The 72,089-nt window shown below is 37.9% G+C and overlaps 2 protein-coding genes across 3 annotated transcripts; both read left to right on the top strand.

Moving 5' to 3' along the window:
* Positions 1 to 25,194: 25,194 nt before the first annotated feature.
* Positions 25,195 to 30,980, top strand: LOC104240486 (putative transcription factor bHLH041). Of its 2 annotated transcripts, XM_009795330.1 has the most exons (8): positions 25,195 to 25,648; positions 25,773 to 25,871; positions 26,087 to 26,192; positions 26,283 to 26,297; positions 26,409 to 26,471; positions 26,590 to 27,348; positions 28,383 to 28,781; positions 30,420 to 30,980. In XM_009795330.1, exons 1-8 carry the CDS (start codon positions 25,536 to 25,538, stop codon positions 30,483 to 30,485), a joined length of 1,620 nt encoding a protein of 539 aa, XP_009793632.1. In that variant the 5' UTR covers positions 25,195 to 25,535; the 3' UTR covers positions 30,486 to 30,980. The 2 variants fall into 2 exon arrangements, with proteins under 2 accessions (XP_009793632.1, XP_009793633.1); XM_009795331.1 differs by lacking the exon at positions 26,283 to 26,297.
* An 18,510-nt stretch (positions 30,981 to 49,490) lies between these two features.
* LOC138872687 (uncharacterized) lies at positions 49,491 to 49,943 on the top strand. The gene has a single exon (XM_070151097.1). The coding sequence runs from the start codon at positions 49,491 to 49,493 to the stop codon at positions 49,941 to 49,943; it is 453 nt and encodes a 150-aa protein (XP_070007198.1).
* The last annotated feature ends 22,146 nt before the right edge of the window (positions 49,944 to 72,089 follow it).

Below are 72,089 nucleotides of genomic sequence, written 5' to 3' on the forward strand. Positions count from 1 at the left end.
AAGAAGCTCGAGTCGTGCGAGTTTTCCTTGGACGACAGTCCCCGAGTAAGGGTGATCTCTTAGATCCTGCCCGATATCCTTAAGGAAGAAAATGTAGTAATTTTTAAGAGACAAAATATGTATCTGGAAGGTAGAAACTCTCTTTCATTTCTATGTGCAACATACAAGATTGAAAATGTGTACAAGTTTCGTATTATGGCTTAAGTGATCTATGCGGGCACGGTTCACTTGACCGTTCACTATCCACCAAACCCAGACTTGTTCGAGCACAAAGTTTCCTTCCTTGCTACGATCAATATCTGAGGATGATGGCCCCTAGTACTCGAGGCTAATCGTAGAGTGGGCTCGGATACTACTAATGTAATCCTCAATTCTGGTTTATGACCGGTCATCAATTCTAAGTTAGCACAATCCACTGTTGCCTCGTTAAAAACCTTGCCAAAAATTTCATTTGGGACAAAACCGGTTCAAGGAAAAAGGAGTGCAATGTGTGCTTTCAAGCCTAAAAGTTGCATCATTCCTTGACCGTTTGCAAGTTTAGTCCAATCCGTAATACATGTAAAGGAACGAAATAGATGGGGTCGTACCTTAGCAGTAGTATCATTTCAGGTGGGCTACGTTCCAGTTGCTCGATAATTGCTCACCATTTAGTGCTTCGAGTGTGTACGATCCTCTGTCAGTGATCTCGATAATTCTATATGGACCTTCCTAATACTGTCCCAGCTTCCCTTTGTTCAGGTTCCGGGTATTTAGTGTCACCTTCATAAACACCAAGTCCCCGACACTAAAATGTCAAAGGTTGGCTCTTCGATTGTAATACCTCTCGATCCATTGCTTTTGGGCAGCCTCGCGCCTTTCATCTAAAAGCTCCAGACTTGTATTCATGGCTTTGTCGTTTGACTCTTCGATCGCATATCGGAACTTGAGACTTGATTCTCCTACTTCGATAGATATTAAAGCTTCGGCATCGTAGAACAATGAGAACGCGATGGCCCGGGTACTGGATTTTGCGGTTGTGCGATACACTCATAAGACTTCAGGAAAAATTTCCTTCCATTTTCCTTTGGTGATGGTCAACCTCTTTTTGAGGTTTTGGAGTATGGTTTTGTTCGTGCACTCCGCTTGCCCGTTCCCACTAGGGTAATCGGTGTTGATAGGATCTTATGATCCTCGAGAACTGCCAATGAACTACTTCTCATTATCTAACACGATCTCGGCCGACATTCCGAACTAGCATATTATGTGGTCCCAAATGAAATCAATAACTTCCTTTTCCCTAACTTTCTCAAATGTTGGGGCTTCAACCCATTTAGAAAAATAGTCAGTCATAAATATTATAAATTGAGCCTTACCGGGCACCTATGGCAGGAGGCCAACTATGTCCATTCCCCATTTTATGAATGGCCAAGGTGACAAGACCTAATGTAGCAGCTCCCTGGGCTGATGAATCATCGAAGCATGCCTCTGACATTTGTCGCATTTTCACGCAAATTCCTTTGCGTCCTTTTCCATGTCGATCTAGTACTAGCCGACTCTGATTACTTTTCGGACCAGTCATACCGCGCCAAAATGATTTCCGCAAGTGCCTTCGTGGACTTCCCTCAAAACATACTCGGTATCTCCTGGTCCTAGACAAACTGAAGGTGGGCCATCGAATGTTCTCCTGAATAAGGTACTATCTTCGGACAGGCTGAATCGGTCCGCCTTCATACGCAGAGCTCTCAATTTTTTAGGATCCGAGGGTAGTTTTCCGGTCTTTAGGTAGTCTATATATTTGTTCGTCCATTCCTAGGTTAATCTTGTAGAGTTTATCTCGGTATGACCTTCTTCCACTACCAATTTCATGAGTCGTATGACCATTCCCGAGTTGAATTCATTGTCATCAACCGACCATCCCAAATTAGTAAGAGCATCGACTTCGTTGTTCTGATCTCGAGGTACATGATATAGAGTCCACTCCTTGAACCGATGTAGAGTTACCTGCAACTTATCCAGGTATCTTTGCATCCGTTCTTCCCTCACTTCAAACGTTCCATTGGCTTGGTTTACCATAAGGAGGGAATCACACTTAGCTTCGATCACCTCTACCCCCAGGCGTTTAGCCAATTCGAGACCTACAATCAGGCCTTGTTGTTAGTCAATTTTATAGTCCTAATAGATTGTCTAACGACATTAACTGTTGGTGGCTTCAATATGATGCCAAGTCCGGACCCCTTTGCATTCGAGGCACCATTCGTAAAGAGGGTCCAAATCCCGAAGAAGTCCCCGAGTTCAACAACTCCATTTCGACCTCGGGCATTAGGGTCAGTGTAAAGTCGACCACAAAGTCTGCTAAAATTTGAGATTTGATGGCAGTTCAGGGTCGATATTCGATGCCATACCTGCTAATTTCTACGTCACATTTGGCCAATCATTCCGAGAGCTCGGAATTATGAATTGTGTTTCTTAATGGGTAAGTAGTCACAACACATATGGGTTAGCATTGAAAATATGGTTTCAGCTTCCTAGAGGTGCTTAGCAAAGTGAGCACCAATTTTTCTAAGTGAGGATACCTAGTTTGCCTCGCCTAGAGTTTTGCTAACATAACAGATAGGAAATTGCGTACCTTCTTCTTCCCGGAACAGGACTCCACTTACCTCCACCTCGGATACCGCTAAGTACAGGTATAGTTATTCATCTACCTTCGGGGTGTGAAGTAAAGGTGAGATTGAGAGGTACTATTTGAGTTCCTCCAAGGATTATTGGCACTCCGGGGTCTATGAGAAGTTATTCTTCTTCTTCAATAGTGAGAAGAACCGGTGGCTCTTGTCTAAGGACCTTGAGATGAATTGACCCAATACAGCTATGCGTCCGGTTAACCTTTGTACAGCCTTGACGTTGTCCACTATGATAATGTCCTATATGGACTTGATTTCATCGGGATTGATCTCGATCCCCTGTTGGATACCATGAACCCGAGAAATTTTTCGGATTCGACTCCGGATAAACATTTTTCCGGGTTCAACTTCATATTATAGTTCTTCAATATGTTGAAGGTTTACTGCAAATGCTTCAAATTGTCCTCTACTCGCAAGGACTTAACCAACATATCGATAATATAAACCTTCATTGATTTTCCGATCTGTTATTCGAACATCCAATTTACTAGGCGCTGGTAAGTGGCACCGGCATTTTATAGTCCGAATGGAATTATGTTATAGCAGTAGGTGTCGTACTTAGTGATGAAGGATGTTTTTTCCTGATCGTCCGGGTCCATCCGAATTTGGTTGTATTCGGAATAGGCATCGAGAAAACTAAGGATCTCATGACCGTCCATCGCATCGATCATGCGATCGATGTTGTGCAAAGGGAAAGAGTCATTGGGACATGCTTTATTCAAATCTTTATAGTCTATATATGTTCTTAATTTATTCTCTTTTTTAGGGACTATCACTATGTTTGCTATCCAATCCGGGTACTTAACCTCCCGAATGGACCCTATTTTAAGGAGTTTAGATGCCTCATCTTTGATGAATGTATGCTTGACTTCGGCTTCGGGTCTAGGCTTAGCTTGCGAGTGGTTATTTCCCGGGGGATCCCTGTCATATTAAGGTGGGACCAAGCGAAACAATCTATATTAGCTATAAAGAATTTAATGATTTTTTTCTAAGCTCGGGACTTAACCCCGTGCCCATGTATACCTTTACGATTGGGCAAATGCTCGATCAATATGACTTGCTCGAGTTCTTCGACCATTGATTTGGTGGCGTCGGAATCATCGTGATATATGAAAGAAATGGGAACCCCATAGTCGTTGTCTTCACCCATCCCCTGCTTCTCCTGTGAGGTGGGGCCGATGTTAGTAATTGCTATTTGGTTTCTTCCTTGGCAACCGAACCCGACTTTTTGGTATTGAAAGTGCGGATATCGGGATCACCTTTTCGACTACGAACATCTCCTTTGTGGCCGGTTGTTCTCCTTAAATTTTTATAATCCCTCCTGGCATTGGGAATTTCAACATCTGGTGTAGAGTCGAGGGCACTACTCTCATATTGTGAATCCATGGCCTCCTGAATAGAGCATTGTACCTCATATCTCCTTCGATCACATAGAAATTTGTTTCCTGAATGTTTCCGGCAGCGTTCACCGGTAATTTTGTCTCCCCTTTAGTGGTCTCACATGCCATGTTGAATTCGTTTAGAACTCGGACTACAGGCACGATATGGTTTTGAAGACCAAGTTGTTCCATGACCCTCGATCTGATGATATTGGCCGAGCTACCTGAACAATTAACACATACTTAACTCGAGATTAATTTATGAGTATAGATTTTACCAGTGTATCATTGTGGGGACGCACGATGCTTTCAGTGTCTTCACCGTTGAAAGACAAGGTTCCCTCTAGCACATAATCTCGAGTCCATTTTCCCTTGTGATGGATACTTTGGAGCACTTTAACATCATCCCCTGGGAACGTCGACCCTATCGATGATTATATTAATGACGTGTTGAGGTTCCTCCTGCTCAATATGTTTACTAGAACTCTATTCCTGAAATGATTCTTGGCTCGATCTCTCAGGAACTCTCGGAGATGTCCGTTGTCGAATATCCGATCTATTTTTTCTCTCAATCATCGGCAATCTTCTGTTCTGTGTCCGTGAGTTCCATGATATTAGCAAATTAGGTTGGGATCCTTTTGGGATGGACCATACTATAGGGGTCAATGCCACTTGGTGTCTTTGATGTGTCCAATGGCTGATACGATGGCAACAGCATCAACATTGAAGTTGTACTCCGATAACCTTGAGTCCCCAGTTATTTTGACCTCGGTCGCTTCTCCTTTCACTTATCATAGGGTTTCGCCCAGACCCATTACCTCCTCGGTCTACATTGTATGGCTGATATCAATCCTTGTTTGATTTTGGTTCATGATCAATATATCTTTTTGCTCTATCGACAGGTTTGACAGGATACATGGACCCAGAAGGGGCCCCAAGCTGATTATCTTCGGCCCTAATTTTCAATTGATACCGTTTATTCATGTCGATCCAAGTAACAGCCGGATTCTCTATCAGATTTTGCTTCCACTACTGTGAAGCCAACGAGCTTCGAACATTGAATCCTTGGGTGAAGGCCTGAACGGCCCAATCGTCCGCGACCAGAGGCAGGTCCATCCGTTCAATTTGAAACTGGGTCACAAATTCTCTGAGCATCTCATAATCTCTCTGTTTCACTTTGAAAAGGTTTGACTTCCTGGTATCGACCTTGATGACCCCGGTGTGTGCTTTCACGAAGGAATATGCAAGCATAGCAAATGAGTTAATAGAATTATGGGGTAGGTTGTGATACCTAATCGAGGCCAACCCTGCATTACTACAAAGTAGCAAGAGTGGTCGAAGCAGCTTTTACCCAAGAAGGTCGGGATCGATTTTCATAGGGAGCCAGAAATGGGAATTGAGTTTCTATCTAAATTGGAGTTGTGTAGTTGTTCCTAATTGCACTTATAAAATAGTTGGTTTTGATATTACTTCTAAATTTATACTACTAAGATGCTAAATTAAACTAAGTTAAGCTAAGAGTAAGATATTGAAGGTTGTCTAAATAGTTAAAAGGCACTAGAGAAGTGACTTTCTCCTAGGTGGATACTTGACAGGTTCTAGAGTCTAAGGCTAGGTTGTCATATTTGGGGATTACGATATAACCATTGCACGATACTTCTCCCTCTGTACCTCTCGGTAGTTTGAGTGATTTTGCCCTAATTTACTTTCTCAAGACCAATTGGGTATGATAATTTGTGCAAGCAATTGAGGTTCAAGTCGGGTATTACTATCTCTAGGTTTAACCCTTTAATGGGGCTATCAATCTCTTGAATATGCCCCAATTCTTTGTTGGACCAATTATCCTACACTTAGGCTCTCTTTCTCAAGAAGAGCCCAAGTCAAATAGGCATAAACTAGTGTTTGCAACCTCTAATTCAACATTAAAACCATAAATTAGTCCAAATATCAATCACCTATAGACATTCAAGCCTTAAAACGCAAGACCCATCAATTACCCACACTAGGGTTGAACCACAACCCTAGCTAATGGGTCTAGCTACTCATGATAATAAAAGAAAATAAAAAAATAGATGAATAAAAACTCATAATATTTAATTACTAACTAAAACTTGAAGATTCACTGATAAAACTATTGTAAAATTACTTAAAATAGTAAAGGGACGCTGTTTACGAGCGTAGCTCTGCTTAAAATTACAACTGATGACCTAAAAATGGGAAAAGAAACTATTTATACTAGGCCGAATTTCCTGAACAAAAATACCCATGCGGGGGCAGTGCAGACCGCACAAAATCGAGTGTGGTCGCACTAAGGCTCTTGGCTTAAAACTTCTGCTCTCTGAACTTGTCCACCGCAGGCCGCACAAAATACATCGCAGCAACGGTGGCTTCTATTGTGGTCCGCACAAAAAGGACAGCGGACCGCATTGGAAATATTCCCAAAATTAGTAACTCTCTGAACTCCAGCTTTGCAGACCGCACAAAATCGAGTGCGACCGCAATGAAGCCAATGCAGTCCACATGAAATGCTTTGCGGCCGCATTGCTTGAATGTCTGAATTGAGCACCTCTATGAACCTCCTCTTTGTGGACCACATAGAATGGAGTGCGGCCGCATTGGTTCTATTACACTGTGCTTGGACTTGTTCTTGGTACTTGTGCATGTTTCACTCCTTTTTGAGCTGGTTTTAAAGAAGTGTCACCTTGTTGACCAAACCCTACAATCAAGAACAACATGTAAGGCTTAGGACTATTTTGTACACATTTCTAATCAAAACTTAAGTAAGAAGGAATGTAAAATGCATCATAATTCCTAGTTATCAACTCCCCAAACTTAAGTTTTTGCTTGTCCTCAAGCAAACAAAATAAGACCACCCACCCCTTAAGAGTAAATCCAAGAAAATTCAGCTGACCTAAAGGGACCTCATCTAGCCTCAATTGGGACTAACAATTTCCCTCAATTCAAATGAATCATTAACAACATTCGACCTTTTAAGCACCATGGATTTAGTGCGACACAAGAGCATCAAGAGTTGACTCAACACATCAAAGAAACCATTTTTATTACTTTGGTCATTGTGGAACCCAAACTCACACATCCTCAACTCTCCCTAAGCAAACCTCACCTTTAGGATTGTAGCACTCAGAACGAGGTTAATGGAAATGCACTCATCTCTCTTAAAGATAAGTCACAAGTCCGGCTCTAAGTACCACATGCTTTCCCCTTATGTGAGTCACCACTAATGTAAGCTTCATTCAACACAAGATCATATAGGGCTTTTGTGGAGACATAGTAAAGGCTTTTGGTTCAGGGTAGGAAATGTTTGGTGTAAGTAGGTTCCATCTTCCCTTTAGCACTTCTTTTCCTTCATTTTGGTACACATTCACTTGACCTTTTAAGTCATTTCACTTTTTTCTAAGGGGTTAGAGAGAGACATTGTCACTTTTTTTTGTTCATTTCAAATCTTTTTCTCCTTTCTCAACTTTTCACACCTTTCATTCTTTACTTTTATTGAATCCCTTCATTCTTTTCTACATTGATCATTCTTTTGGTCTTTTTGATTTTCTTCCTTTTTCATTGCCTTTCTTTTTCTTCATTTTGTACCTTTTACCACTTTGTTTCAATCCTCGTCTCTCCCCCAAACTTATGCTTTTTCCATGTGCTAAGGAAATATCGGGTGCCAAGAGAGGGTATTTTTAGAACGGGTAAAGGCTTGTATCGTGGTTCTTGAAAGAAAAAGGTCTATGGCTCAAAAGGGTTGACTAGGGATTTTATCATTGGTAGGCTATGGAAATGTACAAGATATCATTCGGATCAAGGAGAGCCTATAATCATATCTCAAGACAAATTACACTTAGGATTTTGCGCAGACAAACATTCCAGGCAAGTTCTAGATCAATGGCTCGAGACTTGGACTTGTAATTCAAATTCTCACCACACAAGCTATGGGATTGCAAAAGACACAGAGTCAGGGGTCCACAACAACCTTATCTAAGATTTGAGAAATAAAATGGTCCTGAAAAAGCACTTGATGATTATTGGCCAACACAAGAGTCATAAGGTCATAACTTTCACCATCATATACACAACGATTTGTTTTTAACCATAGGATCAAAGGCAAATGTGTTAGGCCCAAGTGAAAATTTGCTTGAGGCACCCTTACCAACTAACTACTAAAAAGAAAAAAGAAAACAGACTCAAACCCTTAAGAAGGTTGTCATGCCATCCATCATCGGGAAGAGCCACCCGGTTCACACAAATTCTACCTTTGGAAAGAACCGTGGAATTAAGAAACTAAAGGCTTATTGCAAAAACTCAAAACAAGAAGCTACGAACATAAAATAAGAAGCTAAGAAAGGAAAATGCGGAAAGTAAAATGAATATGTACAAGAGGGGATTTATAAACAATAGGGAGAATGAATACATACATAAGAACGTAACTTTATATACAGACCCAAAGTAAAAAGTACGAAAAGTGCGATGAAATGATAAAATTATATACATACCAAAAATAAAAAGAAAGAAAGAATAAAATATTGTCATATATACAGTTATCCAAATATCCAAATAGGGTTACCCCCTCAAATAAAAGCTGGCATTGTCCTTAATGCCACCTGACCAAAATAAGCACAAAATAGAGAAGAGAGGAAAAAGAAACTCCATATGGGCCCTCCGTCTGCATAGGATCCTGAGTCTGGGTCCCTGGGTCCTCTGTCTATTCGGGAACCTGTGACGGGCTCCTTGTGATCTGTGGCTCTGCTGGGACCTGGGCCTGGAATGAGTCCTGGGGCTGGGTGGATGAACCTTCCTGCAGGTCCTCCAACTGTATGACTGCATTGTCAGAACGGGGAATCACCCTCTTCCTCTTTGGTGGCCTCTGGATTCCTGCTCTGGTTGGGGCTGGGCTGCTGGCACCAGGTTATGCAATAACATATCTAAAGCAGGTGATCTGCCTTCAACCTCTCTACCTCGACCCTTAGCTCATTCATCGACTCTTTTGAAGCCCGAGTTTTCCTCATTTTCTTTGCCTCCCTAGCAAGCTCCTTCAATGCCTTTCCATGAGAGTCAACGACATCTATGAGCTTTTTCTGGTTGTCCAGAATTTCCTTCAGAGTGTCCTCAACGGACTGTGGGGCTGTGGTGGAGGGGGTGTTGACTGGGTTGCCACCGTAGTCGATAGTACATACAGCTTAGACGTAGCTATCTGCATCTAGTTGTTGATGCTGGCGATGATATGGCTCAGGTGGTGGGCATTTAGGAGGTATGCAGTGGAGAAGGGGATCTCTAGAGCTGTAGAAGTGGATGGTCTTGGGGCCATGTCTGCTGAGGTAGAAGGAGGCTGAGTAGGAGCCACTACCACTACTGGCTCTTCAGACTGGCTAGTTGAAGCAGTGGCTTTGCCCTTGTAGTGCTTACCTCTAGGGTTGTCATCACCCTATAGGCTGTACCAGGAGAACGGTGCCTTTGTTTTCACTTTCATATCAAATTTCTGCTTCTCCACATCTAAATCCTCAAGGTACATAGTCAAAAACTTGGGGAAGGGATAAGATTTGTCACCTTCATTCACCACCCGTGTAATAACCCGGGACATCACATTCCCGATATTAATCGGATACCCTGCCATGATCGATGCTACCAATATAGCCCGGTAAATAGGGAGTGAGTTGTCATGGGTGGTGGGGTCTAGCCTGCTACACATAAATGTTTCCCACCCTTTTTCTTCAAAGTTCAATGTTCTTCTCAGGATCCTCAATCCCGCAGTCAACCAATCGGGGGTGGTACCTGGATTGCCATGTACTCTGCCAACCAAGTACGAGTAGCCTCACCCAATGCCATCTTCTCCAAATACAATGACTCATCCTCCTCCGGGAAGCCCAGGTAATCATTTATGGTCTTGCCATCAAATTTCACTTTCAAGTTCCGCACTTTGGTCATTGTGGTGCCCTTTTTGATGTGGGCCACATTTGTGTAGAACTCCTTTACCAAGTGCTCATTGGCCTCCTCCACGTGTTCTATGAAATAATCCCATCCAGCTCTCTCTCTTAACTGCCTCAACACATTGGGGTTGTGGAGCAAAAGGTCCCGGGTGATGAATTTATGCTCGGGTATTAGCTTCCTCTCGGGCCACCACTCTCCGAACTTGTGATAGGCAACCTCACTCACAAACCGGTCCTGCCATGCCTCCGAATTTCTGGTCCTCTCTACCCCTCCTACTTGGGGCTCAACCCCTTCTACTTCTTCCCGTTCTTCTGCTACGGGACCCTCTCCGGATAGTGAAGTTGTAGGAGAGGTGGAATACTCATTGCCACTACCTGTAGCTAAGCCTTTCGTCGACTCAAAAGATATACGCATTGATTTTTGGGCAGTGGGAGAGATTGGAGGTGTATCCCTCAATCTGTTCCTCTCCGGTAAGTCAGGAACATACTCTGGCACGGAGTCTGATGATTCGTTCCGAGAAGGTGCATACTCACTTCCTGATTGGTTAATGGCTCTGTCAGCAACCTTTATGAGCCTCCTGGTGTTCTTTATGTTTTGTCGGACTTACGGGGTCAATTTGATCATACCCTTTCCTCTACCCTGGGAGGATTCACCTTTGCCTTGTTGTTTTCTACCACCGCCTCGTGATTGAACCATTATTTGTAAGCAACATTCAGTTTTGCCTTGTTAGTATCAAAGGAATCAATGAAATTCAGAATTGCAGGAAAACTGTTGTAGACAGTCAAAAGTTGCAGAATGCGGACCGCACAAAAAAAGGTGCGGCCGCAAAGAGGCTACCGCGGACCGCACAAAATCCATTGCGGTCCGCATAGAGGTAGGGTTCAGAATACCCACTCCCTGAATCTATGCATCGTGGACAACACAAAATGCATTAAAGCCCGCATTGAGGCACCAAGGACCGCACAAAATCCATTGCGGTCGCGGTCCTCACTTGTCAGCTTTCAGAACATTTACCACTGCGGTCCACACAAAATAGTATTGCGTACCGCAAAGAATCACCGCGGACTGCACAAAATGCATTGCGGTCCGCATTGAGTGCCCAGCAACAATACCAAACTAGGGTTCATATTTTTCACATTTTTATTCCAAATTTTCACCTATTAATGATTCCCTAGATGTTGCATCTATGTTGTAATTATTCCTAATTAAAATAGGATTAACTAACCTATGCTACTAAGTTAAAATAAAAACGGGAAGAAAAGAAGAAAAACTAAGAGAAAATGAAAGTCAAAAGAAAATAGCAAAATTAAACAACTAAGAAGGAATTAAAGTTGCCAAAAATGAGATGTACTGATTATTAATCGAGACTAAGCAGTTGAATTCGTGCAATTTAGAGAGTGAATAGTGATTTTTAGGCTTCTGAGAGTAAAAAGATCGAAAAGTTCAAATGGAGGGCCTCAGGTCCTATTTATAGAAAAAGTTCCTGGGCCCCAGCTCACCTACCCACCGCGGTCCGCGGTACTCAAAACCATGAAGCACTGGGAAATTGGCCACTGCGGATTGCAAAAAATCCAGTACGGTCGCAGTGGTCCACCGCGAACCACACAAAATGCAATGTGGCCACGGTGGAAAATTTCAGAGACTCCCCACTTTTGTCAAATCACTCTACAGTCTGCATTGATTTCTTGCCCCAGCACAAAGGCCTTTGTGGCCACACAAAATGAAGTGTGGTTCGCATTGCAAACTTCAGAGAATGATCATTTTTCAACTTGGTCCTGCACTGCATCAACACAATCCTGCATTATCTCACAACCAGTCGATCCAAAAATAAATCCTACACTACAAAGAAAATCAAAGAAAAACAAGAAGAAAGACACATGAGTTGCCTCCCAAGAAGCGCCTGATTTTACGTTGTGGCACGACGCAGGTTACCATCAAATCACTTTAGATGAAGAAGTGCCACCATGTGGTTGTCATCAATATTGCCCAGGTAGTGCTTGAGCCTATGCCTATTCACTCTGAAAATCTCATCGTTTTTGTTTTTCAAGTCAAGTTCACCAAACGGAGTCACAAACACCACTTCAAAAAGTTCACTCCATTTTGACTTAAGCTTTCCCGGAAACAGACGTAACCGAGAGTTGAACAAGAGAACCAAATCACCCACTTTGAACTCCTTGCCATGAGCATATTTATCATAAAGGTACTTCATCTTGTCCTTGTACATGGACAAACTGGAGTAGGCATATAATCGGAATTCATCAAGTTCATTAAGCTGCTCCACACAAAGATTCGCTGTCACATCCCATTCAAGATTCAGTTTCCTTAATGCCCACATGGACTTGTGCTCTAACTCAACCGGTATATGGCAAGCTTTCCCAAACACCAACTGATATGGAGACATACCAATCGGAGTCTTGTAAGCAATCATATAAGCCCATAGAGCATCATCCAACTTCTTTGACTAATCGGTCCTATTTGCATTGACCGTCTTTGACAATATACTCTTGATTTTCCTGTTTGAGACTTCAACTTGGCCACTCGCTTGAGGACTATAAGGAGTAGAAACTTTATGGTTGACACCATACTTTGCAAGCAACGTGTCAAAATCTCTATTACAAAAATGTGACCCCTCATCACTTATGATTGCACGAGGAGTTCCAAACCTTGTAAAAATTGAGAAACACAACAACACTTCGGGCCTCATTGTTGGGTAAAGCCACGACTTCAACCCACTTTGAAACATAGTCAACCGCATTAAGAATGTATGTGTTCCCACACGAGCTAACAAATGGGCCCATAAAATCAATGCCACATACATCAAAAATATAAACTTCAAGAATGTTATTGAGAGGCATCTCACCTTTCTTCGAAATTCCACCCGCTCTTTGACATTCATCACACCTTTTCACAAGTTCACTTGCATCTTTGTACAAAGTTGGCCAATAAAACCCACAACTAAGAACTTTGGAAGCCGTCCTCGCCCCACCATGATGGCCACCATAGGGAGAGGAATGACAAGCCTCTAAGATACTTAGTTGTTCCTCCTCCGGGACACACCTTCGGATCACACCATCCGTGCAAATCTTGAACAAGTACGGCTCATCCCAATAGAAATCCAAACTATCCCATTTGAGCTTCTTCCTTTAGTTAGAAGAGAGCTCACATGAGATTATACCAATGACAAGGAAATTATAAACATCCGCAAACCATGGCATGCCATTCATCGACACCGAAAGGAGTTGTTCGTTCGGAATGAATCATTGATCTCTAGGCCATCACGAAGGCCTCCCCTCCTCCTCCAAGCGATAAAAGTGGTCCGCCACTTGGTTTTTACTACCCTTCCGGTCCACAATCTCCAAATCAAACTCTTGAAGTAACAAGACCCATCGCATCAGTCTAGCTTTGGAATCCTTCTTCGTCATCAAGTACCAGAGTGCGGCATGATCGGTATAGACTATGACCTTGGCACCCATAAGAAACGGCCAAAATTTCTCCATTGCAAACACAATAGCCAAAAGTTCTTTCTCGGTCACCGTGTAGTTCACTTGATCATCATTCATTGAATTGCTCTCATAGTACACCGGATGAAACATTTTGTTCACTCTTTGACCCAAAACCGCCCCAACCACAACATCGCTCGCATCACGCATGAGCTCAAAGGGCAAGCTCCAATTAGGTGCGGTAATGATAGGAGTGGTGGTCAACTTGTGCTTGAGAAGTTCAAAGGCTTGCATACATCTCTCATCGAACACAAACTTAGCATCTTTTTCCAATAACTTGCATAAGGGGTTCGTTACCTTCAAAAAGTCTTTGATAAATCTCTGGTATAACCTCGCATATCCAAGAGAACTTCTAACTCCCTTGATAGAGGTAGGGGAGGGAGTCTTGAAATCACATCAATTTTTTGCTTTGTCCACCTCTATACCATATTTTGAAATTTTATGCCCAAGAACTATTCCCTCTTCCACCATGAAGTGACATTTCTCCCAATTAAGAAAAAGATTGGTTTCTTCACAACGGGACAACATTCTATCAAGATTTTTCAAACACTCACGAATGAATCGCCCAAAACACTAAAGTCGTCCATGAACACCTCTAAAATATCTTCCACCACATCGGTGAAAATGGCCATCATACACCGTAGAAATGTAGCCAGTGCAGTACACAACCCAAAAGGCATCCGAGAAAAGGCAAAGGTGTCATATGGACAAGTGAATGTGGTCTTCTCCTAATCTTCAGGAGTAATCAAAATTTGATTGTATCCAGAATACCCATCCAAGAAACAGTAGAAGGCACACCCAGCAAGTCGGTCTAACATCTAATTAAGAAAAGGCAATGGAAAGTGATCCTTGCGGGTCACTTTATTCAACTTGTGGTAGTCCATGCATACCCTCCAACCGGTGACAGTTCTAGTAGGAATCAACTCATTTTGCGAACTTGCAACCACGGTCATGCCACCCTTCTTCGGTACACATTGCACCGGCGAAGTCCAAGAGCTATCAGAGATGGGGTACACAACCCCGGCATCCAACCACTTGATCACCTCCTTTTTCACAACTTCTTGCATTGCCTCGTTCAACATCCTTTGATGTTCCAAGGAGGACTTTTCATCATCTTCCAAAATAATCTTGAGCATACAAAATGCGGGACTTATCCCCCGAATATCAACTAAAGTCTATCCAATTGCCTTTTTCCGCTTTTGGAGCACCAAGTGGCATCAACCTGCATGTTAGTAATATAGGAGGAAAGAATAACTGGAAAAGTTGAACTAGGGCCTAAGAACTAATACTTGAGGTGTGGATGCAACAACTTCAACTCCGGAGGTTCCTCAATTGAAGGTTTTGTTGGTGGAGTCTTCCTATTCTCAAGGTCCAAAGATAGTTTCCTAGGCTCATAAGAGTAAGAGCCTATCCCATGTAAGGCATTCACACACTCCACTCGGTCTTCATCATTATTTACATCAAGATTCAACAATACGGCCTCTAGAGGGTCCTCCACATTGATCATTGCACTTGTATCATCAACTATCACTGTCGTGACAAGGTCCACAAAAGAGCACACCTCAGAACTGTTGGGTTGCTTCATTGATTTGCACACATGAAAGACCACTTTCTCATCACCCGCCCAGAAGGTGAGTTCCCCTACTTCCACATCAACTGAGGCCTTCCAAGTAGCAAGGAAAGGTCTCCCCAATATGATTGAAACTTCATAATCTACCTCACAATCCAACATCACAAAATCAGCTGGCAAGATAAATTTGTCCACCCGGATAAGCACATCATCAATAATACTCAATGGTCTCTCCATTGTTCTATCCGCCATTTTTAATCTCGTGGAAGTAGGCCTCAGTTGACCAATACCCAAAGTCTTAAAAACTGAGTAGGGGATCTAGTTGATACTTGTCCCCAAATCACATAGAGCCTTAGCAAAGTCTGCACTCCCAATGGTGCAAGGAATGATGAAAGCACCGGGATCTTCTAGCTTCGGGGCCATTGAATGCAATATTGCACTAACTTGGTGGGTCATCTTTATAGTTTCACAATCCATGGATCTTTTCTTTGTCACCAAGTCCTTCATGAATTTAGCATAGCCCAACATTTGTTCAAGCGCCTCCACCAAAGGCACATTAATGGATAAGCTCTTCATCATATCAATAAACTTTTTAAACTGATTCTCATTTTTCTGCTTCGCGAGCCTTTGAGGATAAGGTGGAGGTGGCCTTGGCAAATGAGCCTCGGATTTAGGCACAACCGGCTCCGGCATGTCTATTACGTGTTCCATAGATAGGTTCACATTATTCTGAGTCTCCATCTCGGCATCTTGAATATCAATCCTCACTTCTTCATTCATATTCTCATCAATCACATTTTCAACCACCAAAGGAATCTCATCTTCTTGCAACTCAACTTCATCACTCAAAATTTGCTTTTGTTTAGAGGCATTCACATCACCGCCTTGTCCACTCCTTGTAGTTACCACCATAACATGATTGTTCCCACCCTTCGGGTTTACTATCATATCACTTGGTAGAGCCCCCTTAGGGTGAGTATTCAAGGACTGTGAGTTGGTCTAATTGCACCTCCAAATTTCTACTTGAAGTATTGTGGGAAGACAACTTAGCATCAGAGTCTGCATTCTTTTTCATCATCTGTTCAAATATTATTTCAATTCTCCCCATATCATTGTTGGATGAACTAGGACCTTTGGAAGGAAATGGGGGTGGATTGTTCGGTTGTTGATACATTGGAGGCCTTTGAAATCCTTGCCCTCGATTTCCTTGATTGTCATTATTCCAACCTCCATGATTGTTGTTACCACCCCAGTTGTTGTTGTTGCCATTCCAATTACCCTGATTGTTCTGATTATTATTCTGATTGCCCCAATTGGAATTTTGGTTGTTGTTCCCCCAATTACCATTACCTTGTTGTTGTTGATTGGCCCAATTGCCTTGGGGTCTCCATTGTTGTTGGTTAGAAGAATTTCCCCTTTGGCCTTGATAATTATTCACGTATTGCACCTCTTCATTCTGATCATCATAACCATCATCTTGGAATCCACCACAATCATTGTCATATTGCTCCGAACTCCCTTGGTTCTGTTGACCACTTTGTCTTCTTTTGTTCACTAGCATGTTGACACCCTCCATGGAATTCACTTGGCAAGGATTTTGAACTTGTTATAATTGTGCCTTTGCTAGCTGGTTCATTGATGTTGTCAGTTCTGCTATAGCCTGCCCATGGTCATGTAGCTCTTTGTGCAAATGAGTGACCGTGGGGTCACCCTGGGGCACATTGGCTCTACTTTGCCAAGCGAAGGAAGTGTCAGCCATCTCGTCAAGAATGTCACAAGCCTCATCATAAGACAGTTTCATGAAGTTTCCCCCAACAAGTTGGTTCACTATGCACTGGTTTGTTGTGTAAATACCCCGGTAGAAAGTCTATTGGATCATCATCTCAGTCATATCATTGTTGGGGCATTCATTTACCATTGTTCTATAGCGCTCCCAAATCTCATGTAATGGTCCAGTGGGCTCCTTCTTGAAGGCCAAGAACTCATCTCTCAATACTGCCATATGCCCCGGTGAGAAGAACTTTGCAATGAACTTATCCGCCAACTCATCCCAAGTAGTGATGGAATGGTTGGGAAGTCGCTCAAGCCAATCCAATGCTTTCCCTCTAAGTGAGAAAGGGAAGAGACTCAACCGAAGTGCATCCTCGAACACGTTAGTTTGCTTGCTCCCCCGACAGGTATCCACGAAACCCTTAAAATATTTGTAAGCATTTTGATTGGCAGCGCCCGTGAAATACCTACGCTACTCCAGTAATGTTAACATCATAGTGGTAATTTGAAAATTGCTCACTCGGATCTGGGGTGGGACAATTGCACTTGCATAGCCTTGGTTTGGAAGCACTCGAGGAGCCACTCTTGGAGGTGGGGGAGGGTCTGAAATATTATCATTGGCCTGTCGGCCTCTCCTTTGAGCTTGAGGTACTATAGGGACCTCATCATCAATATTGTCATCTACCTCCTCCCCCAGCAGAATATCTCCAAGAGGTGCGTTGTTTGCTGCCATTTAGTACTTGAAGTTGTGACACACACAAATTAGTAACACAGAAAGAAAGAAGAACAATACCCAAAACTATTTAGATAGATAGCCAAAATCGTTAAAATCTCCGGCAACGGCGCCAAAATGTGATCGAGGCCAACCTTGCACTACTACAAAGTAGCAAGAGTGGTCAAAGCAGCTTTTACCCAAGAAGGTCGGGATCGATTTCCACAGGGAGCTAGAAATGGGAATAAAATTTCTATCTAAATTGGAGTTGTATAGTTGTTCCTAATTATACTTTTAAACATAGTTGGTTTTGATATTACTTCTAAATTTATACTACTAAGATGCTAAATTAAACTAAGTTAAGCTAAGAGTAAGATATTGAAGGTTGTCTAAATAGTTAAAAGGCACTAGGGAAGTGACTTTCTCCTAGGTGGATACCTGACGGGTTCTAGAGTCTAAGGTTAGGTTGTCATATTTGGGGATTACGATATAACTATTGCATGATACTTCTCACTCTATACCTCTCGGTAGTTTGAGTGATTTTGCCCTAATTGACTTTCTCAAGACCAATTGGGTATGATAATTTGTGCAAGCAATTGAGGTTCAAGTTAGGTATTACTATCTCTAGGTTTAACCTTTTAATTGGGGCTATCAATCTCTTGAATACGCACCAATTCCTTATTGGACCAATTTTCCTAGACTTAGAGTCTCTTTCTCAAGAAGAGTTGATTGTTGCCTACTCCGCACTACTAAAAAGTAGGAAGAGAGGGTCGTAATAGCTTTTACCCGATTTGTGGGTCGGGATTGATTTTCACAGGGAGCTAGGAATGGAGTCTAGTATCTATTTAAATTGGGATTGTGTAATTGTTCTAAATGTCACTTCCAAACATCTTTTGATTTTTCTTTAACAAACTAATATTATCAATTACTAATTAGAACTAAATTATTCTAATGAGAAAATTGCTAGAGTTGTATCTAATGGGTAGAAAGGCACTAGGGTAGTGACTTTCACCTAGGTGGCTAATTGACAGGTAAATGCTTCTAAGGTTCGATTGACATGATTGGGAAAATATGCTATAATCATTGCACAATTTTACCCACTCTCACACATCTCGGTAGAGAGAGTGATTTTTCCCAATTGACTCTCTCGAGACCAAATGGGTAGGCAAATTAGCTCAAGCAACTAGGGTTCAAGTCGGGTAATTTCTCTCTCGAGGTTTAACCCTTTAATTGGGACTATCAATTCTCTTGAGTCCATCCCAATTCCTTGTTGGGTCAATTTTGGAGACTTAGGCTCTCTTTCTCAAGAAGAGCCAAGTCAACTTAGCACAAACCAGTGTTTGCAACCACCAATTCATAGATTAAACCATAAAATTGACCCAAATAACAAACACCCATAGTCAATCTAACCCTAGATGGCAACAACCATCAATTACCCACACTAGGGTTGAGCCACAACTCTAGCTAATGAGTTTAGCTACTCATGCTTGAAGAAGAAAATAGAGAAATAGATGAAGAACAAGACATATTAATTAAAAGCTAATGTAAATACAGAGAATCTATCGTTAAATCTAAGTTAAGATGCCAAAAATGGCTACACAATAGCTTCTCACGAGCGCAGCCTTGTTCAGAAAATAGTTGATACCTTAAAATGAAAAAAAATGTTATATTTATACTAAGATGGAAAAACTGAACAAAATTGCCCCTACGGGGTCAGTGCGGGCTGCACAAAATGGACTGCGACCGCACTAGGCTCTTGGACTTGAAGTCTTGGCTCTCTGAACTCAAGCTCCGCGGACCGCGCAGAATGGACCGCGGTCGCGGAGGTCACTAATGCGGTCCGCACAAAAATTACCGTGGACCGCACTGGCTTGATCCATGTCAAACTACATCTCTCTAATCTTCTCTTTCGCGGACCACATATAATGGCAATCCAGACGCGGAACCTTTAGTGCGTACGCGTAAGATCGAATTTGGCCGCACTACCTTGAAGCTCGATTTGCCAGCTCTATGAATCCCCTAGTGCGGACCGCACAAAGTCTAGTGCGGACCGCACAAAGTCTAGTGCGGCCGCACTAGGCCTTTTTGTCCTGAGTTTGCTTTGTCTTTGGTACTTGAGCAGGTTTCACTCTTTTTGAGCCGATCTTTGACATTTCTTCACTTTGTCGATCAAACTTGCAATCAAGCACAACTTATGAGCCTTTTGGGACTATTTTATAAGAATTTATAATCAAAGCGTAAGCAGGAAGGAGCATAAAACACATCAAAATTCCTAGTTATCAAGAGTCCAAGTCAAATAGGCATAAACTAGTGTTTGCAATCACTAATTCAACATTAAAACCATAAATTAGTCCAAATATCAAACACCCATAGACATTCAACCCTTAAAACACAAGACCCATCAATTACTCATACTTGGGTTGAGCCACAACCCTAGCTAATGGGTCTAGCTACTCATGATAATAAAAGAATACAAAGAAATAGATGAAGAAAAACCCATAATATTTAATTACTAACTAAAACTTGAAGATTCAATGATAAAAATATTGTAAAATTACTCAAAATAGTAAAGGGACATTGTTCACGAGCGCAGCTCTGCTTAAAATTACAACAGATGACCTAAAAATGGGAAAAGAAACTATTTATACTAGGCCGAATTTACTGAACAAAAATACCCCTACGGGGGTAGTGCGGACCGCACAAAATCGAGTGCGGCCGCATTGAGGCTCTTGACTTAAAACTTCTGCACTCTAAACTTGGCCACTGCAGGCCGCACAAAATACACCGCGGTTGCGGTGGCTTCTATTGTGGTCCACACAAAAAGGACCGCGGACCGCATTGGCAATTCCCTAAATTAGTAGCTCTCTGAACTCCAGCTTTGCGGACCGCACAAAATCGAGTGCGGCCGCAATGAAGCCAATGCGGTCCGCATGAAATGCTTTGTGGCCGCATTGCTTGATTGTCTGAATTGAGCACCTCTCTGAACCTCCTCTTTGCGGACCGCACAGAATGGAATGCGGCCGCATTAGTTCTGTTACACTGTGCTTGGACTTGTTCTTGGTACTTGCGCATGTTTTACTCCTTTTTGAGCTGGTTTTGACGAAGTGTCACCTTGTTGACCAAACCCTGCAATCAAGTACAACATGTAAGCCTTTGGGACTATTTTGTACATATTTCTAATCAAAACTCAAGTAAGAAGGAGTGTAAAATGCATCATAATCCCTGGTTATCAATACCATATCATAGCTCTCTTTGACAGAGTCTCCCCAAACTTTTTCAGCAGGACGGACTCGATCTCATCATCTTCCATGTCGTTCCCTTTGATGGCGCACATGTAGGAGGTTACATGCTTATTTGGGTCAGTTGTTCCGTTGTACTTAGGAATCTCGGCCATGCGGAACATCTTAGGGATTGGCTTCGGAGTTGCGCTTGTAGGAAAAGGTTTGTGGACAAACTTCATGGAATCCATGCCCTTTAATATCGGTGGTGCTCATGGGATTTGGTCAACCCTGGAATTGTAGGTTTCCACCTTTTTGTAATTGGCTTCGATTTTCTTTTCTCCTGATTCTACCCATTTTGTCAACTCCTCCAGCATCTTTATGATCTTGGGGTTAGTCCCCAGTTCAGCTTCATTCAGCCTCTCCTTGACCGGTTCATTTCTGCGGGTGACTTCCCCGGATAGTTCGGGCTCAATTCTACTTGGGGCGCGGCTTTGGTTCTACAACTGGGCTATCACCGCCTTTTGAGCCTATTGAATTTTGAAGATCACCCGCAAGTTGATCCCATCATCCGCACTGTCGTGCGTATTTTGAGCAATCGATCGGACTTTCTTGCGGACGTAGTTCTTAGGATCGGTAGGCAAATTCGCATTGATGGCCACATGAGAGCTGGCGTCGATCGGTTCTGCGGCTGGAACTCCGTTGAGATCGATAGGGGGCACCTCACTACCGGGTGCTATATTGTTGTTTTCGCATGGTGACCAGACTCAGCATCCACGTTTAGAGGGGCAGACTGGGGGTTCGACATTTCTAACGTTGATCTGAAATTAAAGAAGAACAAGTGTAAAGTAGGGTGTGTTATGAAAATTTGTATCAAATTGCCACTATTATCCTTAGCCCCACGGTATGCGCCAAACTGTTTACCCTCAAACTCGGATAACAATTAAATTTATATGTGATTTTAAAGATACACGGATTAATTTGATACAAAACTATAAATTGAATTAGAATGAACGAGTAAAGGTACAGTAAATTCAAACCACGCGCGGAGGATGATTCCAGCCTTAGTATAACATTTACCCTCGATCCGGGCTCACAGTGACCAGTATTGATGAACAAAGAAAAAAGCTTTGATAACAGTAAAATAGTGATGTATTACTTTTGAATGTGTGTTACAATGTGTCTCATGAATTATCAGACCCCCCCCCCCATATATAGTAGAGGAATCCTACTCTAGGTACAATTACATAAATGGTAAAAATTCTTCTGTTTAACTGATCGCCAGTTCTTTATCGATACGTGTCGAGATCCACGTCGTGATATCCGACCGGTCGTGGATATCACGGCCTTCTGTTGATCGTGTTTGATTGCCCGACAACGTTCCCCGAAGTCTTTCAGGATAAGGACCGACTCCTGATCATGATCCTGATATTCTCGAGGGTGGGCGTCATGCCCTCGAACTCTAACTCGATGAGATCCTTGCTTCGATTTCGGTCCTTCGTAAAAGTGTTTTGAGCTCGATTTATCCTATCGGAGACCGGGGTGCACCGTGAGCCCATTTTAACCGTATACACTTACAAATTGACTAAACAATAACGAGATCTCCGAAAAATTAAAATAAACATGATTTTAAAAAATAAATAAATAAACAGTACTCTACATTATATCTCCAAGTGGTTTTTCTGATTTTTTTCTTATTTTTAAAACAAACAAAATAAAAGAGAATTAAAGAGAGAAACAATTCCTCCCGTACACAACACAGAGTACAGCATCTAGTAGTAATAAAATTCTTTATGTATGAATTAACATTTTGAAGACCAACTTAAGTTAGATACTCTTTTTCCTCATGCAATAACTTATAATATATGAACTAAAACTTTGTCTTTATCATTGACAAGTAGAAAGCTAGAGAAACTTCTGGGAATTAGTTATATTAGAATCCATTGGTTCACACTTCACTTATATATTCTAGTCGAGTTTAACCACTTGGATTTTTTTAAAATAAAGTAATAAAAGTATTTAACTGAAGAAACTAGAAACTACATGACCACCTCAACACAAATCAGCAATTAAAGTAAGTGCGTTGCACAATCTTCCTTAACGTTTTACTAATACAGTTATATATACCTCTATTTGTTTTGTAAATAGAAATAAGTCTCCTAAATTTTCAGTTTGTGGTATTAATTTGTTCTAGCGAATAAAGTGCCTAGGTATTTTTAATAAGAATTATACTAAAAATTTATTTGGAATTATTTACTTAAAAAGGACCGCCGATCTTTCAACAATATTGTCATGACCCGGAATTTCCACCCTCGGGATCGTGATGACATCTAACAGTTCACTTGCTAGACAAGTCAACGTTAGAATAGTCTTAAGTCATTTTATACAAATTAAATTAAACTGATGTCAATTACTGAAATAACTGTGATGAAACTAAAATAAAGTGTGAAAAACCATAACAACTGAAATATCTAAATACATCCCTGAATCTGGTGTCACAAATGCACGGGTTACTTGAACAATATGGATAAAGGTCTGAATGAAAGTAAAGTTGTCTGAAAGATGATACACAACTAAGATAAAGTAGAAGTGGACTTCAGAGTCGTGGACGCTGTTCAGCTATACCTCAAGTCTCCTCTGGGTAGCTGAATTCGAGCAAGTCTACGGTGCGCCATTGAGATCAACTCTGATATCTGCACAAGAAGTGCAGAGTATAGTATAAGTACAACATACCTCATATACTCTATAAGCCTACGCGATCGCAGACCCATCCACGCGATCGCATAGAAGGAAACCAGAACACACAATACCAGCAGGCTTCAGCACTCTTCAAAGTCCTGTGTCACTCCGTTAACTATCCGAAATTCATCCGAGGCCCCGAAGACTTCAACCAAATATACCAAAAAGTCCTAAAATATTATGTGAACTTAGTCTAGGCCTCAAATCACGTCAAGCAACATCAAAAACACGAATCGCACCCCAAATTCAAGACTAATGAAAACTAATGAATTTCAACTTCTACAATCGATGCTGAAACCTATCAAATCAAGTCCAATTGACTTCAACTTCTGCACACAAGTCATAAATGACATTACAGGTCTAATCAAATTTTCAGAATCGGATTTCGACCCCGATATCAATAAAGTCAACTCCCGGTCAAACTTTGAAATCTTTAAACCTTTAAAATTTTAGTTTCCGACAATTTATTATAATTCAAGCTAGGGGTTTTCGAATTCGATTCCGAGCATACACTCAAGTCCCAAATCACGATAGGGACCATCGGGACTGTCAAAATACTGATTCGGATCCGTTTACATAAAATATTGAGCGAAGTTAACTCATGCGTTTTAAAGGAAAAATTTCACATTTTCTTTAGTTTTCATATAAAGATACGGACTGTGCATGCAAATCGAGAAAGGCTGAATGGAGCTATTAGAGGTCTCGAAACACAAAAATGAATATTAAAATTAAAGATGACTTATCGGGTCATCACAAATATTTAGTTTTTTCTATTTGTATTTCTTCCTTTTTAAAAATGATTAAGCAAGTGTTTTAAGTGAAAGAAAAATGGTTAAAGCGCCTTTTGAAATGAAAGTCCAGCCACCAATCTCATGCCCCAAAAGCCCAATTTTTTATTTTTTTTTCATTTGACAATTTTATCTAAGACTATATCTTATAAAAAAGTTCTATTTGTCGCTTTAAGCTATATTTTTGCCACACACCATAACTTTATTTAGAAGGAAAGAATAAGTATTTGTATTATCATATCATGTTAGTTTTATTGAAATTCTTAGTGATATTATTAAATGCTTGGTGGCGATAATTAAGCAAAATGAATTTAAGGGATATAAAAAAAAAAGCAGCTCGGTGCACTAAGCTTTTATTATGTGCGGGGTTCGAGAAAGAACCGGACCAAAGAGGAAAAAATCTGTTAAAATTATGGATGGTTAATTGATAAGGAGCTGCAACACTCATTTCTATTACTAGGACAAATAATAGCTAACTTGACGGCGATATGTTCCAATATTTGACGATATGGTAGGAAGGACGAGATCTCTAAGTTTAGTTAAGTTAGTGATTTCCAAATACTTGTCGATTAAACAAAAACAAAAGTTATGTCTTTCCAAAATTTTAAAGAATTAAAGAGAGATTTTGTGATTAGGGAGATTAGGGGGTAGTTTTGTACTAATATCCAAAAAACATGACAATGAAAACTATAGGAAGGGACACACTGCCATCCTCCCTTGACTCAATCCAAATCTTTGCCTAAGTAAGACTTTGACCATTACTTTTCAACCCTCTCTTGGCTGGCTACTTCTTTTCTCTCCTCTACTTTTCCAAAATCCTATTTTTCTCTTCCCTTGAAAATTTCAGGTTCTTAAATATATACCTTTTTCTAGTTTTCTTCAATATCCCCTTTAACCTTCTCAGAGACTTGTATAAGTTGCCCCATTTACTAACTTTTTTGTATGGTGGGGTCCTTTTCATTTTCTTTTTATAGGATATTTCTCCCAATATACTTTTCAAACTACCACCTAACATGAATTGTAGCTAGCCAAAAAGTGTTACCTTTCAAGATTCAAATGAAACTTTTTTTTAGCTCTTGAACTCTATGATTCATACACCATTTTTCTTTAACTTTTCCCTCCTTCTTAAAGCACATAAATATGTTCAAGTTTTCCATTCAAAGCATCTTGACAACTATGACCACCATACTGTATTAGGGACAATGCTGCAACAAACTCTCATGTAGTAAACATACAAAGAAATTCTTTTTCTTGGAGCTAGCTGCATGGACTCCATCTTCTTCCTTGAAGAAGGAGACCGCGCCGTCTTTCTCTTAAAGATAATGGAGTCCTTAGGTTGCAATTACATATGCCTTTGGCAATATTACCAACCTTCTAAGTAAGATTACTACTACTTCTTCATCCCTCTCATTAGTCTAGCTAGCTACTTCTAGTACTACAAAAAAGATATATGCATGCCCAAGAACATTCTTCTAACCTGCCACATTTTCATCACTTTGTAGCTGTTTTATGTCCTTGGGTGGAATCTACAATGGAGACAGTGATGTTGCCCAGAGGCTATTCCAAGAGTATAGGCATTCATGGCTTATCATGGACAATGGGTAGGCAATCTTTGCGCTTATAGATTACACATTGACTATACACGATTATACACGTACTATACATATATATTATATACATCCTTTGACTATCTTTAATTTAAGCGATTGGGTGACAGATATTTAGGTTAATTCTTCTAAAAGATTTATGATATGGAGGGAAAAGAAGCAAGAATTAATGAGAACTTTCTAAATTAAGTGTATTTGTTCACCTTCAGCCGCATTCCAGGACTGGCTTTCAAGAACAATGTTCCTTATATGGAGCTGCAGTTTGCAGATTTTCAATCACATGCATCCAATCCAGTTCAACTTCAATTCTACCAGGTACTTTTGATAACAAATTAAATTATATATTACTATTCTTAGTAATTTATTTAAATATCCAAGGTAACCTTTTAAATATGATTGTTGCAGGAAGCTGGAATCAAGGTTTGTGTTTGTTTATTTCATTATCACGTGATCCAATATGGTAAAAGTACACAAATAATGTGGTTGATATTGAAACTTAATTTTATCTTCTGATTTTGTTTTTAACTTCAGACAGTTATCTGTATGGGGTGTAGCATTGGAGAAATTGAGGTTGGAATGACTTCTAGCCCTCAAGTAAGACCATTTCTTTATAAAATTTCTATGACCCCACTTTTGTTCGTGATTTCAAAAATCTAAGGCTCTAACTTCTATTAATTCTCGGGTTTTAATACTAGTTACTTTGTATATAAAGGTAAACTTGGAAATGGGACTGAAAAACTTGTTTGCCGACTATTTCTCAAGACAAGCAGTAGCACCCGCAGCAGCAGTAGCACCCGCAGCAGCAGTAGCAACAAGAGGAATTCCTAAGCAGTTACTGCCAATTGATCAAAATTGGCCATCATCATCTTCATCATTCTCAATCGATAGCCCAGGCGAATACTCATCCCTTCTCTTCAATGTAGCAAGCACGTCGCCATATGTACCAGAACAGCCGCGAACGGATACCTTTTCCGATCAGACAATTAGACCAATTCCACCGGTATCTGCTACCGCCACGCCATATCAACAAGCCATTCAGACATTAAATCAAATAGAAGGCATACAATTACCGACACTAGAAACCGAAGACGCTGCATTAACAAGAGCGTATCTCGCTGTCATGACATCGCCCTCTTCTTCTTCCTCCTCTCGCCAATCCAGAGAAAACTTACCCACAGATTATAACAAAATAGCAACACAAAAAGCCACTGCATTTACAAGGTTTAGGTCAGGTTTAGGTCCCAATTTGCCAATAGCAACAGCCACAACTCGCCGACAAAACATGTTTAGAAGATCTATCAATTTCTTCAGAAATTTAAATATGATGAGATCAAGGCAAGAACAAATGCAGCCTAACCCGCGTGCCCCTACAAGTACTCAGGTTCATCACATGATTTCAGAGAGACGAAGACGCGAAAAGCTTAACGATAGCTTTCAACTACTTAGATCTTTACTCCCACCTGGTACTAAGGTATGGTTTTAATTATGAAGTAAACTGTGTCACCGTCACGTCTAAAAATTTAAGTTATAATAGAGTACATTTTTTAAATTAGTTTTTCTATGCCCATTTATGATTGCTCTGATACCATGTTAAAATGTGATTATCTCATCTAAATGTTTAAATTGTATGAGAGTACTACCAAAAAAAAAAAACAACTCGGTGCACTAAGTTTCCGCTATGCATGGGATCCGGGGAAGGGCCGGACCCAGGGGCGGATTTACGCTTATCGAAGCAGTGTCACGCGACACTGCTTCGTCAAAATGTTTTATTAAATATATGTATTAATATTGTAAGGAAACTATTAAGTAGAAAAAAATGACACCACTTGACATAAATTGTATGTTGGTGTGTTGGTAATGTGTTTGATTTTTCTATAAGAGGTTAAAGGTTCTAACCTCAATTAAGACATTTTTCTTTTGTAAATATTTGCTTAAGACTCAACAAAATCAATAGATTAAGACTATTTCTTGTCTAAAAGTATGACAATCAAAGTTATATTTCAGTTTTTTTTATAAATTTCGACACCGCTTACAAAAATTCTTGCGTACGCCCCTGGCCGGACCATAAGGGCCTATTGTCGCAGTCTTACCTTGCATTTTTGCAACAGGTTGTTTCTTCGGCTTGAACTCGTGCTCTTCGTCGCATGACAACAACTTTACCAGTTACGCCAAGATTCTCCTTCAATCTGAGAGTACTACTACACACTTATAATTACTACGTATTGTATTTCTTCTCTATAGTGTTGCGATTTGAATGCTTGCTTGGAGTTGAGAGTCAACCAGAAACAGCCTCTCTAGCTACTTGCACGAGCTAGGGTAAGACTGTCTACATACTACCTTCTCTACACCCCTATTTGTGGGATTACACGGTTTTTTTTTTATTGCTGTTGTTGTACTTCATTTTATTATGTACTCCATATTCAACGTTGGTGAAGTCTTAATGCATCTCAAAATGATATCATGTCATAATGAAATGATTAAAATCTTGTTCGGTTTCTTGTGCAGAAGGACAAAGCATCAGTACTTGCCAGTACAACAGAATATTTAAGTTCATTAAAAGGTCAAGTGGAAGAACTGAGTAAAAAGAATGAAATGTTGGAAGCACAATTACTTCAACCTCAAAACAAATCCTCCTTTGAACAGGCAATTATTAGCTCCTCCACTGGTGGAAATGAAAGGATAGCTGTTGAAATAACAAATGTAGGTGAGTCAACATCAGAATCAAGAACAGTGGACTTGCAAATTTCAGTAACGAGAGAATGCAGCATCTTGGATTTGGTTACTCGTTTGCTGGAATTCTTGAAAAGAGACAACAATGTAAACTTAGAGTCAGTAGCAGCAAACACCAGATCAGTGGTTCAATCAGAACCTGTAACTCATATAATCTTGAGAGTTAGAATTGAGGTACGTATGCATTTTATTTTCAGAAACTAGCGGCCTTAACTTTAACTAATTACATTTATATCATATACACACCAAGGTTTATTTGGTTCAAAATATAGGAATATCACAAGATTATAATACTTTGTTTTCCCTTAACAAGTTAATAATGTATATGGAATTATTTTGAAGTTCCGAAATTAATAACCGTCATATATAATGGATGATTATATCTTTTTGCATGAATTACTCAGCCTTTCGAGGGATTGTAAAGTATAAATATAAATGTGAACAGATTTTCGATAATTTTCGGTTTACTTTTTATTTAGGAATCATATAATTTATTTAGACACCATATAAAGTATTCCTAGCATTTTGTTTATGTAAATTCCAAAATTGGAAAGTTCGATACAGTTGGGATTTTCTTTTTGAAAATTGGAAGCAGTTTGATGCCAAATTAACGCGAGGGAATGCTAGACGTTTTGTAATTATAGAGAATAAGATATTTCTTGTCTTTATCAGTAAAATGGTAAATTTTTACCGTTTCATTCTACTAACTAAAAATTATTAATGAGTGTTATACTAAAAATATACAAGCATCATACTTTTAGTGAGCTTATAATTAGTGGATATCTATTACTTATCAAATACTAAGATGGTACTTCTTCTTTCCGGCTTCTATGAACTGTTGGTCTTTTCCGCCCTCCAAAATAGAAATTATAGTTGGGAAATATCACTTTCAATATAGGAATAACTTTTTCCAACTTTTTTAGTTCTCTTTCGGCATTCTCTTTTCGCGACAAAGTCCGTCCTTGAGCTAAGGGGCATACCTAGAATATTAGGTAAGTGGTGTCGATATTTTTAAGAAGTGAATCTATAAACCGATATCATATTAACAAAGTACATTCAAAACATTTATATATTTATTTATTTTAAAAAATAAGCGAATAATTTGGGTATTATTAGTAAGAACTTTTTCTAGAAAGCTCTTTACTGAGCCATGTTTGTATGTGTTTTTTTCTACATATTTTTAATAGAATTTCACTAAACAAACTTTGCTGAATAGTTGGACTATGGGGTTAATTTCATTTTGAAGATTTAAAAATGAAAAAATTGATGCCCTGAGAATCAAACCGGGGACAAATTGAAGGCCAAGGAGCAAAATTGACCACTAGGCCAGGACACGCTTGTCCATCAACGGTTGCAACCTCATATACTTTTATTCGTATTGTTTTAAACCATTATTTACATACTATAATTTCGTAAAAATTTCCAGCATGAACGTAAGTCTGCCCCTGTTTGAGCTGAGAGTCTATTGAAAACAGTCACTTTATCTTCTTAAAGTAGGAGTAAGATTTGCATGCACATTATCCTTTATAGACCTTACTTGTGAGATTATACTAAATATGTTATTGATATTGTTGTTGCACAAATAACACAATCTTTTTTATATTAGCTAGACATGCAACTAATATAATTAAAACGAGCTATAAATTCCATAACAAATTCTAAAATCATAAATTTCACATCTTGACTCCGGCTTTGCTCTTATATGTTAAAACTCTTGTTTGGATTTGGTTTTCTTACCATCCTTTTTTTTTTCAACTTTTCCTGCCAACTTTGTTAACCAAATTTCTCTTGTTTTGTTGTGATTTGGTCCAGGGTAGTGAATGGGACGAATCTAGTTTCCAGGAAGGAGTGAAAAGGGTTGTTGATGACTTGGCATAGAGGAACTTGTCTTGTCACCTGTTGGTAGGGCCCACAAAATTCTGACTGGCGGCGCCTCGAATTATTGACTAGTTTTCAGAATTTTGTCATTCAATCATTTACTTTAGAGTCAAAATATTCACCAATTAATGTTGTGAAAATTACAATCATATGATTGTACAATTTTTTTGGTAGTTTAATTACCTCGATGTAATGTGTATTCATATTGTAATCGAATTGAAGACTAGCTCACTTGGTAAATTTTTTGCCTTCTACAATTGAGGTGAAAAATCACGTCAACTACATAGCAATTCCGTTGTTATTATTTGGTCATTTCAAAATTATATATAACAGTACTCTTTAATATAGATGTCATAAACATATTAAAGAGTACTGTTATATAATCTAGAAATGACCAAGTAATAACAATGCTCTTTGTAGGTGCACCTGCTAATATTTAGGTGGTTTGCTCAAGATAATTGCACTTTTGATTTTTCAGTTATTGGTCAATCTTGACATTGGTCATTGTAATACTTTATTAAATGTATTTAAATTTGAAAATGTGAGTTTTTATTCCTTTACATATGAAAAAATTATATCACCCTCAAGTATAGAATAATTAGTTAAAGTTATGAAGATTCACAAGTAATAAAGATCAAAAGTGCACATTGCAATTAAATTAAGTTTAAGTTCACTTAACTAGATATTACACTTGAAAAGAGACTACCGCAATTCATAATAAAACAACATAGTAAAACAAAACAAAACAAAACAAATGGTTATTTTCCTTCCACAAATGGTTGATGTTGCATTTTTATTGATGGTTTAATTTCAAGAAAAAATCAACTACCCTTCTTCTTTTTTCTCTTTTAAAAAAGGTTTAAGTCACCCACTCAAACGTACTTCAGAAAATCTATTAGTTTGACTTTATTTTCATAAATCTTGAGGTGTTATCTATTCATTCTATATATATATATATTATAAATTTTGCTTAAATTTTGTATTTGGTTTAAAGTGATTAATGAAATTCAAATATATGAGGCGACGGTTTTGACCGTTAAGTCTAAGAACTGACTCAATCTTCACATTAGTGACGTGACTAAACAAACAACATTAGCCACATGATGTGTACTATACTAATGTTATTAGGGGCAAACAATTTTTTATTTTTTTGGAATTTTCTATGCCACAATCTTATTTCAAAAGTGTTCAAAAATGGGGCTATCTTAGTTTTAATACGTATTCCATGTCAAATCTCTTACTTGTGGGTCAAAATATTAACGCTTTTTTTTTACTCTGATTTAAAACTTGTACTTAATCCTCAAATACTATTCTTTTGTGGCCTAAGATTTTTCAAGTCAAGTCAACAGAGAGAAAGAAAAAAAGAAAAAAGAAAATGAGAGGTGGGCAACTGGGCATATTAATTACAACAAAAGACTCATTAAATCACAGTAGTACGTCATTCAGATTAAGGTTAGCCTCCATTAAAAACTGTACTCTGTTATAAATATATTATATTATGGATGTTCATTTAGTACTCTGTTGTAAATAAGCCTTCCTGAAGAAGCTTATCCATATGGGACTCCACCGTAAATATATTTATCTATTTAGTACTATATTGGAAATAAGCTTCCTGAAGAAGCTTATCACTTCGGTACCCGGTTATGGATAAACATTACCCCCAGTAGAAGTTTATCCATATCGGGTATAATAAGCTTATCTTTTCAGTACCCAGTTATGGATAAACATTACCCCCGGTAGAAGATTATCCATACCGGGTATAATAAGCTTATCCATTCAGTACTCCGTTATGGATAAATATTGCTCTCAGTAGAAGATTATCCATATCTGGTACAGCAGCAGCTTACACAGCAGCTTGTAGCAGCTTACACAGCAGCTTGTAGTAGCAGCTTACACAGCAGCTTATAGTAGCTTACACTGCAGCTTGTAGTAGCAACTTACACAGCAGCTTGTAGTAGCAGCTTACAGAGCAGGTTCCTTTCTTCTATAAATAGAAGAGATTTCAGTTCATTATGTACATCAGTTTGAATTCGAATAATATATCAGTTTCTCTCTATACTTGTCTTTACTTTATAGTCTTTATTTTATAACACGTTATCAGCACGAAGCTCTACCATCTCGAGCAAATATTTTGAAAGTATCTGAGGTAAGAACTTTCTTTTCCTAAATAATGTCAAATCTTTCTAAACTTGAATTTGTAGCCCTGGATATATCGGGCAAAAGCTACATGTCTTGGGTGCTTGATGCTGAAATTCATCTTGATGCGATGGGTCTGGCAGACACCATCAAGGATAAAAATCAGGCATCAAACCAAGACCGTGCCAAAGCAATGATATTCCTACGCCATCACCTTGATGAGGGCCTGAAAATGGAATATCTCACTATTAAAGATCCAGTCATACTGTGGAATAATTTGAAAGATAGATATGACCACCTGAAGATGGTCGTTCTTCCACAGGCACGTTATGATTGGACTCATCTAAGGCTACAAGATTTTAAATCTATCAGTGAGTATAATTCTGCTATGTTCAGAATTATTTCCCAATTAAAATTATGTGGTGATAATATTACTGATCATGATATGTTGGAGAAAACTTTCACCACTTTTCATGCCTCGAATATGCTCCTGCAGCAGCAATATCGAGAGATGGGATTTAAAAAGTATTCTGAACTTATCTCACATCTTCTTATAGCAGAGCAACATAATGGGCTATTAATGAAAAATCATGAAAGTCGACCTATTGGTTCTTGTCCATTCCCTGAAGTGAATGAGACGAACTTCCACCAAGCTAAACGTGGAAGAGGTCGTGGCCCCAGTCGTGGTCATGGCCGTGGTCGGGGAAGAAACCCCAATCATGGTAATAATAATGCACCAAAGAAGCCTCCTCACCACCAGCAGTGGAAAAGGAAGGAACAAAAGCATGAAGCGGTGCAAGCGCCAAATGCAGAAAATGCATGCTATAGATGTGGAGGAAAAGGGCACTGGTCACGTACTTGTCGTACGCCAAAGCACCTGGTTGAGCTTTATCAAGCCTCCCTGAAGAAGACAGAGAAAAATGCTGAAGCAAATTTTATTTCTGAAGATAATTTAGACTTCATGCATTTGGATGTAGCTGATTACTTTGCACTCCCAGAAGGAGAAATAAGTCATGTAATCGGTAGTGAATCTGTAGAAATGTAAATATTTTAATTTTTGTTGTTTGTAATAAATAGTATGGTTATGTAATTGTTGTACATAAATAAAAGTTATGCTTTGATAATGATGTTTACTATAATATATTTTATTTATGTTATTTTGAAGAATATGGATAACCCTCAAATTATGTTTGGATCAAAGACAAATCATGAAGATATGTGTGTTATTGATAGTGGAACAACTCATGCCATATTCAACGATCAGAAATACTTTTCTTATTTGCATAAGGAAAAAGCAAATGTTTCAACAATTTCTGGTAATATAAGTTTGATTGAAGGCTCCGGAAGAGCCATAATATTTCTGTCTAAGGGAACAAAACTTATTATAGACAATGCATTGTTCTCCTCCAAGTCCCGAAGAAACTTGTTGAGTTTTATAGATATCCGCCGAAATGGGTATCATGTAGAGACAATAGATGAAATGAACAGGGAATATCTTTGTATTACAAAGAATATTTCTGGCCAGAAATGCATTGTAGAAAAGTTACCAACTTTATCTTCTGGCTTATACTATTCAAAAATTAGTACAATTGAAGCACACTCTATCGTAAACCAGAAGTTTACGGATTCAAATACTTTTGTGCTTTGGCATGGCCGTTTGGGCCATCCCGGATCAATAATGATGAGACGAATTACTGAAAATTCGAGTGGGCATCCATTAAAGAACCTGAAGATTCTTACAAATGACGAATTTTCTTGTGATGCTTGTTATCAAGGAAAAATGATCACTAGACCATCACCAATGAAGGTTGATATTGAATCCCCTGCCTTTTTAGAGCGTATACATGGGGATATATGTGGACCTATTCACCCACCAAGTGGGTTGTTTAGATATTTTATGGTCCTAATAGATGCATCTTCAAGATGGTCTCATGTGTGTCTACTATCATCTCGCAACCTGGCGTTTGCAAAGCTATTAGCCCAAATAATTCGATTAAGGGCACAATTCCCAGATTATCCTATAAAGGCTATTCGCCTTGATAATGCTGGAGAATTCTCATCTCAAGCTTTTGATGATTATTGTCTATCCGTTGGGATAAAAGTTGAACATCCTGTAGCTTATGTTCATACTCAAAATGGCCTTGCAGAGTCATTTATTAAACGCCTGCAATTGATAGCAAGACCACTACTTATGAAAACAAAATAACCCACTATTGTTTGGGGCCATGCTATCTTGCATGCAGCATCACTTATCCGTCTTAGACCGACACATTATAATAAATATTCTCCGTCACAATTAGTTTTTGGTCATGAACCAAATATTGCCCATCTACGAATTTTCGGATGTGCTGTATATGTGCCAGTAGCACCACCACAACGTAGTAAGATGGGACCACAGAGAAGGATAGGAATATATGTTGGGTTTGAATCACCCTCTATTATTCGCTATCTTGAACCATTGACAGGAGATTTATTTACTGCTCGATTTGCAGATTGTCGGTTTGATGAAACAAATTTCCCACAATTAGGGGGAGAGAAAAAGGAAATCAAAAGAGAAATTGTGTGGAAAGTTTCATCATTATCTCACTTTGATCCCCGTACCCCTATATGTAATCAGGAGGTCCAGAAGATCATCCATTTACAGAATATAGCAAATCAAATGCCAGACGCATTTACTGATTTGAAAAGGATAACTAAGTCACATATCCCAGCAGAGAATGTGCCTATCCGAATTGATGTCCCAATGGGACCATCTACTAGCATGAGAGCTAGTGAACCTAAAAGCACGCCTGAAGCGTGGTAGGCCTTTGGGTTCTAAGGATCGAAATCCTCGAAAAAGAAAATCGACAAATGATCAAAACGATACTATGAAGGGATCCCCTGAAGAGACCCAAAATCTGATTAGTTCTGAGATTCCTGAAGAAATCAATGAACCTGAAGCTCATGTGAGTGAGGAACTTTTAATAAGTTCGAACGGTGATGGGATTAATTTAAATCGATTTGAAATAGTGGTGGATAATATTTTTGCATATAATGTTGCACTTAATATTATGCAAGATAGTGAGGATCTTGAACCTCGATCTGTCGAAGAATGTCGACAAAGATCTGATTGGCCAAAATGGCAAGAGGCAATTCAATCGGAATTGAAGTCACTTGCTAAAAGAGAGGTCTTTGGACCAGTAGTCCAAACACCTGCTGGTATAAAACCAGTTGGTCATAAATGGGTTTTTGTGCGAAAAAGGAATGATAAAAATGAAGTTGAAAGATACAAAGCTCGCCTTGTTGCACAAGGATTCTCACAACGACCTGGAGTCGATTTTGATGAAACATATTCACCTGTTATGGATGCCATAACATTTCGATATCTCATCAGTTTAGCACTACATGAAAAGCTTGAAATACATCTAATGGATGTAGTTACAAGCTTATCTGTACGGTTCACTTGATAATGAAATTTATATGAAAATTCCTGAAGGATTTAAAATGCCTGAAGCAAAATCTCAGGAAATGTATTCAATCAGATTACAAAGATCTTTGTACGGTTTAAAGCAATCTGGGCGCATGTGGTATAATCGCCTTAGTGAATATTTGCTGAAAGAAGGTTACATAAATGATGTTATTTGTCCATGTATTTTTATAAAGAAAATGGCATCAGAATTTGTTATACTTGCTGTTTATGTTGATGACATAAATCTTGTTGGAACTCCAGAAGAGCTCCAAAAGGCAATTGAATATCTTAAGAAAGAATTTGAGATGAAAGATCTTGGAAAGACAAAACTTTGTCTTGGTCTGCAAATTGAACATTTAGCAGACGGGATCTTTATCCATCAATCTGCCTATACAGAAAGGGTCTTAAAACGCTTTTACATGGACAAAGCGCACCCATTGAGTACACCAATGGTTGTTCGATCACTTGAAGTGAATAAGGATTTGTTCCGACCTCCAGAAGAGGACGAGGAACTCCTTGGTCCCGAAGTACCCTATCTCAGTGCAATTGGTGCACTAATGTATCTTGCTAATGCTACAAGGCCTGACATAGCATTTTCTGTTAATTTACTAGCAAGATATAGTTCTTCTCCTACACGGAGACATTGGAACGGGATTAAGCATATATTGCGATATTTAAAGGGAACTCTTGATATGGGTTTGTTTTATGCTAACAAAGATAGTGCAGACCTTGTTGGTTATGCAGATGCAGGTTATTTATCTGATCCCCATAAAGCTCGATCTCAAACCGGCTACGTATTTACATATGGAGGTACTATCATATCATGGCGCTCCACAAAGCAATCTATTGTTGCTACTTCTTCAAATCACGCTGAGATAATAGCTATTCATGAAGCAAGTAGGGAGTGCGTATGGTTGAGATCAATAATTCATTTTATTCGAGAAAAATGTGGTTTGGAATGTGAGAAAAGACCCACAATTTTATACGAAGACAATGCTGCATGCATAGCCCAATTGAAGGGAGGATTTATAAAAGGAGATAGAACGAAACACATTTCACCAAAATTATTCTACACGCACGATCTTCAGAAAAATGGTGACATTGATGTGCAACAAATCCGTTCAAGTGATAATCCAGCAGATTTATTCACTAAATCTTTGCCAACTTCAACTTTTGAGAAGATGGTATACAAGATTGGAATGCGGAGACTCAAATATTTGAAACAAGGTTTTCATCAGGGGGAGTAAAATACGCGATGCACTCTTTTTCCCTTACTAAGGTTTTTTCCCATGGGGTTTTCCTTATAAGGTTTTTAATGAGGCACGTAACAATGCGTATTACTAAATATGTGTACTCTTTTTCCTTCACTAGATTTTTTTCCCACGTGGTTTTTCCTAGTGAGGTTTTAACGAGACACATTATCTTTTAATGAACATTATCTTTTTTCATGGCTTTAAATTTTTTTACTTGTATTCAACTTAGGTGATTTTCATAAACCTTATATCGAGATGCATAATTAAGTACATGTTATAGCTATCATGCATGATGTCACTAGTGCGACTTTGAAACAATGACATGCTTGTTAATGATAAACAAGACGAGCAATAAGTATGTATTGTATATAGCTCTATTTAAGCTAAAGAAAGAGAGTTCAGCTCAAGAAAACATAAAGTTCTACTATAGACCTAACTAGTAAAGCGTCTCACACTACCTCACCAAGCATAACACTCCTCTTAACCTTTGCATATCCCCATCTCATGCCCCAACTATTTTTCACTAGAAAATATTCAACACCATTTTATTCCCCATTGCATATCCCCAATATCCCCAGTTCACGCCCCAACTATTTTTCACCGGAAAATATTTAACACCATTTTCTTCCTCATAGCCCACGATTAAGACTGCATGACGTCACTCACTTTCTTGATTATTTTCTTTATCACACCTTCATCTTCAATATCTTTTTTTTGGATGGGACCACGTGGATGTCCTATAAAATGAAAGAATTGAGAAAATATGAGTAAATTAATAAGTATAAATTTGAGAAAAGGATTAAGTATAGAATTGAGAACATGAGTAAATAAATATAGAATTGAGAAATTGAGTAAATAATTAGTATAGAACTAAAGCTACGTAGATTTTTTTTTTACCTTTACCGTATGTTATCTAAAGCTATTCACATGCGATACACATCGGCTAAGAGGTTGTTGCCTAATAAACTTTTCAATTGTTGCTTTACCAACGTTTCCAACCTTATAAAATCCGTTAATATTTATTTTTTCCTGCACCATTTCAAACATTAATTAGCTTAAACCAATATATCTTGTTATAGTAGTAGTAGAAGAAGGAGGAGAAAAGAAGATGTCTAATATCATGCACTTACAGCTCCTGACAGGCAACGTCAATCTCTCTTCTCCTCAAAATAGGGGTACAGCTTACCAGGATATAACCTTCCACCATTGCGAATTGATAAAACTTATTGTACAGACTTGGAAAACATCCCATGTTTTTACTATATTTGATATTTTGGGAATCGACAATCTGGGATAGATACAATCGACGGCATGCTGCTTTGATAAAGGCTTTAATATAATCTGGCCTAAATTCAAATTTTAATAAGGGGCCTTAAATTTTTTTTGTTTATAATATAGTTTTTTTGAAAAATATAGTATTAATATTACATTGGTTCCTTTTTTCTTTCTTTATTTTTGTCTATAGTGTAGTTATCTTATAAATATAATATTAATATTCACATTGGTAAGAAAATTCAAGTTAATAAGATGGTAGCCATGTATTTACAATTGGATACCTTAGATCTTTTTGTAAAAAAATGTTATTTCTCAATATGAAGATTTGAGTATCTTAATTCAAAGTTCTAAAATATTTCTATTGTTAAAAAATAGATAGTCTTTCTTTCCATTTTTATAAGAATTTAGTTTCTTTTTTTCTTTTTTTATAAACTTCAATATTATCTAAGTGAAAATAAGGGGAGATTTGCATTTATACTCGCTTTTTGGGTCACGTTTTAAGAAAAATTACAAGCGTACCCACTTTTTCGCGTAACTTCAGCATACGGGGCTGAAGTAACAAAGGCAATCACGCAAAACTTCAGCATTCTAGTAGACGAGCCTGAAGTAGCAAGTGTGCTGAAGTTTTTGTTTGTAATTGCTGAACTTAAGCATAGTAGCTGAAGTTTTCTTCTCTATTTGCTGAAGTTTTTGTTTGTAATTGCTGAACTTAAGCATAGTAGCTGAAGTTTTGTTCTCTATTTGCTGAAGTTTTTGTTTGTAATTGCACTAAATAAGCTGAAGTTTTTTTGTCCTGGATTCATTAGTTTTGTCATTAAGCTTTTTCAAAAACTTCAGCAGAAGATGCTGAAGTTATTTAGTTCATTTATAAAAACTTCAACACTAAATAAGCTGAAATTTTTTTGTCCTAGATAAGCTTTTTCAAAAACTTCAGTAGAAGATGCTGAAGTTATTTAGTTCATTTGTAAAAATTTCAGCACTAAAAGCTGAAATTTTTTTGTCATGTAATGTGTATGATCTTATTCAGATAACTGCTAATGAGCATGTCTTTTACCATTTTTCTCGGTACCTCTGAGTTAGTGACATTTGCATTCTTTTGGCATGGCTAAGTAGAGCCCTTCTTTTAGGCATTCTGTAGCTCTTAGACAACATGATCATCGTTGTCTGAAAACAGAGAAGGTGAAAGGAAGAATGGAAAATGAAGTTAAAAGAGCATACAACAAGCTTATTCCCCTTAATACTTTTAATTTGATAACTTAAAGACATTCTTAAAAGACACTGTAAAAAAGACAAATAATCATCGCTAAGGATCAATATTGTATCGGTAAAAATGGCAATTTGTGGAGGCATACATACACATTACAGTACAAAGTCTCTCATGGGAGTGTTCAATGAGAAAGCAGAAGAAGAAGAAGAAGAAGAAGAAGAAGAAGAAGAAGAAGAAGAAGAAGAAGAAGAAGAAGAAGAAGAAGACGACGAAGAAGAAGAAGGAGGATGAGAAAGGGGGCTGAAGTTATTTAAAAAATGGGTACAAATTAAAAATTTTAAAAAAAATTAGTATAGGTTAAATGGGGGCGACCAAATAAGATGCCCGGTGCAATTTTTAAGAAAATAAAATAGTAAATTTACAATTAAAAATATTTTTGAGGCCTCAAAATTTAAGAGGCCTAAAGCATTACTAGCCTCCTTGAGCCATCCCTGCGCCCCAACAAATGCCCAGCATGCGCCTATAGTTTCAAGAGAAAAATTAAACCATACAAACAAAAAGATTGTTAAATTCATACGTAAATACATGAAAGGAAAATATTACTGGTAGTGTATCTAACTTACAACATTTGCCTTATCTTCCACGGCATTAAGGCAGCCTAAGGCTGCTTGGTGGGCCGGGCCTGAACCAGATCGGACCTGCGGTCCTAACGGGCCTGGTGGGCCGGTCCTGGTGGTCCTGAGAAGCCCGTGACAGGCCAGTCTTGTACTATTAACCCACGAGCCCTGGACCGTTTAGCCCGGGACCGTCAGACGGGCCTGGGCCAGTCCTGGCGGGCCTAACGGCTATTTTAAAAAAAAAAAAATTTAAAATTCTCCAACGGCCATATTTAAAATCTAGCCGTTTGGGCTGAAAATATGACCGTTTTTAAGTTTAAAAAATGGTCATTTGGCCCCCAAACTTTATATAATTACACTTTTCCCCATTTCTCAACTATAAATACCCCCTCATTCTTTCATTTTTATTCACCAATTCATCAATATCTCTCAATATCTCTCAATCTCTCTCAATCTCTCTACTACAATTACTTAATTTATTGTTGAAATTTCGTGAAAAATTGTGAAGTTGTTGAATTGAAGTTTTCAAGTGTTCAACGATTTTCAATTTTCAAGAAGTTGTTCGGCAATCCGGTAAACTCGTTTCAACTCTTACGTTTTAAGAATATATTTTTGTGTGGTTTAGTTTGCATAATTATAATTAATATGGCATTTACTTTGAAAAAAATGTTTGGTAAAGGAAAAGATAAAACCGGTGAAAGTAGTGGCCAACCAACTACCCTTCCCCCGGCTCCCCGACCTAGAAAAGATAAGCAAGTTGAAAGTAGTCGCCAACCTAGACGTCCTCCTCCTTCCGTAATTCTTGATAGTGATCACCCTTGTTTTCAATTTACCGATAGTGAATTTTACCATAATGTTGCACCAGGTGAAAGATTAGATGATGAAATTATGAATGCTCTTTATCCTAATGAAACCATCTTAGAAAATAATGAGGAAAATGAGGATGATGATGAAACCCAAGCACCGGATTTAGATGATACACCTACTAGTCCTCTTAATAACCCAACTGATGCACCGGTCGACCCACCTGTAGAAACTCCTACTTTTAATAGAGAACCTGCTAAACGCCTAGAAACATCATTAGTTTGGAATTTTTTTACTCAAGTAAGAGAACAAAATAAGGCTAAGTGTAAAACTTGTGGGAAATTAATGGTGCATAAATATACTGGAGACCGTAGCGGCACGGGTAGTTTGACTAGGCACATAAAAACACACCCTAGAGATAAGGCTAGATTTTTTCAAATGAAAGCGCAACTAGAGGTGACAAGTGTAGATTCTGCGGTTAACCCTAGTACATGTTCAAATCTAGTTCAACCAGGAATTAACACTGTCACCGGAGGTATTTTATATTACGATCCAAATAGAGATCGTGAAGAATTAGCAAAGATGATTACTGTTATGTGCTTACCTTATACTTTTGCATCTAATCCTAATTGGGTTCATTATATTAGAAGAGTTTTTAATCCTACTTATAAAGGTTGGCCTCGCGCAACAGTTAAGAGTGATATTTATAAATTCAAACATGAATATGAACAATATTTGCGGTATTTATTTACTCATATACCTAATCGGATTTCTATTACTACTGATATTGGTAGAAGTGGTAATGATTGTGATTATCTAACTGTTACAAGTCATTGGATAGATGAGGAATGGATAATGCAAAAACGCATAATTGCATATAGAATAATTAATTCGCGTCACACAGGTAAGTTTATAGCTAACACTGTTGCAGATATTTGTAGATATTTTTGCTTTAGCGATAAAATAATGGCAATTTCTATGGATAATGCTTCTAGTAACACTAGTGCTATAGGCATGCTTACAACAACACTAAATCCTGCATTTACTAATATTTTCCATGTTAGATGTATTTGTCATATTTATCATTTAATTGTCGGTGATGGTATGCGAATTTTAAACATAGAAATTGAAAAGGTTAGAATGGCTCTTAATTGGCTTTTTTATTCAAACCGTAGAAGTAGACTTAGAGAGTATTTTAAAAAATGTGATGAATATGGCCTTAGAGAAAGAAAGGTTCCTAAACCTTGCCCGACTAGATGGAATTGTATGTACGAAAGTTTAGTAGTTGCATATGAATATAGAAACCCAATTAATGCAACGTTTAATTCTCGGGTAGGTGGTGAGGATGATGATGAAATGCTTACTACTCAAGATTGGACGAATGTTAAAATTCTTTTAGATTTTTTAGAACATTTTCAAATTGCTACAAATGCATTTTCTGGGCAATATTATCCTACTATTTCAAACTGTTTAGTTTATATTGCAGCACTATCTGATTTGTTTGTTGAATTTGGTGAGGGTGGGGACATTTATGAACTTGCTATAAATGAAATGAAACAAAAGTTTAAAAAATATTTTTTTCCTATCCCTCCTATTTATGGTCTTGCTGCAATGTTAAATCCTACAATGAAATTGGGAGGTCCTCATTTTTGGTATTCAAATATTTATAAGGCTTTAGATCTTTCAAATGAGGAAGTTGCTACACTTGCAGATGCAAAAGCCTCAATTAAAATTAATGCTCAAACAGTTTATAATGCTTATCAACTTGCCTTAGAGCATGCTAGGCCAACTATTCCAACCCCTACTTCGTCTAGCTCACAATCGTCTAAAAGAGTTGCGGGCTTAAAAGCTCTTAAATCTTGGACGGAGTTCAGGGGTTCTCAAGGTGATAATTATGATGAAACTTCACATCTAAATGAGCTTCAAGTTTATTTGTCTCAGGGACTTGAAAAGGAGAATCCAGACGGCTCTTTTGATCTTTTGGAATGGTGGAAGGCAAGGGAAAAACATTTTCCGGTTCTTGCAAGGATGGCTCGGGATATTTTATCAATTCAAGCTTCAACTGTTGCATCAGAGAGCGCTTTCAGTCAAGCAAGACTGCAAATAGGTGATCATAGAGCGTCTATGAGGGATAGCTTGGAAAAATCAGTACTGTTTAGAGATTGGATCCGCTCGGAAAGAAGAAACTTTGGAATTGCAGAAGCACAACCGGCGATAGATGAAGCTTATGAAGAAATGATAGCGGAACTTGCGGAGGATTCGGCTTCGCCCGGAAGTGGTGATGAACAAGCTTCTTTTCCACCACCACCAACGCAACCTCCTCCGAACCTTGAAGGATTTATGAGATTTGTTAGAGATAATACATAGAATAATATGTAACTTGTATTTTGGCACATCTTCCTTAGTTTTTTTCCTTCTAATGGTGGTATTAGTACCTTGTTGTGCTCATTCCATTGGGGGAAGGATGACTAAGAAAGATATGCCATTTTTGGTAATAAAATTTATTGCTTCTACCCTTGAATATCTTTTCGCAATATTTCTTTGTCTTTACTTAGAATTATTTATAAGCTACAATATATACATAAGATACAATATATATACTACAAGAAAATATATAAGAGAATATATATACATAAGATACAATATATACTACAAGAAAATATATAAGAGAATATATATACATAAGATACAATATATATACTACAAGAAAATATATAAGAGAATATATATACATAAGATACAATATATATACTACAAGAAAATATATAAGAGAATATATATACATAAGATACAATATATATACTACAAGAAAATATATAAGAGAATATATATACATAAGATACAATATATATACTACAAGAAAATATATAAGAGAATATATATACATAAGATACAATATATACTACAAGAAAATATATAAGAGAATATATATACATAAGATACAATATATATACTACAAGAAAATATATAAGAGAATATATATACATAAGATACAATATATATACTACAAGAAAATATATAAGAGAATATATATACATAAGATACAATATATATACTACACGAAAATATATAAGAGAATATATATACATAAGATACAATATATACTACAAGAAAATATATAAGAGAATATATATACATAAGATACAATATATATACTGCAAGAAAATATATAAGAGAATATATATACATAAGATACAATATATATACTGCAAGAAAATATATAAGAGAATATATATACATAAGATACAATATATATACTACAAGAAAATATATAAGAGAATATATATACATAAGATACAATATATATACTACAAGAAAATATATAAGAGAATATATATACATAAGATACAATATATACTACAAAAAAATATATAAGAGAATATATATACATAACATACAATATATACTACAAGAAAATATATAAGTAATAAGTTATAATATATATACATAAGATACAATATATATACTACAAGACAATATATTATACATGACAATTTAGTGTTTTACTATTGTTTTGTTATTTTTCTTTTTCGTCAAGCACTTTAATAATTAGATCTACATATATACTACATATATATTTTTAATATAGCCATGATACTACAAGAAATTGCCTTAAAAAAAAAAACCCCCCGCTAGGCCCGCAAAGCTCACGAGCCCGGCCCGTTAAGCCCAGGACCATGTGGGCTTAGGCCCGTCACAGGTCGGTTCCACCCGTTGAGCCCACGAAGCCCGAGACCGCCAGGCCCGGGACCGCCAGAGCCCAGACCCACGAAGCCCAAGCCCACGAAGCCCGACCCGTTTGGCCCACGAAGGCCCGGGCCCGACCCAGAATACAACACTAAGGCAGCCCTTTCCCTGTTTCCCACCCAAGACCACTGACGCTACACATCACCAATCCAATTCGGATAAATGCAGAAAAAGACAAAGAAGCGTATCATAAGTAAGTACTCTCGATTCCAGTATGTTTCGCATAGTATGATTGGATATATACAATATTGGTGGAGAAAGGCATTACACATGGAATATTAGCAAGTTGACGAAGCATGACGCGTGGAATAATGGTATAGCGATTAGTGTCACTCTCAATTAATGGAATTAAGAATACAAGAAAGGTACGGAAGAAACACCCACGAGACAGTACAAAGAAGAGAATCGGACCTGACAGTTGTCAAAGAAGAGGCGTGAACGAAATGAATAAAGGTTAAAAAGAATGAAAGATACATGAACCAGAAGTAAATAAGGAAGGGGAATCGGAGCAGTTATAAGGAATCTATAGCCATAAACATATCAGTTATGGTTATCTATGGTAATGTGCAATCAATACAATTAGTGCCCATAATAAATCCAAATTAAGTGTGAAAATCGTTATGATTGTACGCTCCTATATAAGGATAAAGAATTTCATTTGTAAGGCCAGATTACGACTACTACTAAAATACATTCTATTATATTCTGCTTTATCAAAGTTTCCCGCCGTTATTTTTGAGATTGATTGTTGATTCATTCTTTATTTCTCTTTGTCAATTTTCTCTATTACTTTTATTATTTTTCTAAAATATTATTGTGAAAGTGAAGTAAAACTTGGTTATCAGTAACCCGTTTTCTTCTAAATATATATTTTGACTAAGAAATCTATTTTTTGGTTAAACAAATTGGTTCCACTGCCGAGATTCTGATAATCTTTTCACTTTCCAAATTCTGCTTTCTAACAACCAATTATGTCAACTATTAATGACAATAACTAGTTGAACCCACAGGAGGGAACTCCACCACTCCTCTCGCCAACGGGATCCTCTCGACAATCCTGTGACGGTTTATCTGAAAGATCTACATCACGCGCTAATGATCAACAAGGGGACGAACAAACTGTTGAACAAAACACTCTAAAGCAATTGATTGCAGAACACTTGAATAGTGCTCTTCAAGCCTTTGTTAGGAGATTGCCTAATGCGCCACAAATTCCTCCACCAGTCAATACAGCAACCTTAGAAAACCCACGCTCTGGGCTCGACAATTCTGGAGGTGGAGGAACTCCCAATGAATCTTGTAACACTTCTCAAATTTATAAAAAAAAAAAAAATTCAAAACACGCTATTTATAGAATTAAATTATTATTATAATTTTCTTCTTGTCTATAGTGAAAACATATAGATATATACACTTAAGTAGTTGGATGTACAATTAGGAGAATATTAATAATTTTGTTATTATTAAATATTAAAAGTAGATATAAGTTATTACTAGTTAAGTTAAAAACAAAAACAAAACAAAAAAAAAAAAGAAATGGGAAAACAAATAAAGAAAAGGAAAACGTGAAAACAAGTCCTAACCCATAAAGGGTTATGGACTGCAAAAGAAATAAAAAGGTTTTAGGACTAAGAAACCGAATATGCTGAAACGTTGAGTTAAAAAAGGGGCCTCGTTCACGCACAAACGCAGAATCGTAAGACAGAGTCTTGCTGCTCAATACTCCCGCAGGCAACGCGAAGTTTAGGTTTCTTTACAAGTCGCTAATTCTTGAACTCAGGTATGTAAAATCCCCTATTATCAATTACCCTACAATAGTAATAGGTAAGATTGAATAGCTAATTCCCTTCTTCCTCTATATCATCAATAAATTTCATAATTAGGTGTAGTACTTGAAAATTAATTAAAATACATTGGTTGTTGTAGAATCAATTGTTTGACGGATATAAATTGGATTGGAGTCTACGTATTGGCTCGAGAAGTTTTGAGGTGAGTTGACATAACCTTTTACTAAAGTGGTTTAACTCACAAAAGCACACATACAAGGTGTTTGATGAATTGCTTAAAAGAGTTTAACTTTATTTAATTAGAGCGAGTGAATACCCATTAATTTAGAATTGTCCTAGCAAAAGTTTAGATGATCTATTATGCTATATGTGCTTAAATTTTCAGATTTTTGTGTTATTCTTATATGCTATTTTCATGTTGAAGATTATGAAGAAGAAAGAGTCTTTAGAAATATTTTTATATGTTTATTTCATTCTTATGTCTTGCTTTACATTTAAGGGCACCAATATGAGCATGTACATACTGTTCTATAAAGAAAAGATTTAGACTTGAAAAAGTCACAAGGAAGAAGTTTTAGAAAGAAAAGATTTTTGGGGAGTATCCGTTATTCTGAGAAGGGGTCATCGTCCAGGCCGAGGGTCCTGACCAAGGCGTTGACTTCCTGAAACTACTTGTGCCAAAGTAGGGAGCATACGAGCCGAGGGTCTCGTTGCTGAGAATTTACTTAGCCATGCTAAGGTATGATACATGAGCGCTGAGAACCATGAAGCGAGTGACACCTCGTGGATTGGGCCTATTCGATCAGGTTGGGATCGAACCCATGCCGATCACACGGTGACTGAGACAGAATTAAGTCAAGATAGTTGGAACTCCCAAAGTATAAAGTGAAGTATTTTTTTTAAAGAAAGAAAAAAAAGAATTTCTTTTAGAATATTCATAAATTTCTATTATGCAATTATTTTAGAATTATTCTTATAAGCTTTATGTTTTACATGCATTTAGAACCTTTGCTCGTAATGTATATGTTATTAAAGTTTTTCCCCCTGCTATTGAGACTCACTGAGTACAATGGATGGTACTGACGTTCTCTTTTGGGAACCTACGTTGGTCTGCGGTACAACGTAGGAACCGGATTTGCAGGCGAGCAGGCTACGAGTTAGGACTTCCTTCCCTTCCAGTGATATTGGTGAGCTCCGCTTTTGTTCGTGGAGTATTCTTAGAGTCATTTTCATTTAGCTATTTCTTTGTTTATCTAGAGAACTGACCAGGAAATCTCATGTCCTGAGCAGTGCGTCAGTTCATCAGTAGAGGCTTCATAGACATAGTCATTGGGTTGAGATTCAGATGTTATTTTATAATAACTTAGCAGTAATTCAGTAGTTACTATGAATAAAGCTTTGGAGTTGATTTATTTAAATATTTGAATTAATCAAAAGTATTGGTTATAGGTATGATAAGCAGAGATGGTTCACTCGGTCATGTTTAGTGATCGAGTGCCGGTCTCGGCTTGTTCAGAAAATGGGTCGTGACAAATCTCATGATGGAAGGTCAGATACACCAAATAATCCTGATTTACAAAGTTTGGTACTAACTTTGTAGAAACAATTGAAGGATCAAAATGATCGCATAGAGCAAATACTTGGCTTGCCGCCCGTGATCAAAAGAGTAGATATTGATAAGTATTCACAACAATCCTGGAAGCCAAGTGCATCACCTTTGCCGATTCCTAAAAAGTTTAAAAAGGTTGATATTCTAAAATATGATGGAACAACTGACCCTCGAGATCACATAACTGTGTTACAACTGGCATGAAGGGCGACGATTTAACCAAGCAGGAAATCGAATCAATTTTGGTTAAAATATTTGGTGAAACACTCACAAAAAAAGCATAAACGTGGTATTCTCTTTTACCTGAAAACTCTATTGATTCTTTTGTTGAGCTTGCAGATTCATTTATAAAAGCACATTCGGGAGCCCAGAAAGTTGAAAAAAGGATGGAAGATATTTTTTAGGTAAAACAAGGGAATACGAAATTACTCAGGGAATTCATAGGTAGATTCCAGCGGGAGAGGATGATGTTACCTCGAGCACCTGATAACTGGGCAGCTATGGCGTTCGCGAGCAATTTGAATGAGAAAAGTTCAGAAGCCACGAGGAGGCTGAAGGAATGTTTGCTAGAATTTTCAGTAACAACTTGGAACTATGTGTACAACATATACAGTAGGAAGCTGCGGATAGAAGAAGATACGGTTGCACAACCAAGGAATGATGAAAGAGCAAGATCAAGATGTTCAGAATAAAAAAAAGGACCGAAATGAATAGGTATGACCCTTACATAGGACCTGTAAGGCGAGACTCTTGATCTAACAAGAGAACGTATGATTTGACTCAAGATCGAGGCAAAAAGATACGAGTTCTTCATCTAGATTCAGAAAGGAACGGGTTACATGAGGAAACGATTTCAATACACATGCGAGGATTGGAGATTACAGATTTAATGTCAGCACCTCTAAGTTAGTAGCTATTTTAAGAGGTATGAGAGATAATGTGCGGTGGCCTAAAGAAATGAGATTAGGTCCAAGCAAAAGGAATCAATATTTCTAGTATGAATTTCACAACGATCATGGCTATAGAACAATAGATTGTAGATTACTACCGGGAGAAGTCGAGCATTTGTTGAAGCAAGGTTATCTAATTGACTTGTTCCGCGAAAAAGAAAGACAATCATACATGAAGAATAGACAAGAACCCTTAAAACCTCCATCACCAAAAAGAACAGTCAATGTAATAACAAGGGGAGATGAGGTCAATGGTGTAACATATGCAGCAGCAAAAAAGATGTCAAAAGTCATTGTCACTCATGGGAAGTATGTTCGCCAAGTCTTGAATGGAGACAGTATAATATTTGATGATGAAGACACGGACAACTTGATGATTCCTTGCAATGATGCACTGGTAATATCTTTACTTGTACACAATACTAAGGTAAAACGAGTTTTGATTGATCTAGGTAGTTCAGTGAGCATCATTTTACTAAGGATGGTGAACGAAATGCAAGCAGATGATAAAGTGATTCCAAATGCACGGTCTTTGTCCGGGTTTGATAATTCAAGTGTTATCACAAAAGGGGAAGTTTTGCTCACTACATTTGCAGAAGACGTTGTGAAGGATACAAAGTTCTAGGTAATAGACACGTACATGGCATATAATATAATTCTGGAAAGACTGTGGATTCACAATATGGATGTCTTCCCATCTACTTTACATCAAGTTATCAAATTTCCTTCACCCTGGGGGATCCGTCAATTTCGAGGAGATGAACAAGCTTCAAGGAATATAAACTCGATGGTAGTTTCAAGTACGGTAACTAATGATACAGACACAAAATAGCAACTACAATACTCGGTTGGGGATGTTGATGCAAAGACCTCAACTGAAGGCATACCAGGACAGGCTGACGTTGATTTAAGTCTTGATGCCATTCAAGATCCAAAAGAAAATAAAAATATTAAGACAACTACTGAAGAACTCGAAGCTATAGTGCTGTTTACACAGTGGCCAGACAGAAAAGTTCACGTCGGAGCAAATTTATGCCCAAAAATGAAAGGTAAGTTAATTAAATTTTTACAAGCTAACGCAGATTTCTTTGCTTGGTCGCATTCATATATGATAGGTATACCTCCAGAAATGATGACCCACAAACTGAATGAGGACACATCATATCCACATGTCAAGCAAAAGAAGAGGAAGCAATGATCCTTCAAAATCAAGTAGTCCAAGATGAGGTGCAAAAGCTTTTAAAAATTAGGTCGATATGAGAGGTAAAGTATCCTAACTGGTTAGCTAATACTGTGGTAGTTCCCAAAAAGAATGAGAAATGACGAGTTTATGTAGATTATACTGATTTAAATAAGGCTTGTCCTAAAGATTCGTTTCCTTTGCTGCATATGGATTTACTAATTGACTCTACCGGATGACTTGAGCTTTTATGTTTTTTAGATGCATATTCAGGATATAAACAAATAAAGATATACCCTCTACATGAAACAAAACTTCATTTGTCACAGACGGTGGGACTTATGTTATAAAGTCATACCATTTGGTTTAAAAAATGCTGGAGTCACGTACCAAATATTGGCGACTTAAGTGTTTCAAGAATGTCACGACCCAAACCGATGGACCGCGACGGATGCTTGAGTTCTACTTGTCAAACACCCCTAAGCATGCATCTAAGATATGAACCTGAATAACATCTGCTGCATTACAAAATTATCATACGTGAAGGAACCCTTCCATCAAGGCATATGTACGTACACATGCAGAATACAGTGGGCGAGCCGGCAAGGCTACTATAGACAGCTATACATCCAAAACTGAAAGCCGACAAGGCCACATATAACCCAACTAGACATACTTTCCAAGACCTCTAATAGAAATATAATTAAACAAAGACGGGATTGAGCCCCGTCATACCCATATACATACATACATACATACATACATATATATATATATATATATATATATATATATATATATATATATATATATATATATATATATATACACAAACGTATCGTACCAACAACAAAAGCAGCTCCAGATCAAATGGAGCATGCCAACTCTCGTTGATCAGAGACCCTAAGAAGGGGGACCTTCAGTTTGTCTACCTGCACCTGTGGGCATGAAACGCAGGCCCCGTGAAATAGTGCATTAGTACGAAAAATGTACTGAGTAGGTAAGGCAACAGAATAATTGAAAGTTGAAACTGAATTGATAATATAATAATTGAAAACAACTGGGAGTCAAAAAAATCTGAAGATATGCTCATCTGCTGATACTGACTCAACTCTCTCAATATAGTGAGTAAAATAGTTGTCCGGCCTTATAAGGCTCGGTATACATATATATCTGCTCTGTCGTAGTAGGCTCACTCATAAGCGCTCTGCCATACTAGGCTCTGTATCACGACCAATTGGGCTCGCTCATAAGCGCTCGGCCATAGTAGGCTCGGTATATAACTTAGCATCTGATCAGAGGTTGCCCAATAGGGTCCTGCCCATCAATTATAGCTCGATGGTAATAAAAATGCTTTAATACTGTATATATAAATTCTATGCTCTCTTGACTGGAAGAAGAAAAATACTCAATTGAATATGAAGTCCCGATAAGGAGAATATTGTAACTTACAAAACTAAAAAATATACGTAATTTGCGAGACTAGCAAAATATACATAAATTCTGGGATATAAATTTTTCTTTATGCCTCGTTTTCAAACTTGTGTAATGACGAGATCATGCAAGATGAAGGAAGAGCTTAGCTTAACATACCTATTCCTAAAATTATTTGAACGAATCTGCTTCTGCAAAATTTACACTGGATTTCCTTGAAATTGGAATGAACTTGGCTTGGTGTTGAAATTTTTGGACGAATTAATCTGATTGGAATAAAGCTTGGACGTTTTGGATGAAACTTGGAACGAAATACTCTGCTTCAAAGGTCTTGGTTTTAAAACCTAGAACAGATTTTGTTGACTTGAAATGAAAACTCCTTAGCTTCTAATTTTTTTAATTTAGAAAGAATTCCTTGTTGCTCCTTTCGGAAAGTGTCACTTTTGTATCCCTTTGTTCTAAGACTTGGACAAGTATCATACTTGTAGATAATGATCATTTCCTAGGTTGCCACATAGGTTAATTAGTTGCTTAGTCATTTCATGTTGCCACATGTCTTTTGGAGTATAATTAATTAAGTTTTATCCACTTATTAGTTAACCGGGTAATGTCCTGTTACTCGGTAATTAATCAATTACCCGCATAATTTAAAAATTATCATAAATTACTTAAAATTCTATTTTATTTTTTTTAAAAAAAATACTTCATATATACTTTATACATTATACTACCGTGTTCATATGGTACCTTGCATGGTACTAGTTTATAATTATCGAGTATTATCGCTCGACCCGTATTTTTCCAAGTTGGTCACTGTCGCGCCCCTTTTTTCTCGTGAAATTGGGTTTATGACATTTGGGAGGACAACTCATTCCCTTTTTTGGGAATTTTTGGGTTTGAATTGAAGAGTCATCACCTAATGATTAAGGTGCATTAGGACACCAAGAAGGTTTGATTTGAGTAACCAGAGATTGGGTAAGGGCTTGAAATTATCCCAAGGGTAAGGTGTTAGGCAGCCCTCAGAATCCACTAGTGTAGTTTCCGGCCAGACTATTGTTGTGAATTTGGGTGCAAATAATATGTAGGTAAATAAAGCTTTAAATAAGAGGGGATTTTCACATAATGGTTACAAACAAAATTGGAAAGAATTAAAAGGAAGCTGATTTTCTTAAAAGAAATAGTTTGAAATCTTTAGAAGAAACAAAGAAACAAAGGGAAAAAGGGGTGTCATAAGTTTATTAATAATATGGATCACCCCACACAATATCCGGTAATCACTCCTCAGTGAGGGGCTACACGAGACATTATTGCTTGGTCATCATATCCATATCTACCCTTTCCCACCCGTTAAGGTATTAAAGCGCGAAATGGCCTCGTTTACTTATTGTATGCTATTACCTGTCCCAATCCTATTAGTCCCGGAGGCATTTAGGACTACTAATCCTAAGGGGATTGATATTAGGCTTGTTTGTAGTTTCAAATGCAAAATTCTAAGGCGACATACAAAACACATGTATAGCAAGTTAGGGGAAAGCACATAACAAGTAAATGCTCAGATATACCTCCTTGAACAAAGAAAGAACATAATTAACATGACTTTCACATACTGTTTATGGTTTGATTAAGAATTTTAAGGTTGAGGCAGACTGATTTATTACATAATTCAGATAAGAAGCTCGAATCAGGCCTGCCTGCTGGTTGTAGTTAATAACACAGATTTAGTTTATAATTTTTCCCTAAGGCTTGCCTAAGTGTTGGACAAGGATCCTATAGGCATGGTATCTACTGAATTCAGAAAACAATAAAATAAACTGAATAAGTAGTGGTTAAAAAGGTTGTCAGATTATTAAAGAAAGCATGTTTTTACGAAGGTCATGAGTTTTGCAAATGATGATCCTTGTTATTACTGGTTTAGCTCTAGATGTGAATGAAGCGATTCAGACTCGCTTAATAATTCCTATAGACATGCTTTCTACGCGTAGTTGATTAGAAGCCTTATAGACATGGTAATAGTGCAGAAACCTTACAGACATGATATCTAAATGCATAAGATGGGTTTTAACCTCTAAACATGGTATCTAACTGGCAGAATTTGTTTTAAGACATGAACATGATATCTATATGCAGTTGATTATTTAAAACCTATGAACATGATTTCTAGATGAAAATGAATATACAAGATTCAGAAGGACCTATAGGCATATTTTCTATATGCATATACAGAATTCAGATTTCCATACTTATGGACATGATTCCTTTAAGCATGATTTCTATATGCATACAGATTTCAGAATGACTTATAGACATGATTTCTAGATGAAAGTTGCAGAATTTAGAATGACCTATAGGCATGGTATCTACCATTTGCATACATAGTTACCCGCCTTTTTTACTAGCCATCCCCAAGAGTTCATTACAAATTATTACAGCCCAGAATAAAGTAAAATACATTAGAAAAAATGTAAATAAAAGTACAACCAAAGGAGAGCCAGATTCAGACTTCATGTATGAAATATGAGGTAAACCAACTCCATAAGATCAAGATCCAAAGTCTTTCTCTCATTCGAGTGTGTCAAAGTTCCCTAAGAGCCTCAAAAAGGACTCCAGGCAATGCTCACACCAAAATGTATTATCAGATTAGGACAAGTGCTGTGTGGAAGGGCCAGCCCTCAAATGTCCAAATTCATAGGGAGCTCAAAGGATCCTAAGGCAAGGCTCACAAGAGAGGTGCAGAACTTAAAGACTAAGAGAGTGTGCAAGTGTAGAAACAGAATTTTAAAAGGGGGAAAGGAGGGGGAAATAGCTACAGATAAGTACAATAAGGGGTTCAGGGGGAATAAGGAAATTGAAAGAGGCAAGGGCAGGCTGTGGGCATGCCCAGCAATGGAGAATTCCAGCATACCCATAAGCCTATTAGAACACACTATTTAGAGGCTAGGATCCCAAGGGATCAAATTTAATTCATGGATAATAATTTTCATATTGCCATGCCTTAAACCATAGCTCAAACACATAGGGGGCAGGAGTTTGGGATTCAAAATAGAATAGGCAGAAAGAAATCAGCATGCTAAAGTAAGTGTTGAACTATATAGAAATAGTGAGTAGACATAGATCCAAAAATAGTAAATAAACACTTTGTTGTGGTGCTAAAGCTTAAATCAGGACATACCAGTTTCAAAGAAACAAATAGAGAAAAGCAGTAGGTTTTGTAAATAGGCCACAGTGCAGACAATAAGAGAGAATACTATTGTGTGTAAGTGTAAGTTCAGAAAGACTATGAGTGATGGTGTGCTAATAAAAGAGTCGTGTATTTATAGTGTGAAAAACAGGCAGAAATAAGGTAAGAAAACGATTAAGGAGCTGGATGTCAATTAAGAATTAATCAACACAAGACTTCCTTTAATTAAGGAATTCGGACTCAAAAGGTAAAACTATTTAAGGAAAGAAATCAAATAAACATCTTATGCAAAGTAGGCAATTAGGGGTAAATACATAGAAGTTTATTTTAGGGGCAGACTTTGAAATACACGGTTGCATAAATAAGGTAAGAGAAATCAATTAGTAGCCAATAAATCAAGGATCAGAGATTTTGTAATCATTGGTCCATGAATGAACCAAGTCAGAAAAGCTGAGAAAAGTTTTTAACTTAAGTCGAGTAACAGGGCAGTCAACAAACAAGGAAATAAATCAATCAAACTTATACAAAAGAAAGTCTGAAATTAATCAAAAATTGAAAGCCATTTTAGAGGGAAGTTCAGCACATATAAAGAGCACACAAGTATCAGGCATGCGAAAAGGGTCAAGTGGAAGGTCTTATAGAGTTTAGCAAAAGTCAGAATCATATGAAGAAACAAGATTGAAACAATGATTTTGAAACTTAATGAAGCAGTAGATGAAATAACTTTAGGAACTCAAATAGGTCCAAAAGATTAGGGTTTTTGAAATCAGTCAAGTTTAGAAACAAAGCACAAGCATATCACATAGCCAATGGTCATAAAACTCAGATGAACCCCTAAATTTTAGGGTTTTTACCATCAATCGAGTGCAGAGGTGAGAGGACAAGCAATCAAGGAAAAGATACTAATCGAAACAGGTTCAGAGGTTTCAGAAAGGAACTGAGACCCTTAACATGCTCTTTCAGTAGTAGAAACTCATGAGAAGCATAGTAAAAGAACAACATACGAGACACAGTAAAAGAAACATAGTAGAAGAAGCTAATGAGAAACATAGTAGAAGAAACTGATTAAGAACACAGTAGCAGAAACTTAAAAACACAGTAGAAGAAACGCAGTAGAAGAAACACAAAGAACACCGTAGAAGAAACATAGTAGAAGAAGCACACAAAAGAAAAAATAAAATAAGAGAAACATCTAAAAACCCTAGATCGGAAAATAAAGGCTTTGAAAGCATAAATCTTGAAAGAAATATCATAAAATCGTTTAAGAGCTTAGGGAAAACATGGATATGGAATAGATCTAAAGAGATCAGAAAAACCTCAAAAGCTAGGGTTTCGGAGAAACCCAAACGGCGAAAAAGGCTTGGATCTAAGCAGGAGGAGTCGAGGCCAGGCTCGAAATAGACATGGCTTGCCGGAGCAAGGCTTGAGATGGCCGTGAAACTTGAATCAACAAGGGTCTGGACCCAGATCTTCATGGTCAAGTCATGAAACTTCAGTAACCAAGCATGAGGAGCCATAGAAGGCTGGTGGGTGGTGAAACCACCATGGATTCAGGCCAGGAGGTGGCCAGAGAAGATGGATGGAACTAATCGAAGAGGAGGGGAAGAGGGAAGGTTCTAGAGAGAACCAGAGATAGAGAGATAGAGAGAGAGTCGGTTGAGTGAGGAATGAGAGGGCTCTTGGGGGGTCGTTTGGTTTAATTTGGTAAGGGCGGATCTGGACCGTTGATAAAAAATTATCAATGCCAAGATTTAGTCTGGGTTGGGTCGGGTAGATTTAGGATTGGATCTTGGGTTGGTTTAATTTGGGTTGGGTATTGGGTTTAATTAGGCCAAATTAAAAGGCCAAATGTGGCTATAAGTTAAATAGCTCCTTTTTCCCATTTAATTTATAAAAAATAATAAACAAATTTCTGAAAATAAATTAAAAGTTGTCTGAACTATTGTTAGACTCCATCGATGACTCTGAGATAATTAACAATGAGAAGGAAGAGCTGTCTAGGGAGTGTGTGATCTTAAATCCAAGTGCAAAAATTTAGAATCTAGGGCAAATGAGAGTGATAGTAAAAATGCTGAGTTGAAGAACCAGGTTCTTGAACTCAACACCAGTATCCTAGAACTCAGGTCTGAAAATCTAAAACTGAAATTAGGAACAGGTAAGAAGAAAGATGATCACACACATCTCACCTTAGAAGAGAACCTAGGAAAAATGAAGGATGAGTTGTACAGGAAAGATGAGCAGATAAGAGTCTTAAAAGAAGACCTAGGGAAGGTAAAGTATGAACTAGACAGAACTTGCAAATGGAATAAGGCTTCTAATGCACTATCCTGGCTACAAGAACATCACAGTAGCAACAAGAAAGGACTTGGCTATGGGGCCCAAGAACCTAATTGGGACCCCAAAAGCAAGCACCTTACTCTTTCTGAAAATAAAATTTGCACACACTGTGGCAAGACTGGTCATTACAAAAATGAATGTAATGCAAAAGAAAAGGTCAGTCAAAAGAACAAAACCTTTGTTCAAGAGAAAAATAGGCTGCCTGGGTGGGCCAAAAGGAATTTAATTTACCCCTTTGCCTATAAAAAGGGACCCAAACTAGTTTGGGTTTCTAAGACTAACCCCTTATTTCTTTTTGCAGGTCCAAGTGAAGGGAAGTAGCCAAATATGGTACATGGATAGTGGCTGCTCAAATCATATGACTAGAAGTAAGAATCAATTCCTTTCACTTGAGGACTTAAAATGAGGTAATGTATCCTTTGAGAATGGGAAGAAAGGTGAGATTATTGGGGTTGGAAGGGTAGGTAAGACAGACTCACACTCCATTGAGAATGTCTACTTGATAGATGACTTGAAATATAGCCTAATCAGTGTATCACAACTATGTGACAGAGATAACCTTGTAGCATTTACCTCTACCACGTGTTTGTGATTAATCTTACCACTAACAACATTGTTTTGCAGGGAAAAAGAGTTAACAATATTTACATTGTAGATTTTTCCACTTTTTTCAAAAAATGAACTCACTTGCTTGAGTGTGTTGGACAATGATCCCCTCCTATGGCACAAGAGACTTGGTCATGCAAGTCTAAATCAACTCAACAAATTAGTCTCCAAGGACTTGGTGATAGGGTTACCTGACATCAAGTTCAAAGAAGATAAATTTTGTGAGGACTGTGCAAGGGGGAAGCAGGTAAGATCATCCTTTAAAGGCAAAAAAATGGTAAGCACAACCAGGACGTTGGAACTGGTTCATATGGATCTCTGTGGTCTAATGAGAACATTGAGCAGAGGTGGTAAGAAATATGTGATGGTACTTGCTGATGATTATTCTAGGTTTACCCAGGTACTATTCTTAACATCTAAGAATGAATCATTTGACATGTTTACTACCTTTGTTAGAAAAACTCAGAAAAAACTAGGTAATCAACTTGCATTAATCAGGTTTGATCATGGAACTGAAATTGAAAATGCTAAGTTTGCTGAATTTTGTGATGAGCATGGTATAGATCATAATTTCTCTACCCCTAGGACTCCTCTTTCATGGTTTGCCTTCTCATTTCATAGTCAGTGAGGTTTCTAATCAGTTTATCCAACTTGAGAAGTAGCAATGTTCTTTGATTCTTGAATAGCAGTAATTTTGCTTCTCAAGTCACTAGTAAGACCCTTATCAAGATTTTCTCAACCTTGTCTTCTTCAAGGATAATTCTCCCAAGAGATTTAAGTTCATTTGTTAGTGTTGTGAACCTTGTGTACATCTCCTGAATAGTTTCTCCTTCCTTCATAGTGAAATTCCCATATTGAGAATATAGCAGTGTTCCTCTTGATCTCTTTACTTGAGGAGTTCCTTCATGAGCCACTTGTAAAGTGTCTCATATCTCCTTAGCAGTGGTACAACTTTTAATCCTTCTATACACGACCCAGTCTACACACAAGACATTTCTTGGCCTTGGCATTCTTTTCCCATTTCTTCAAGTCTTCGGCAGTGCACTCAGCTCTTGTCTTTGGCACGTCCACTCCTTCAGCATTCTTCTTTGTAGTCGCCAGGGAACTATTAGTGACTATGTCCCAGAGTTCTTATTCTTCTCCTATGATGTGATCTCTTATCATGTTCTTCCACCAATAATAATACTGACCATTAAAGAGTGGAGGCCTAGCAGTGGATTGCCCTACCCAATTTCCAGGTGTGCACTCATCTTGATCTTTTCCTAAGGTGTTAACCTCTTCAAGGATAACCCGCTCTAATACCAATCGATGTTTTATACTTCAATACCACACAAGAGGGGGGTGATTTGTGTGGTGACTAATTTTTTGCTTAAACTAATTATGGAAGGACCTGGTTCTTCTATGTATTCCAATTACTATTGTTTGCAGAATAATAAGTAAAGAAAATAAAGAACACAGAGATTTTTACGTGGAAAACACCTGGCTCAAAAGGTGAAAAAGCCACGACCTACTACTCAGTAGGATTTTCCCAAACTTTCACTAAAATCACTGAGCCAAAACAGCATTTACAAAACTCTTTGTAAACTTAAGGATTAACTCTAATCCCGTTGTGGCACACAACCTCAACTTTTGTGACAACTTCAAGTTAACTCTAACTTGAACACTCTAGTTACCTAATACAATTGTTTCTATGAAAGCTGAAAGGTACAATGTAAAATCACCTATTACAGTTGAACTAGAATAAAAGATAGATACTTGAAACTGGTTCTTCTATCTCGTTCAAGTAGCTTCAGGATTGCACACTCGAATCACACATAAATTGCTTGCAAAATCACGTTGCTATTTTGTGCTCAATTTAAGTTTAACTTCTGCTTATGTGCATTACCTGTAAAAGAGAACAACACTGACATTTAATAGGTTAGTAATTAGAGATTCACTGGGATTCAAATGCTACTCTTCTATTGTAGAAGAGTTCAAGGTGATCTCAAACTCTAACACTATCTTCTTCCTAAACTGTTTTCTCTTTATGTAAGGAGTCTTTCTCTCCTTATCCAATATGCAACCTTTTCGATCAGATCAGGAGCTATTGCTTCTTGATAAGTTAGATTTATCTCCTTCACGTGCATCTCATATGTAGAAGTTGATCGTGACTATGCTTCACAAGATGGATCTGGTCCATGTCTGAGTTCTTTTGTCAATTTTCAAAACTTCACCTGTTCTTGGGCCAACAATGTAAGTATTAGTTATGCAAAGATTATTTATTATACATTGTTTGGTATGGTTGCATAATTTTTTTTTAAAAATTAGTTGTTTACAAAAATGCCCTCTATATTCTTTAGCTTTAAGGGACTTTAAGGAAAATTTTGTGTAACGATCCGGCCAGTTGTTTTGAGTATTACAGCCCCGTTCCACCCATTTAGTGCTCAATTGGTGCTTTTCAGTTGCTATGTGACTTGCCGGGGTAATTGGTTCGGGTCCGGTGAGGTTTCAGAATGAATTGAGACACTTAGTCTCAAGTATGAAAACTTAAGTTGAAAAGGCTGATCAGATATTGACTTATGTGTAAATGACCCCAGAATAGAGTTTTGATGATTTCAATAGCTTTGTAGGGTGATTTTGGACTTAGGAGCGTGTCCAGATAATTATTTAAAAGTTCGTAAATTAGGCTTGAAATGGCTTAAATAGAAATTTAAGTTTGGATATTTGACCGGGGAGTTAACTTTTTGATATCGAGGTTGAAATTTGATTTTGGAAATTGGAATAGGTCTGTTATGTTATTTATGACTTGTGTGCAAAATTTGAGGTCAATCAGACTTGATTTGATAGGTTTCGACATCAAATGTAGAAGTTGAAATTTCTTAGTTTCATTAGGCTTGAATTGGGGTATGATTCGTGTTTTTTTAGCGTTGTATGATGTGTTTGAGGTTTTGACTAAGTTTGTATGATATTTTAGGACTTGTTGGTGTAATTAGTTGAGGTTATGGGGGCCTCGGGTGAGTTTCGGATGGTTAACAGATCAATTTTGAACTTGGTATTTTGTTGATATTTTTCTGGTGCACATGTCTGGTTTCCTTCTGCGCGATCACATGAGAAGGTTCATGAACGAGTAGGCTTAGCTCGGCAGTGGAGGTTTTCTTCTATGCGATTGCATGGGGATATCCACGATTGCGTAGGGTTAATTGGGGGTTGCTGAGTTTTTGTCCTATGCGATCACGTAGGGAGGACCGCGATCATGTAGCTAGGAAGAGGGAATGAGTCGAGAATGCGTGGATCAAGTCACGCTTGCGAAGAGGAGGTGAGGCAGATGGGGTTCGCGGGTGTTGTTCTATGTGGACGCATGGCCCATCCACGATCGCGTGGGCATTGAAAGCATGTGCTTCGCGTTCGCGGGTGTCATTGTACGGTCGTGTAGAGGAGTTTTAGGGGCAGTTTATTTTGTGCTTCGCGATTGCGGGACTTGGTCCGCAATCACATAGAATAATAACTGGGCAGAGAGTTTAAGATTCATTTTTAACAATTTGGAGTTCGGGGAGAGGTGATTTTCGGGAGATTTTCAAAAAAACAAGAGGGTAAGTATTCTTAACTCAATTTTTGTCAAATTACCCAAATCTATTGCTATTTTTAGCATTTAATTGGTGATTTAAGATGGAGAATTTTGAAAAACCTCTTAGTTAGATTTGAATATTTGAGGGCCGAATTGTTATCGAAATTTAGTAATTTTAGTATGGTTGGACTCGTAATTGAATGAGCGCTCATATTTTATAAATTTTGTCGGGTTCTTAAACGTGGGCCCCACGAGCAATTTTTGGATGCAATTTCGGATTTTGTTGGAAAATTAGTATTTTACATGGAATTAATTCTTATAATTTGTATTGACTGAATCGAATTAATTGTGACTAAGTTCGAGGCGTTCGGAGGCAGATTTGTTGGGTAAAGGCGTAGCAGAATAAAGAATTACATGGTTTGAGGTAAGTAACAATCCTAAATTTGCTTCAAAGGGTATGAAACCCCCGATTATGTGTTATATGATTAGTTTAGAGCTGACAGACATGTGGGTGTGCACTGTAGGAATTATGACTTAGTCAATTCCATGGATCTGTGTAGTTGAATAATTTATTGTTATCCGTACATTTTTCCACGTATTGGAGGAACCATGTTTTGACACTGTAGGGACCCACAGAGGTTGTGCACATGTTGAATTATCTGCTAAATTATTGTTTTATACTCAGTCACAGTTTTACTTGCACATTCATTACATCTCAATCTCTATTGTTCATTATCTATGCATCATATCATTGCTGTTTAGGTTGCTTATCATGACTTCTGAGAGCTTGAGAGACTTTCGAGGTTGATAACTGAATGAGGCTGAGGGCCTGATTGCGAGGATATTTATGGGATCGGACTGCACGCTGCAACATGTTCCATTAATTTATGCCATGATTGGCTTGTTATAGCGCTTGGGCTGAAGGAGCCCCTCCGGAGTCTGTATACACCCCCAGTGAGCGCAGGTACCTACTGAGTGTGAGTGTAGAGTGCTGAGTGATTGAGAGGAATGAGTGACTATGAGGAAAGAGTGATTGTGAGGTTGGAGTGAATGGGAGGACTAAGTGACTGTTGCCCTGAGAGGATGCATTGATTTCATTTTTATTGCACTTCAGCTGTCATATATCACTGTTTTTGAAATTTCTGAGAGGTATTATCTTCTCTTTCAGTTGAACTAGATATAAAATTACTGTTTGGGCCTTAAATATTGAACTTGAAAGCATGTATACCTTCTTATGGTGGAAATTACTGTAATTGGACTTAGCTGTGAAGCTCGTCACTACTTTCAATTCTTTATTTGGTATTGTTACTTACTAAGTTGATTGTACTCATACTACACTTTGCACTTCATGTGCAGATCCAGGTGTTACCAGACACAGTGGGTGTTGATTTCTTCGCGCAATTGACCTTCTGGAGATTCCAAGGTGGATGCTGGTGTTTCGCAGACCTTGTCTCTCCTTCCCTATCTTCTTGATTTGTATTTAGTTTCAGACTATTAGAGACTGTGTTTTCTAGACTTGAAATATATAGATGCTTGTGTACTCTGTGACACCCCGATAGTTGGGAATTTCGTGTTGAATTTTGGGTTTCTATCCCTATTTATGAGAATTTTGTTATTTAAACTGCTTTAATTCATTTTCTGTTAAAAGTGATGGGATTATTCTATAATGTCGGTTTGCCTAGTACCACGATAGGCTCCATCACGACATGTTAGGATTTTGGGTCGTGACATTTTATCTTTAACCATGCTAATGCATGCATAAATAGCTAGCCTTGGTATTGCTAATATCATGGTTTGCTATGTATTAGTTATACATAAGATAATACCAAATAGATTGCACAATTAATATTTGCATTAGTAATACATAGGTTAAAAAAGTATACCAAAAAAGGGATTAGTAATATCAAAAGTTAATTCATGCATTATTTTCTTTAATATATCCGACCAAACGACCCCTAAGTCACTTATCGGATGATAAATATGACTAACTTAAGATTTAATTAGTACGTAATAAACTTATTAGAGAACTCTACCTTGTGAACTCTTACAGAATTGGTTTTAATAACTTTGTCTATTGACAAAATCTGACATATATATTTAATTTTAAAAAATAGTATGTGTGATTCTATACAAATTATTCGGACACATTAATTAGTACTCCTTTCTTTTGTTGATGGACCTTAATCTGGTTTTTTTGTATAGTGGAGAAGAGATATACAGATATAAAAATATGCTGAGAAATGAAAGTATACGAGATACGTTAATGGACAAAATGTTTTAGGTGCTGGGCAGTAGTAGCAATAGTACTAAATAGAAATGGGAGGGGCAGGGGAAGGGGTGCAGTGTAGAGGTGCCAGTGTGTTAGTTGTAGGCTTGTATCAGTGAGTAGAGTGACATGTACGGATGAGGGATCGATAAACTGCATGGTATATGTGTGATAATTCTATTTAAGGAATTTTTGTCTCTTTTAGCACCAGAAAATTATTACAATAAAGATCCATAAATAACTTTAGAGTTTGGTACACAATATATAGTTTACTAGGATTAACAATTCATTCTATATTTTTGTATGCTTTGAATTTTTTATCTTATAGGGTGTTTTGATAAAAGATGGTATAGTCGAAGCTCTCATCATCCTCTTTAACCCTAGCCTCCATTATTCCTCCGCCCCTTACCCCTTACACAATTTTGGCTCAGGATCTTCCTCCGTCATCCAAGCCCGCCAAGTCTGATGGTGGCAAGCAGAAGTAGAATTGAAGATTGAAAGAAAAATGAAAACCCACATAGATCTGAAACCTTTAGCTCTCAAAATTGATTTGCGCTAAGAAATAGCTACTAATTTTGGAAGATTTTGAATCATGAAATTCGAATCAGCATTGTTACGACCTTGAAGTCTGGGATCTAAAACTGGATGTATGTTGTGTGGGTATACAAATTATTCTGACATATTAATTAGCACTCTTTTCTTTTATTGATGGACCTTAATATGGTTTTTTTATAGAATGGGGAAGAGATCTACAGATTTAAATATATGTTGAGAGATGAAGGTTTATGAGTTATGTTAATAGACAAAAAAAATTTGGTGTTGCATAGTAGTAGCAGTAGTACTAAATAGAAATAGGAGGGGAAGAGGGAGGAGTGCAATTATAACCATTCGACCAGTCATTTTGTGCTCTAGCGCATCGTTCGGCAGTTCGAGCCCACGAGTAGCTTCACTTTAGGTATTGTGACTTGTACGCGCGGTCGGAATTGAATTTCGGGAAGTTCGGAGTTAATTTGGAAAGAAAATTCTCTTTTCGAAATCTTTAAGTTGGAAGAATTGACTTGTCACAGCCCAAATCTGCCATATCGTGATGGCGCATAATGTGAAACTAAACAAGCTGACTCTTTTACCAAAACAACCCGTCATTTCAAAATAAAGATTCTTCAAGCTTTTTAGTTAATAAATCTTCATAAGATAATTCTGAATAACAAAATGTAGAAAGAAAAGCCCGACATCGGGGTGTTACTAGTCACGAGCATCTACCAAAGATTGTCCGATAATACTAAGACATATACAACCTGGAAAAACAACTAATACATCTATAGGAAGATAGGAGGGAGAAGATTAGAGCTACGATCGCCATGCAGCTACCTTGCTAAGTCCACAGATCCGCGACGGATGAAATCAACACTCGTTAGCACGTCCAGCAACCTTTGGATCTGCACACAAGGTGCTGCGAGTAATGTGAGTACGCCAACACAGTAAGTAATAAAAGTAAATAAAAACTTAGTAGTGGTGACAAGCAATAAAACATATACAGTTCATATCATGAAACCTTAGAAGAATACATCGGGCTTTTAAAATCAGGGTTTTGAATCAACTTAGCTCATTTAAATCCAATTTCAGTAAAACTGTTTAAAACATCTTTCAACAGTTTTCAAACAAAGAGATGAAACAATAAGTAAAAATGATGAAAACATGAACAGCCCCTCGGGAAAAACATCACTCGTGAACAACCCCTCGGGTAAACCTCACAGTCACTCAAATACAGCCCCTCGGGCATACCTCACAATGGCTCGTAAATAACCCCTCGGGCACAACATGAATCAAGAACAGCCCTTCGAGCAAAACATCATATCACTCACTCAGGGTACCCCGCGCTCACTGGGAGTGTGCAGACTTCGAAGGGGCTTCTACATCCCAAGCGCTATAATAAGCCATCTCGTGGCATAAATCAATCAAGCCATCGGCCTCACATAATTATGAATCAGTAACAACATGCTATGGCGTGCAGCCTGATCCCATAATATCCTCACCAAAAATAGGTCATCAGCCTCACTCAGTCATAAACCTCTCAAGCCACTCGACCTATCAGTAAAAACAGGGTGTTTAGCCCAAAATAACATTTTATATGCATAAAAACTGGGTAATAAAGACTGAGTTATGAATCAGTAAACATAAAATAACCGAGTATAGATTTTCAAACAAAACACTGAGAGGATAATAAGAAAAGGCCCCTAGGGGTCAAAACAGCTCTGTCACAAGGCCCAAATATGGCATCAGCCCAATTATAGAAATTCTTTCTAAAACACATAAGTATCATATAGTTTCAGTCAAATATGCAACTTCATAGTTGCTGCGGGACGGACCAAGTCACAATCTCCAATGGCGCACGCCCACATGCCCATCACCTAGCATGTATGTCACCTCAAAGTAGTAAAATGATGCAAAATTCGGGGTTTCATACCCTCAGGACTAGATTTATAATCATTACTTACGTCAAACTGGTCAAATTCCTACTCCGCGACGTCCTTGCCTCTAGAATCGGCCTCCAAACGTCCTGAATCTAACCAAAAGAAATACAATGCAATCAATACAAGCCAAGGAACCAATTCCATACGAAAAATATCAATTTAGACCAAAATCCCAAAATTCACCCAAACCTGGCCCCCGGGTCCACGTCTCGGAATCCGACGAAAAATTACAAAACTATAAACTCCTTTCACTCACGAGTCTATACATACCAAATTCATCAAAATCTGACAGCAAATAATCCCTCGGATCCTCAAATCCAACTCTCCAATTTTCAAGCCCTAACCCCTCAATTTCATCCCTAATTTCTACTAGCTACATGCTTAAACAACTGAAAATTACCATAATCATGACTATTGAGCTCAAGTAACTTACCTCAATGAAAAACCCCTTGATTCCCTCTTCAAAACTCTCCAAAAAGCTCTAAGTCCGAATAATGGTGGAAAATAACCCAAATTTCGCGAAATGTGCATTATATACCTTCTGCCCAGGTATCTCGCACCTGCGACCCTTTTTCCGCACCTGCGCAATCGCTTCTGCACCCAAGAGTCCGCATCTATAGATATCACTTACTCCTCCAAAACCGCTTCTACGGTCACCACACTGCACATGCGGTCTCGCTGTGTGCTCCACCTTTTGTGTAAGGCCCCGGAAAATTTCGCTAAGCAACCTAGGATTTCGTGGTGCCATGTAGGCTTATTAAACTATTTTATGTGTTATTAACATGGTGGGATTCAATAACATGGTGGGATTCAATTGGATTTGGTAAATATGTGTACAAGTCTTATGGTAAGTAATTAGGGGTCCAAGAAAAGGCCTAAGTCTAAGGAAAATTGGAAAAGTTCATAATAGGCTAAGATTTCAAATGAGTTCACACAAGCCACCACTTTGAACGAGCCTATCTAAGTATATATAAGGTTTTATGTTATGAAGAACCTATCATATGAAAGCTATTCGAGTCTATGTTCCAACGCTTCAAACCGTTCGTCATTTGGACATTCCTACACAAAGTTATGATCAAATTACCAAAGGCTGGAAAAATACAATTCTGCGGTGAAATCTGCGATCGCAGATTTAACTCTGCGGACGGGAAAACCATTCTGCGATCGCAGAATGGTCGCAGAATGAAGCAGAACAGCCCAGTTCTGGGCAACGAGTTCTGCAACGAATCTGCATCCCGCATACCCATTCGGCAGTGGATTCTGCGATCGTATACTTGACATCGGAGGGTTAATTTTCTAATTTTTATAACCCGACCCCATTTTAATATATAGCCTTTAGGGCTTCATTTGGGGTCATTTTCTACTGATTTTAGAGATAGGTGGGAGCATTTTAGAGAGAGAAGGAGGAACCCAATATTTAAATCATCCAAATCTTGCATCAATCTTCAAGAATCAAAGAACTCAAACACAAGTTTTTCATCTAAGAGGTAAGATTCTATACCCTAGGTTTTAATTTCGAGTTTGGAGTATAAGATGGGTTATTGATGTATGATTCTTGTGTGTATTAGTATTGTGTATACATGTATGTACAACTTAGGTTTATTGGAAGATTGTTTAACATAAATAAGTAAAGATTTGGTTGGGGAATGAAGGAAAACCTTGAAAAAGAGATTTGAGATTAAGATGCTCAACTAGTATTTGATAAAATGCTCAAATGAGCTAAAACCATGAATACCTTTCTAATTTGTGTTCAATTTTTTTATGTCTCAAACTAGATTGGAATTTCTAGAATTTCCGGAACATTGTAGTAACTTAAGGAAAGCTTAAACGAGGTATGTATGGCTAACTTTAACTCTTGTAGAATCCCCTTGTTATGACGAGCATACGGTATGTGTACCTTTTATGAAAATATGTGAATTGATTGACTTAGTTGATTTCAATACCACCAAGTTATATGTGATTGTGAGAAGTGATTTGATGTGCCTATCTTATTATGTGCAAAGTTTGTAAATGCTTGAGGATGTCGACATGGAAGTATGTGTTAACGGATGAAAGAATCTTAATGTGTCCAAACGTGGGAATGTGTATAGTGGCGTAAATAAATGGAAACAAACCAAGTGTGTGTGTGTGTGTGTGAATATGGTTATGTGGTAAGAGCTATGTAACAAATGATATAAAAGAAATCGTAATTGATGCAATTGAAACAACGGTGGTAATATCATCGGTGACTTGTTGTGGGCAATTATCGTTGTAACTTGAATTGTATACGGGTTATTGTATATGATGGAATTGGTATTGATGTTTATGAAAATTCTTGTGAATTGTTATTGTTGTGAAATGATATTCTGGATGGCCTGAAGCCATGTGATTGAACTGTAAACTACTGTTGTTGTGTGAAATGTAATTGTCCGGTGGGATCGGGTTGCGCGCCGCAACACAAAGTTATAAGGTGTGGGTTGTAGTGATAAGGGTGGCCGAGGTAATAAGGGTGGCCGAGGTAATAAGGGTGGAAAGTGATCAACATCACTATTGAAATGAAAATATGAGAAAATTGTGAAATCATTGATGTGATAATGTTGAAGGGGAAAAGGAGAGATTGTGAAACTTATTTGGCTTTGATTGTTTCTTTCACGTGCATTTGATCATTGATTCTATTGATGTCTATTACTTGTGTGTTATTTGATTTTACCTGGGGTGAAGTTTGTTTATACATACCAGTACAATTCAAATGTACTGACATCCCTTTTGTCGGGGGCGCTACATTCGTGTTATGATTGTAGGTGGTTCTATAGCAGGTACTCCAGTCCACCGATAGTAGCACCTTATCCACTTTCCATCAGCTATATTGGTGAGCCCCTTTCCTCTCGGGGCCCTGCGTGGCTCATGTCGCTTTTCTTCCCGGAGTCTTATTTTGGTATTTGTTTAAGGTATAGCCGGAGCCTTGTTGCCGGCATTTCCATATTATTCTTTGGTTGTAGTTAGAGGCTCCGTAGATAGGTTGTGGGTAGTGTCGGGCATGGGAATTTAAAATAGAAATATTGATGTTTGACAATGATGTATAAAACTTGTAATACTTTTAATATGGCGAATGAAGTTCCTAATGAAAATGAAATGGAAATCGTTACTGATATGTTTATAGAATTTGATTAATGGAGTCCATCTCAAATTTATTCATGAGTTAGTTTGGGTAGAATGAGGTCTAACAGGCTTGCTCGGTCGGGTTTACTCGGTTGAGCGCCAGTCGCGCTCCTCGGATTTTGGGGCGTGACAAACTTAGTATCAGAGCCTAAGGTTTTAAAGTGTCCTAGGATGTCTCGGAGCCGTGTCTTGTAGAGTCCTTATTATCGGTGTGTTGTCGACCACATCTATAAGTTGGAGGCTACATGGGCATTTAGGAATGTTACCCTTCTTCAGCACTCCAGATCGTGCAATAAAGCTTGACTATGAGATTGTCTTCTAACTCGTGCGTTGAGATTCAAGGTAAGTTTAAACGCTCTTTCGTCTATTTCATGTAATGTTGTCCTATGGAATGACCAATGGGCAAAGGCCTGAATATTAAGGAGATGACACATGTATCATGTTGAACAAATTGTACGAATATATGAGGTACGTACATAGTACCAGAAGTATACTTTATTCGAGAAAGTGTTAAAAATGATTGTGACCTCCAAAGAAACATTGAATTGATAAGTGATATGTTAGCTTGAATAGCACATGTGGGTAGTGTGAGAAGTATGTAAATGATCCTAAGGTGTGAAATAAAATTGGTTATATAAGCACGTGATATATGGGAGACATGACCCGGAGATTAATGATGAGAGTGCAAGTCTCTCCTAGGAGACAAGAAGTTATGAAATGAGAGTCAATTAAACCCACGATGAGAAGACCCCTATACTACGAACTTCATAAAACTCCAGAAGTGTACAAAGTGATGTTACACTCCTAAAGTATATTGATATGGGGAATTGGAATCCCAAGCCCGTGTGGCCGAATAAGAGTAGAAAACTTATGAGGTTAATACCATGGTGACTTAAATTTCCCTGATAGTCGAACATATATATGAGGGATAGAGATATGAGACATATGTCCCTAAAGTTGCTAAATTCAAGACTTGTGTCAAAATCCGGGACATTCGCCCTAAGTGGGGGAGGAAAGGCCATAGTAAGGCCACTTAAATACAACAAAACAAGAGTAAGATCATGTAGATATGATGTTTGAATATTTTGTTGAAGACATGCATAGTCTAGAAAAGTGATAATGGATGGCGTGATTATCTGAAAGGATATGCTAATGCTAGACCGCTAGTACCCCCAAGAAGGTGGAAGGTTAAGGAAGGTAAATTCTTCATACAGGGTAATGTGAATGATAAGGTCAACGATCCTAGAAACTAAGAGTACGTTTGTAATGGGATCTTATACTTGTTAGAGGGTCAGGAACAATGGAACCTAACGAAGTACTATAGGTTAAATGTGGAAGGTTGTGGGATTTTAGAATGGGTTAATCATAGATATGTGATTTAACCAAAGTACCAAGGCGTTAAGAAAGGTGGAACTAGTGGGAGAAATAAATATGATGCTATAATAACCCAAGAGGGTATTTGGGCTTGATGGAGAGCCTCTAAAGAATCTTACAAGCAAAAAAGTGTTAAGTGATATGCGGATGAGCACACTTTCCCACGGATATCCTAACAAGGGTTAAGAGGTGAGCAGTGATGAAATAACTAAGGGAAAAGACCACGTAACATGTGGAAGAGTGCATGGCTATTCACTGGCTAGGAATTATGAGGCGAGAAGAAATGTGAAGAAAATCTATAAATTGAGATGTCCATGGTTATCGCAAAATAGTTCATATCAGAGTGGTGGACTCGCCTGGAGCACAAGTGTTAATAGAAGGTATAAAGGACTAACCGTAATGCTACCGACTTAGGTGACACTGAATGGTAACTAAAGAAGCTAGAGACAGTTCATGTCTACATACAATTGAAAGTGAGGCTACTGGAGGTGAAATTGTGCTATGATAAACTCACTAAACCAGCCACAATGATATTACAAGTTCACGGGAGGTAGACAAGTGCGGGGCACAATAAGGATATCAATTATGAACTATGAGCAAAATAGAATGGGGATGAATGTTCCAATTAGAAAGAAAAGATGGTACCAGCATATTGTCTAGGCCAAAGGGCGATCAAAAAGGGAAAGACAACACAATCTATCAAAGGGCAAATGAAAGTTTCAAAATAGATTGAAAGAGGATGAACACTTGTTACAAACCAGACATGTTTAACATGGTAACTCTTAAACTGCAATATCAGGAAACTCTATTGGTTGCTACAATACGGGGAATGAGGTGAGTTACTCATCGAGGATAGAATCAGGTGGACTAAGTCTTACACTTAAGAGTAAAATCAAAAGTCGTTGTTGAAGAATTGAGGAGGATCTCAAGTTTCAGAAAATGCCCTTCTCGGGCCAGTGACTCTTCTGAAACTGTATACATAAAAAAGGTGATGATATGTGTTTTGGGAAGTGTTGAACAATAAACAGAGATTGTCCAGGGGGAAAGAGGTTGTCCAGGAAAGGTCTGAGCACACTGTTACATTACATTTGATGCAATGTCGTGCATGTTGATGATGTGAAAGTGTGTCCGAAGTCTAGAAGATTTGATTTCTTTGAAATAAAATGTCCTATAAGAAAACTTATCCAGTAATGTCTTTTCTTGAGAATTTGGAAGAGCAAGTTGCATATATTCACAAAAGATT

Source organism: Nicotiana sylvestris, chromosome 7, assembly GCF_000393655.2.
Source record: "Nicotiana sylvestris chromosome 7, ASM39365v2, whole genome shotgun sequence".
Lineage (NCBI taxonomy): Eukaryota > Viridiplantae > Streptophyta > Magnoliopsida > Solanales > Solanaceae > Nicotiana > Nicotiana sylvestris.

Bases quoted from the DNA above. Each gene is read 5' to 3' on its own strand.
- LOC104240486 (XM_009795330.1), top strand. From the start codon at position 25,536: ATGGACTCCATCTTCTTCCTTGAAGAAGGAGACCGCGCCGTCTTTCTC. The intron at 26,472-26,589 runs GTAAGACCATTT...TTGTATATAAAG, and splicing joins GAATGACTTCTAGCCCTCAA to GTAAACTTGGAAATGGGACT. The intron at 27,349-28,382 runs GTATGGTTTTAA...TTTCTTGTGCAG, and splicing joins TACTCCCACCTGGTACTAAG to AAGGACAAAGCATCAGTACT.
- LOC138872687 (XM_070151097.1), top strand. From the start codon at position 49,491: ATGAAGAATAGACAAGAACCCTTAAAACCTCCATCACCAAAAAGAACA.